The following is a 70,391-nucleotide window of genomic DNA, read 5'->3' on the forward strand; positions in this document are numbered from 1 at the left end:
TTCATGTCTCAGACACTTATAAGGGTAATTTATTCTTAATAATTTTTGAAGCTATTTTATGAAATATGAAATAACTAATACCAAAAGAAGCATTGGGTGTAGTTAAAGAGGAGTTTTTACTAATTTTGAGAAATAAGTAAAATGGGAGAATGGCTATTCCTTGCTTAATTGCCAACCAAACTAAGAAGAGTAAATAATGGAAGGGAAATAGCTTAGTTATTCCGCGTACCAAACATGCAGTAAAAAAAAAAATAGGATACGCATCCAATTCATGCTCATAGCCTGCGCTGCGAAAAAGCTTTTGCAAAAGGGGTTATTAAAAGGTACAAGTCTTTGTCGACGTTGTCTCCCATTATAAATCTTTTAGTTTTAGGGCTTGTTCCTCTATTTATATTTTTGCTCAAAAAAAAGAGAAAGAAAATATCCTTTGCTTTCTTCGATTACTTCCGAACTTTACACTGCAAAGCGTCCGCTCTCTTTCTCTCTCACCTTTCAAAGCTTCTTAGCTTATTTGCTCTACACCTAGAACTCTGGTATTTTCTCTCTCTCTCACTTATAATTATGAAGTTTCAATTGGTGCTTGTTTCTCGAGCAAAATGTACTTTCACTTTGGGTTAATTTTTTTTACTTGTTGGTTCATTCCAGGGCTGATTTGTGGTGGGTATTTGTTGAATTTCGTTGGGGTTTTCAAAATTTTGAACTTGATGTTTGAACTTTTAATGTGTTTTAGAGTTCTATGCTCAATAAATTTAATGCCTTGATTGGTCAAAAATTCTCTCAAGTGAAGGAATTCTGCAAATTTGGTATAAAAGTGAACTGGGGATCTTAGAATTGCAAAAAAAGAAAAAGTTTATTAATAGAGGCTATTTATTCATTAACATCTTTGTCGTATAGATTTGTTGAAAATTTCAGGAAGTTGTCAGCAAAGAAATGACAGTCTTTACTATGGAAGAAAACGAGTTTATAGACCTAGGCTCTTAATTAGTACAACACCAGAGATGGATTCGTAGGTTTTAGTTTTGATATTTTGCCCTTTTCCTTTTTATTTTGTTCAGAATAGTCTGTTTTCTATTTATTTATTTATTTTTCCTGGTGATTTTGATGAAGAAAGTAGAAAAAACTTTCTTCGGCTTGTTGGATGGGGTGCATTCCAATCATTGAGTTGAGTTTTAATTTTTCAAGTCAAAACATGGAAATATGGAATATGAGCTGTCTGGTTGCCTTGTGGCCTGTGAAGATGATTTGTTAATTGAGTGTCAGAAGCCTTAACAATAATTTAATGCAACTTATTAGTATTAGTTCTATATAATTGTATGAAGTCAGGATCACATTCTAGAGACTAAGTGTTGACTATTGGAAAACTTGTTTAGGGTGATGGCAGAATAAAAACAAAATTGAACAAACTATTATATCTGGAAGAATCTCAGTCCTTGTCTTTTAAGTTATTACCAGAGTGTAGGAATGGTGTATTTTGCTTGGAACCAATGATTTTTGGTCTTTAGCTAATGTTGCTTGATTTTCTTTTTCCATACAGCAAGCTCATGTCTTTTTGTATATCTGAATAAAGTCATGCCTGCTTATTTGTTCGTAATTTTGTTTTGTCACTTTGCATTACATTTTGAATGAAACTGTCTTAAGCTTAAACATGTCAATATTTTTTTTGGACAGCAGTCTTGTGATCCTTGCTCTGATTTGAGCAAGTTCATTCCTTGATAATTTGCACCACTTCATAAGCCTCTTAATTATCATTCAGAAATATCTTTTGCCTTTCTCTTTAAAATCTACTGCTTAATTATACCTTTTGATGAAAGTCTTTAACCTTGCAACCCCCTTTGAGTCTTATCTCATGACACGGGTTCAATTGAGATACGATATCTGAACCTTGTGGCCTTTCATTTTGTTTCCTCCTTTCAATATGTGTGTACTTCTTCCCTTGAATTCTTCTGGCCTCTGTGCCTTCTTCAGAATTGCCTTGCAAGCTTGTTTAAATAGATACATAAGATGCCAAGACCAAAGGCAAATACTGCTGCTGAGTCAGTGGAATCTGAAGGACCAAGTGAGCCTGAACAGGCTGTTGAGTCTGACGAGAGGGTTGATCTTGATGAAGACAACGATCCTGAGGAGACCATGGAGGAAGAGGTGGAGTATGAAGAAGTGGAGGTAGAAGAAGAAGAGGAAGAAATAGAAGAGGAGGTGGAAGAAGAGGTTGAAGAAGAAGATCAAGATAATGAAAATGCCAATGGGGCTGATGCTGATGAGACAAAACTTGAAGATGGGGACGAAAAGAAGAAACATGCTGAGCTTCTTGATCGTCCTCCTCATGGTTCTGAAGTATATATTGGAGGCATTCCACATGATGTTTCTCCGGAGGATTTGAAAGACTTTTGTGAATCTGTTGGAGAAGTTACTGAGGTACTCTCTTTTGCTATTTGAGGAACTATTTTTATTCCTCATTGAGATAAAGACTGACACATCATACTCTATGATGTCAGGTTCGGATAATGAAAGGTAAAGATTCAAGTGAAAACAAGGGCTTTGCATTTGTGACCTTTAGAAGCGTAGAGTTGGCCTCTAAAGCCATTGATGAGCTAAACAATGCTGAATTTAAGGTAACGAATTTTCTTATCAATCATGTACATGTTAATGTTGTCCAAACTAAAAATGTTGCATGACCCTCTTAACCTGAAAGGCAACTTACAGATTATTAGCTGTATATATATAACTCTATGACGAAGATGTTAGTTCAACCTATAAAATTTAGAGATGAGTAACAATCTCTTAGGGAGTACCCATCCCCATTTTCTCTTTGTTTTTGACAACAATGTTATTATATTTGATGTTTTCAAGCATGTTTCTTTGTTTGCTGAAGAACTTTGTGGCTTCCATCTCTCTCTCTCTCTCTCTCAGGGTAGAAAAATTAAATGTTCTACATCCCAATCAAAGCATCGATTGTTTATTGGTAATATTCCTAGAAGCTGGGGAGAGGAAGACCTGAGGAAGGTTGTGTCAGAGGTTGGGCCTGGAGTTACTGGTTTGGAATTGGTGAAGGTTAGTTCATGAACTTGTGCATATCTATTTTAGACTCTCGTTTTGGAGACTATTGGTTACTGTTGATCTTTAAGGGTTGTCTTATGGTAAGTAGTCTTTTCTATTTGCTTTTATGCTTTCAGGATATGAAGAACTCAAGTAATAACAGGGGCTTTGCCTTTGTTGAGTACTATAACAATGCATGTGCTGAGTATTCGAGGCAGAAGATGATGAACCCAGAATTCAGGCTGGGTGATAATGCTCCAACTGTGAGCTGGGCTGATCCTAAAAATGCTGATTCTTCTGCTGCTTCTCAGGTACCATTAAGTTGCTCTCCTTCCCTTCCTGGTTTCCTGCTGGCTTCTTTTGGCAGTTTATTTGTTCATGTATGTTTCGGTGGATGGGTTTGTTGCTCCATACCCCACTTTTTTGAGTTGAGGCTGACATCATGCGTTCTTCTGTGTATCATGTGCATTGATAGCGTGGAAACATCTCATACGGAGCAATCACCTCATCTATCTCTTATACTCTTTATCTATTGGTTCTCCCAAATTGAGGGCCATTGGTTGGTTTTTTCTGTGTAAGGAGAAGAGGTGTGTCTGAGTTAGGGGGAGGGGGTGGGGAGATTGACTAAATAGTTGTTTATCTCATTTTTTTGCTAGAGGGTGAGCATTGGTTCATTTTAACCTGGAAGTCATGGATTCAAATCATAGAAGAAAACTCTCTGCAAAGTGAGCGTAAGGCTGTGTACACTTGGCCCTCTAACCACCACAATGCGGAGCCTCTCTCACTGGGCTGGCCTTAATCTTTTGATAGCTTAGACATTTGTTAACTTATTTCAACTGTTTTATATCATTGCTTCAGCTTCTATCCTGTTTTCATGGATTTGTTACTTGAGCTTTTCTTTTGATATGCCAAGTATTTCCTTCGCTTCGTGAATCGGTTTTCCTTTCTGGTGGTTGTCACCTTGATTGCAATTTATTTGTATGGGTGTCTTCCTAATTGTATTTTGGATTTGGGAATTTAAGTTAACGTATTTTATGCAGGTAAAGGCAGTTTATGTAAAGAATTTGCCAAAGGATGTGACACAAGATCAGTTAAAGAAGCTATTTGAACATCATGGAAAGATCACAAAAGTGGTTCTGCCTCCTGCAAAACCTGGACAAGAGAGAAATAGAATTGGTTTTGTTCATTTTGCAGAGAGATCTTGTGCCATGAAAGCGCTGAAAAACACAGAAAAATACGAATTGGATGGTGATTATTGAGTTCTTTCCCATTTTTTTGTTTTTGTTTAGTGGATGTATTCTGAATGTTATTGTTTTGTTTTTCAGGGCAAGTTGTGGAATGTTCTCTTGCAAAACCACAAGCAGATCAAAAGACTGCTGGGAGTTCAAGTTCTCAGAATTCAGGTTTTCTTCCTGGTTATCCACCTCATGTTGGCTATGGTCTGGTTGGGGGTGCCTATGGTGCTCTAAGTCCAGGATATGGTGTTGCAGGCCTTGCACAGGTGAGATATTTGCCTCTGTGCATGTACAGGTGCATGTTTGAATGCTTCTATATCTTACTTCATAATTTTTTCTCAATACTCTGCAGTTGATCATTAGTTTGTTTGTACTTTCACTTTCATACTACCTCTGCATTTGACCTATTTGGAATGCCGATGTTATCCTTGTTAAATATTCGAGCTTGTGCTGTGGCTTATTACTATTTGTGTCTGTCACTATATCTCTGTCTGAACCAGATCTTTACCCAGTTTAGTTTAGAAGAATTATTATTATGGTTCCACTGAAACAGGTCCTTTGGCAGATATTTTAGATGTGGTGCTATATTTGGCTTTTATTTGATAAAGCTCTATGTTTTAAAATTCTTGGTCTTGTTTTAGCTTGGTTTTGCTTTTGGATATGAGTTTTTTTTTCAAAGAAAAAGGACAATTTTAAAAGCAGAGTTTTCTAGGTTCTCCTAGCTTAGAATTATTCTAATGGTTTGATTGATATCATGGTTTTTTGAATTAGAACCTGTATCTTGTTTCAAATTAGAGCATTTGACATTACATGTCTGCATAATCATTGGGTGTTAGGCCTTTGGCTTATGAACTTTTACATTGTTGATGTTCTGCATATTCCCTGGCTATCTTTGTATCCCCATGAGTGCCTTTGATAGTTTGACTGTGGTATAATTTATGGCTGGAAGTTCCTCTACAGGATTAACATCTAACTCCTGAATGCCTGTCTCTGTATTTTGTTTTCTTTTTCAAGTTTAAAAAAACCTTAGTATTTTTTCTTCTTTTGGGTGGCAGTGGGTGCTTGAGGAAGTGGGGCAAAAATTTGTTAGCTTAACCTTTTTATCTCCACTTTCTATATGTTGAATGTCTTCAAATTTGTTATGTTAATTTTGTTCAGTGAGAAATATAGTGACAGATGTAATGAACTGTATTTTGACCTTTGGAGTGACAGTCAAGGTCATTTCAAGATCATATAATGTTAGGATAAAAGAATGCTCTGAATCTCTTTATCATCCTTATGTTTACTTGCAGATTTATGACTGCTAGATTGTATCTGATATAAAAATATATGTCACCTACAGCCCTTAATCTATGGTAGGGGACCAACCCCTACTGGCATGTCAATGATGCCAATGCTTCTACCTGATGGACGGATTGGATATGTTCTGTAAGTTCAATAACTATATTTTATTTCCAATATTTTGAACTTTTAAAAATCTGTATCCTCTTTCTTTCGATGGCAAGGCAGGACTTTGTCAGTTCCGTTTGACCCTTGTCTCTATCTCTTCACTGCTGTAATGTCTAGGGTCCAGTAACCACCTGAGATTTAGCATTATTTGTAATTGGCTTAGCAAGTATGTCCAATCAGCAATTCCCATAGAAACTTTATAGGCCAATGTCGTATAAAATGGCCATGTGTGGACTTGCCAGCCTCGTCCTGAAAGCAAGGAGCCATTTGACCACATGTTCATAATTTTTGGGGTACAAACCTAGATTGAATTAGTTGACATAGTTGACATTTTCATTTAAGGCTCTGTTTTATTCAGGCAGAATGTCAAAGAAAAGAAAACTTGAATGAAAGTAGTAAAGAAGAAAATTGCAATGTAAAAAATTAAACAATTTCTGTTTCTTACCTTAATATCAAAATATAATATATCATAATTAGTAAAAAAAAAAAAGGAGTTTTATTCTTTATTTCTTCTTCGTTCTTTATTCTCCTTGCTTTCCTTTATATTTTCTTTTCTTTTTAAAATTCCTATGAACCACTCAAAGTAGAGGTGGCAAAATTAACACAAACCTGAAAACCCACCTGACAAAACCAGAAGCCAAACCCAACCAAAAAGTCAAAGACCCAAATCCGAAATGATTTGAACTTGACATCAATTCAACCCAAAGCCGTAATAACCCCTTTTTAAGATAAAAAATGCAAAATTTGATTACCAATTTCATTCTATCCTGACCTAAGCCTGAAATTACTCAAATTTGGAACAACTAGAAAGTCAAAAAGATCCAAATCCATGTGACCTTAACCTGAGATGACGTGATCCAAACCCGTTTGAATCTGCCCATTTGCCACCTCTGACTCAGAGCCCAAATGAATTAGCTTTGCTGAATTACTTCCCTAGCCTAGAAGTGAGTTATTCGACTGAAGTTGGATTACTGGATGTGGTTAATGTGTTCACCAAATTAAAGTGATTTAGGATGATGTGGCCCTTAGTTGAAATTTGTCCATGGGAAAGAGGCATGTTTCCCTCATCTGTTGACTTGGTTTTTTGGTTTAGCTTGCCAAAAAGGCTTTGAATATTTGCACATTTAAATTTGAGCCAGTCTGAGGGTCAATCAGTCATTGGGTAACCTGAACTCTTAGGTGGATGCAGTTTGTAATTTTCACATTGAAAGAGATGGTTCTGTAGTGACTTGCTGTTATTCTGATATAGTCCCGCGAATAAACCCTTAATCATCTATCCATGCAGGCAACAACCAGGAACTCAACCTCAAAGCCCACCTGTACATCAGAGAAGTAGTAGGGGTGGTGGCAAGAGTGGTGGCAGCTCAAGCAGGGGAAAACACAGCAATGATAGTAGGCGGTATCGCCCCTATTGATTGCTCATATTAGATGATTATAGTTGTGGATGGAGAGTGTACTCAATCATTCCCTTGCACTCTCCTCAAAAGTGTTCATTTTTAAGTTATAACCAAACTGCCTGGTTTATTGTGTGTGATTGGGAATTGCTGTACGTAATGGTTGTCTATGGAATCAGCTAGTTCATTTGTTGATGTGCTTATTTATGTTGCAGCGGTCATCTTAATATAATAATGTGCCTGTGTTTATTGAAATGGTAGTAGCTAACATGTTTATCCCGAAAGCTTAGAGTCAGAGAGGTATGTTTAGGGGTTTAGTACTTTAGAATATGTACGTTCATGTTTAAAAGTAATGAACAAAGAAGGAATGGAAGACTAGGATCAACATTACCAAAACCATTCTTTAATTGTTGGTTTTTATTTTCAGTTAAGATAATCGGTTTCAGTCTTTTGCCAGGCTATGTTCATTAGAGAAAGATGACAGGAACGTTCAATTCAGCTCATGTATAAATTTTGGACGCAAACCAGTCTTCGTGTGGCCTGTAGCTAAATCATCGTTTTCATGGCTTGAATCAATCCAAGAAAACTCTGTTTGGCATTATAATTTGGAATGGGCTTGTTTGATTGTAACAAGAGCAGACAAACAGAGACCTCAAATACCTGAAACCTCAATGGATTCGTGTGTTTTTCAATAGCAGTTGCAATGGCCAAACATAATGCCACTTCCAATCCAAACTGAAGCATGAATCTAACTAAACGCAGACAAGGAACATAAATATCAAATAGTTTAACCCAATCACTACACTGTTCATGCTTTACTCATTTCCATTGTTCTCATCTTCTTCTGCTTCTTCTTCTCCTTCTTCTCTTTCTTCTTCATTATCATCCTCCCCTTTATTTTGTTTGCTTTTACTTCCACTCTTGCCAGATGGCTCTTCCACCTTCCTCTTCTTCTTCACTTCTTTTTCCCTTGTTGCTCCACCCTTTTTCCCAGCATTCTTCCTCCTGAACTCTGGAAGGAAACCCATGAATCATTTTTCAATTAACGAAATGAAGAAAGGTTATTCCCTTGAATCCAAAAACAAAAGAAACTAACCAGCAAGGGAAGCCCTAAGAGGTTTAACAAATTCCGAGAATTCAATTTCTTCCAGTGCTTTAAACACATCCTCCGCATTTATCGTTTGCCTCCTCGATTCCTTGCAGATATCATTTGCCCTGCAAAATCAATTAACTCTCCACATCAAATCATCACACAAAAACTTAATAAACCCTAAAAAAATTGGGGCTTTTTTTTTCTTACGTGGCGGAAAGGTAGTGGATGAAAATGCGAGCGCTTTCGGTGAAAGCGAGGAGGGCGTCTTTGTGAACGTTAATGTCGTAGTCGGGGGAACAATCGGAAAGCTTATCCTTCACCACCCGGCGCACGATAGCCTTCGGCAGTTCTTCTGCTTCCGGTACCGCTTTCTCCATTTTTCTCTGTGTTTTTTCTCCACAAATTTTTCCAAAGAAATTGTTCTGGGCAAAGCCAGAGAGGTTTATATTTATTTATTTATTTAATTAATGGGTCTTGTTTCCCGCCATTGTTTCCAAGCTTTTCGCTGTTAATAATATGATGGATCCAGCCTTGTTGGTTCTGGGCTTAAGCCTTTTCAGTATTTATTGACTTTTTTAAATTAAAAAATATAAAAATAATGTTAAATTCTCCCACTATATATATAAAGAAATAATGAGCATTACATAATTTAATTATGAAACAAAATAGTATTATTTTACTTGGAATAATCGTATTATTATTTCAAAAATATTTTGTGTATACTTCATGACACTGGTAGCAGGCCTCATTGGTCAGGACAGAAGAATTTGGAAAGTAGAAACCCTTTAAGTCGACGTTTCTTGCGGCGATGCTCTGATGTCTTTGCTAGGCCAATTCACGGTGAAGTCAGCTTATTTTTGTAGCTCTAAGGGTGTGTTAGGGAGGGAGGAAATTAGCTATGGAACAAGGCTCTCCATTTGGCCGACTGCTGTGGACTGGACAGCATGTGTGCTACCAAAATTCAAATATTTTATGCAGGGCCGGCTTTAGCATAAAGTCGTCATAACCCTTGCTTTTAAGCCTCATAATTTTATATAATATAATTAATTATATTAAAATATATAAAAATTAAAATAATTTTTAAATTAAGTATCTATTGAATATTTATTATCTCTAACTTCTGTCTCTTAGTAATTTTTAACTACTTATCTCATTTCTTAAATTATGTAAAAATCAAAATAATTAATAAAATTACATATTCTTTCACTTTTTAAATTATATGTTTAATAAATTTCTATTTTATATTACTTATCAATTCTTATAATGTTAATAATTTTCAAATATTTTTTTATTTTCAATAAATCGAATATATTTTTAATGATCTCTAACTAACAATATTTTTTTAATTTTAATAAAAATCTCATTTAAATATTTAATTGCTTTAAACCTTTAAAAGTATTTAGTTGTCCCTGACTTTGCGTGGATACTAATACAGGGGACCTCAACAGCCCAAGCTTTTGAGGATGCCTACTATTTGGGAGGAGGATGTTTGCTATTGCTGCGTTTGCGGACAGCGCCAGGCGAGTTATTGCAACATGTTCTCTTCCAGTGTGAATTTAACACAACTGTTTTGGAGGCAGACTGCAATGCCCATATATAAAATCTCAGCTGCGTTTATGGTTGGCTGCTACAGAGTTTTGGGAGCTTTTTCTCACCCAGACTGCTGTACGTATGTATGTTTGTTGACTGCTTTGGAACAATCGGAATGGGTGTTTCCATGAACAATGGGCGTGGTTTGGGCTAGAATGGTGGCTGTTTTAGCTAGCAGGATGATGGAGGATTTCCAGAATAGAGTTTTAAAGGTAAATGTCGATGCAGCCCATTATAAGAAGGATAATAATATGGCAGGTTTAGGAGCAGTAGAATCGACCATGTGGTGTGAAGTCTTTCCATGCACAAGCTCATGGGCTTGGTGTGGAGAGTGATTCACTAATGGCTGCCTGCCAAGGAAATCAATAGAACAGATCCAACCTTAGGGGGATGGAGTGGCATATTGCTTTTATGGTTGCAAATTTCAGGTGCTCAGTTGATGTGATGTTGGCTGTCAAAACTACTTTGGTTGGGTCAACCACTGATTCATTTGTCAACGTATTATTACTTTTTTGTTTAAAAACGTAGGATGTATCTCTGGAAACATCGATTCAAAAGCAAGATTGAACTCGGGAAAGTACAAAGACAGGGAGCCGCCTCCGCCTAATCGCAAGTACCATACACGCTTACGTAAACCAGATGTCCGCGCGACAACGGGCCCCGCTGATTGCAATCATGACGTCTTCGATGTCACTTTAACTTAAACATATTTGACGGTCACATTCACATTCACATACATATCTCGTGGTTTCCATTGAAAACCCTCATTTATTTCAAATCGAACCTGCAAACTCCAAAAGAAAAAGCGAAGATAAACAAAGCCACCTCAACCGAAAACTCTGCACAAAAATCTTGAATTGTTTATTCTTTGTTGAATCCATCAGATACCCGGGAAAGGAAAATCCAGAATTTTCTTGAGTTTTTCCGTCGAAATCAATGGCTTCTTCGAGGGGCTATTCATCTCATTCCTATGCACCATCAGCACCAGAGCTGCCCCCACAATCCTACGGGCAGCAGCAGCAACAGGATAACTACTCTTATAATCATCATGGCGGCTCTCGTCCTAGTCACAGCTATTACGGGCAGCACCAGCAGCAGCCAAGTTATGGGCAGGCTTCGTTTCCAGCAGGAACGCACCCAGAAGTGATAAGGGCGTTTGAGATGGTGGACAGGGATAGAAGTGGATTCATCGATGAAAATGAGTTGCAACGGGCTCTGTCTTCAGGCTACCAGAGGTTTAATATCAGGACTATAAGATTGCTCATGTTCTTGTTCAAGAACCCACATGATTCTCTCAAAATTGGTTAGCCATTTTCTTTCCTATCTCAATTAATTTGTTTGTTATCTTCAGTTTTCGGTTTCTTATTGATAATTAATTATGAGAACAATTTCCTTATTGCTATCTTCAGTTTTGTCCCTACCAACTAATGCTAATCATTGAGAAACTTCAGCATATTAAAGAAATCTGCATAAATGAGGCATGAGTCAGAGATTTAATGGTCTTAAAATCTAACAACTGTTGATTGAAAAAGAAATAATTGGAATTTTGAACATTGAACAGCACCATTTTTTATCCGCTTAAATGTAAAGCTATCAGATTCAAATTTGACTTGGCATGATTCTTTTGCTTTCTGCTTTACTTTCCTGGACCTGGACCCGGACCCATTCAATTAAATAATGGTCTCCTTCCTGTTGCTAGTTTTTTTATCCTTAGCTTTTAAGAGTTTGCCTTTCCCTTTACTTTGTTGGTTCTTCTGATTTGTTTTTTCAAATCTTGCTAAGGTGTGTCTTTAGGACACTTGTCAAGGTTATTATCCAGGAAAATATACTTCATTCAATGTATCAGAATTTTCATATTCATAATCAATTATTGCTTGTGGTCTAAGTAAAAAGAACTTTAGAAATAACCCTTAGGCACTTGTTATCTTTTCCAACTTTTTTCTTCCTTTTTTTTTTTTTTGGTCTAAAGAGACATTTTAATTACATGATTGTTGCAAAAATTTCAATTTCAGGGCCCAGAGAGTTTGCTGCACTGTGGAGTTGCCTTGGTCAGTGGCGGGTGAGTGATTAAGCATTTTCTATGAATAGATTTTGGTCTCAACATTTTCCATATATTTTAATCTCTAATACTTTCATGCTAATATCATTTTTAAGCACTGAGTTAATGCTCATGGATTCGAAATTGTAGGCCATATTTGAGAGATTTGATAGAGATAAGAGTGGGAAAATTGATTTGATGGAACTGAGGGATGCTCTATACAGCCTTGGATATGCAATTCCACCTTCTGTCCTTCAGGTTCTAATTTCCAAGTATGACAATGGAAGTGGCAGGAAGGTTGAACTCAATTTCGACAGTTTTGTTGAGTAAGGCTTCTTCTCGAACACGTTCATTCTTCTTTTCTAACACGTTCATTCTTCTTTAATTTCTTTTCATTTTCATTGTATTGTTTCCCTTTAAAGATTTGAAATATGATAATCGATAATCTAATTGATGTTTTTTCATCTTGTTTTTGATTTGCAGGTGCGGGATGATTGTAAAGGTGAGAGATTGCATACTCCCTTTCTCTCCATTTAACTGCATCCAATCATCTTGAAATTTCTTGATTAGTAGTCAATAGTTTCCTATCTCAAATATTTATATTTGAGGAAGCGGTGATTCAGATCCGATTCTTTGAATACAGGAATACATGCGCCTATTATTAAGTCAAATACTCGATTATCCCTATCTACCAATGTAGCTTAATATGGTTCACTGTCGTACAAATGAGGCTGCTGCTATGCTTCTTCTTTTGCCATATGATTACATAATTGTTTGATAGGAGCTTTCATGCACTGGTTAAAGCATTGGAATAGTAATTTTATCATGGTTCTTGTTTTCAGGGCTTGACTGAAAAATTCAAGGAAAAGGATCCACGCTATACTGGTTCAGCAACGCTTACCTACGATTCATTCATGTCTATAGTCATTCCATTTCTTGTTTCATATGACTGACTTTGTATTATGATCATGAGCTTTGATTCAATCATTTGATTTTAGGCTACAACTATCCTCTTGAATTGTACCCTTTGATAAATATTGTGATGAGTGTGAAGAATTTGCCTCTTTTTGCGACAAAAACAAGTACTACTAACAAGCATTTGGGACTGAATCATCCTTTGTCTTTGTAAGCACATCTACTCTAAACTGTTTTCTTTTGTCTTTCTCTACACAGCGAGATGGAGAAAATAAGGTTGATTTTTGAGTAGCTGTGTTAAAAGTTGCATTGTCTTCACTTGCAAATTCAAATTACAGGTCATTTAATCTGCAATAATTCATGATTATATTACTAAATTGAAAAATAATAGACAAAACAAAAAGAAATGGATAATCAAACGGTGTAGTACCAAAGAGACAATATTAAATCTATTTTCAATAATACCAACTAAAGAAAGAAATAGGGTAAAATATTATCATATTTTTAAATTTGAATCAAAATTTTAAATGAGTTCATTAGTTTTTGAAATGGATATTTTGTTTTTAAAAAATAAATTTTATTAGATATATAAGTTCAACTGTTAGTTAATTGTTAGTATTTTCGTTTATTTAATGACGTGATAATATTGAAACGATAAATTTATTTTTTATTAAGTTTAAAAATTATTATTATTATATAATTTTTATTAATTTTAAAAAAATAGGAGAGCATTGATCGTTGCTGCCAAGGGAAGGGAGAACTCGACAATGCTCCTCAAGCTAAGGGAGCCAAGTGCTCCCCAGGCTAAGAAAGCGTCGATTTGGTGCTCCTTGGGGAGTTCGGCCGAGTCTTCGATTGTGGAGTGGTAGGTCTGTGTCAACCAGCCAACTTAAGAGAAAGGGGAAGAGTGAAAAAAGAAAAGAAAATATTTTAAATATTTTATGTTTATGTATTAATATTATTTAAATATTTGGAACAGAATGTATATTTTGAAAATTAATGAACTTGTATGTAATTATAATTAAAAGTTAAAGATGTCTGAATATTGTTCTCAAAGAAATAATTGATTTCATAGATAGAAAAATAAATCTCAAATCCCTTCCCAGTGCTTAGATTTCTTTTTTGTATACTTGTGTACAATGATAGCATTAAAAATATCAGTACAAAATTGCTTAAAAAAATTTATAACATAGTTAAAAAAGAAGCCTTAAAGGGATTTCCTCGCTTAACCATGTGTCGTTTCAAAGGGTGCTTAGAAAGGTTGAACAGAGTTTTCAAAAAGAGTCTAAAATTGTTCACGCGAGTTATAGAGGGCTATGCATGGATCGCATGCTTGAGTGTATTATATTTGGTCCGTATGCAACACACAGGTCTTACTCTAATAATATTAATATCAAAGTAAGTTTTTAATTTTTTTTTTCTTTCAAAATAAGCTTATATTAACCATAAAAACTATATAAGGATAATAATTTTTCAAAATAAACATTTAAGTAAATTGAAAAGTTAAAAATTTTAAGAGATAAAATTTTTTTGATAGGCGATTAGAATCAAATTAACCAACTAAAACCGATTAATGTGTAAAGTCGGTCAATTTGGTTAATATTTATATAGAAGATGGTTAAATCAATTAATGAAATTTTCTAACCGATTTAATTGAATTAACCAATTATTCATTCTAATTCGTTGGAACAAATAAGTTAAGTAATAACAAGAATTTTAAACATAATGAAAATCTTTTTCTTTTTGAAGAAAACATAAATTTTTTAATATTTTAGAAAATGAATAAAATAATTTCATTAAAAAAGTGATAAGTAAAATTAGAAAAGGAATAAATTTTCTAAAACTAAATACCTCTAAATTATTAGAATATATATGTAATTCATTACCCATTAAAAAAATCAATTTTCTAATTTGTAACTATTTAGAATATTATTTTTTATACCTAAACATTTTTTGCCCATTCAATTTTCACATAGAAAAGTAAAATGGGCACCAAATTGAATATTCCACAATTGTTGAGTCCCATTTGTGCAAATTAACCCTTGATTATGTCGTATTTTATTTTTTGTTTTATTTATTTTTCTCTCTTTCTCTTCTTCTCTGCCTCCCGAGGCTCAAGCGGCTCCTCTTTTCAGGTGTACACACTTTCAAGCTTCCAACTTTGCCAGAAACTCAAAGCCAGAGGCTTAAGAATAGACCCAAAAATAACTCCTTTTTGAGACCCCATTTCAGTAGTTCAATACCCTTTTGAAGGTATAAAGGTCTTACTATTAATTTCAATTTTTTTACATCTTTATTTCAAGCATTATGGCCTTATTGCTGATATGGGGTTCTACTATTGATTGGTTCATGCTTTAAAAATTGGGTCTTCTTGAGTAAATCTGTTGGGCTATTGATTAGTTTGATAATGTGTTTCTGTTATCGTTTCTGGTCTGGTGGGATTTTATTGTCATATTTTTAGAAGCCAAAGTGAAATTAAATTTGCTATATTGTTCATTACTCTTTTGCTTTTGCGTTTGCATGTGCAGTGATACATAGGTGCCTACTATCATGTCATGGTCAAGACTTTCTAGTAGAATCAGTTTCTTGAATCAACAATTTTTGTCTCGTGAATCAAGGTAAGTATCATGTGTTACCAATATATTTGATCCTTGTAACTGTTTGTTTTCATTGAAATCAAGGTATTTTACTTGGAGAACTAAGACAGAAATTTCTCCAGAAATTTGTTTTAGGAAAAACCTACTGGTTGTGAAAGACTGGTGTTCTAAATTTTTTATTCATATCTTGTTCTTTAGCCTTTAAAGGATAATCATTTGGATACACTCAGCCTTTAGATTTTATCCTTTTGCAACTTCATTTTTCTCCCAACCTGAATGTAAGCTTCCTTTTCTGGGATGTGTACCACTTGGATGAAAATTTTTGTGTTAATCCAGGTTTCTTCCTGATGCCTTATATCCAAGATACAAGTTCTTTGAAGCTTCTATTGGGTGTGGCAACAATGCTTGGGGTTCGATGCCAAGATGTGACTTTAGCACAAGGCCTTTAACGAAGTCTTTTGATTTCCATCCTTATGGTTCTCAATGTTTTGGGAGATTGTCTCCCTTTAGCATTCAGCGGCATTATGCTTCACATGCTTCCCATGCTTCCAAAGAGAAAAAATCCAAAAAGACTCTTTTGTATCTTACAGCATTGGTTTTTGCAATGGTGGGAAGTAGTTATGCTGCTGTCCCTTTGTACCGAAGATTTTGCCAGGCTACTGGGTATGGCGGTACTGTCCAACGCCGTGAGGTGAAGCTGAGTTTATGTTATTCTTTTCTATCTTTTCACTATTTCAGAATTTCTTTTTCTTCTGTTGGTTTTTCACCAGAACAAATATTTGTTTTCTTTAGAGTGTTGAAGAGAAGATTGCTCGGCATGCAAAAGATGGGACAGTAGCAACAAGGTGCGCTTTCTAGGCTTTGGATGTAAGAGCTTATCTTAATCTCTGTTTTAAATAATTATGATCATACTATCCTTTCTAATAATTTGGTTGAGACTCTATAGCTATGTGTAATCCTTGTGTCATTTTTTGGGTTAAATTTGGTTCAGGGGTTTGTTTCGACTTATGACATACTCAGTTTCTACTTTTTGATATTTTCTGCTTAGATATGCATATGTTTCTTAAGATTTGTTATTGTCATGGTTCTTTTATTTTTGTCAAGTGAGATTTGTGCTAGAATGAGAGACATGAGTTTCAATAATATTGATAAGGGTTTCTTCCAACTGTTGTAACCTTTTTGCTTCACTTATACAGCATGAAATCTTTCCCTCAATAAAAGGCATGTTACTATTCATCTTAGTAGAAAAATGATGGAATTGTTTGTTGCAAGAAGCATTTTTCTCAAGTGGGATGGAAAACAACTTAAACGACACCACTAATGGTCATAGGATGTTGTTTTTCCTCTAAAAGGAAGAAGGGAGTGAGATGCTTTGTTAGATATTCGGTTTGATAAGATTGACCGCGAGATATCCCTGTCTTCCAACCATGCACTTGCTTCATACAACATGCTACTTCAATACAACACAGTAACAAATAGGAGTCAGGCAGTTAGATTTAGGATTATTCATCAGTTCTCATCACCCGGTTTGTTCATTTTTATTCAATTTAATTTATGCATTTCTAAGACTTGCTACTGTGAAGCATTAGACTTTATCACAATGGAGTCTTCTTATTCTTCTTCTATATATTTGATCTTGAGAAATTTGTGCTTACCCTTGCAGGGAGATAGTTGTCCAATTCAATGCTGATGTGGCAGATGGAATGCCCTGGAAATTTATTCCGACTCAAAGAGAGGTGCTTAAGTTTTCTCTGTGGATTTTGGGCATTTTCAAGTGATGGCTTCGTTTTGTCTTCTATTTATTTATTTTTTCTGCTAGGTGAGAGTCAAGCCTGGAGAAAGTGCCCTTGCATTTTATACTGCTGAAAATCGAAGTTCAACGCCCATAACTGGTGTCTCTACATATAACGTCACCCCTATGAAGGTACTGATACTTACACATGCTCTGTAATTAACATTGGACTAGTTGAATTATTTGTTATTTCTAGAATTTGAGTTATTGGCATGTGTTAGATCTGGGTTGACCTCTCATGCATTATTTGGCTGTGAGCCTTTAGGATTTTTGACCATCTCTTTCTAGCTGTCTAAATCGTTTTCAGTCTTGACTTATGGTATTTACTTTTCCTTTCTATAGTATTTGCTCAAATGGTCAAGTTAGTCCTTGCCGTTCCATTTTTACTACACGTATAACTTGGATTGAGAAAACTCTGTGTCTGCCAAGCTCTGCTTCTCACCGATCCTTGTGAATCTGTAGTTCCCATGATTGTAATCTCTTCCCCTCTCTCTCTCTCTCCATGTCTAAATTTCTTTCCAAAATTTTTGAATGGTATCATTGTGAATCTATGTCTAGCCCCTATCAAGTATGCTTAAATGCTGGCGATGTCATTCTTTTAGGTTTATAGTATTGCTTTGGGGCTTCTAGGAGTGACAATAGGAGAATGTGCAATTTTGTTTTTCTTTTGGTCTCAGCCAAGAAGAGCCTGAATAAAACCATTGTCTTCAAGTTTGTGATTAAATTCTTCTGTTGCTTGGAGTCAGATGCTAGATTAACTGTTTTCAATTGGATGATCCCATGTCATCAGAAGGAAAGATGTATTGCACTTGACTTTTCTTTTCATTGTCCTTTTTGCAAGAAAAAAGTTAGTAAATATGATTATACTACCTGTTGTGTAAGGTTGGCCTAAAATCTCCAACAGCTAGTTGGAATTCCAGTTTCTTCTTAAAGAGAGTTGAGGAACTTAACTTTGCTATTACAGTCTTGAGAGATGGGCCCTGAGGCAGGTGAAAAACAGTCACTTCCAGATTACGAAGAACAATAGTTGTTGTTGTGCTTTTGGTTACAGTTGGCATCTTTATTTATCCTCTACTGTATTTGTTTTGGATGTTTTACTTTGTATGATAACTATCTCCAAGTTAGCTAACATAAGAAACATTAAGTATGAAATATTATGAACTTGTTAAAGGGATAATGAGAAAGAAAAGGGAAGAAAAGAAATCTTTGGACTGAAAAAATAATTATGTTGAAGCACATTAACTTGTATGTTTTTCTTGTTCCTTTTTCAGGCTGCAGTTTACTTCAATAAAATACAGTGCTTTTGCTTTGAGGAGCAGCGTCTTCTTCCTGGAGAGCAGATTGACATGCCTGTAAGTGGTGTTTTGTTTACAAATAAAATAAATTGTTTACTGTTTTTAAGGCAAAACTCATTTGTGATCATTGACTTGCTTGTACTTTTTGCAGGTTTTCTTCTACATAGATCCTGAGTTTGAAACAGATCCCCGAATGGATGGTATCAACAACCTGATCTTATCTTATACATTTTTCAAGGTTTCTGAAGAATAAATGGGGAACTAATAAATTCATAGTGAAAATAGAACATGTTCACATGAGAATAAAACTGTTAGGTTCAAGGAACCAAACTTTTTTGTGATACGATTAGATAGGATCTTGTTTTGTGCACAAGGAGAAACCGGACCCCATTGATATACAGGGAGAAAGAGGACAAGAAACATAATTTTGTAGCAATTCTTTTGGTAGTACCTTCTTCTTTCCACCTCTTTGTGGTGGAAGTCTATTCTTGGTTTGTGCCAGGTTTGGGCCCTCTTTAGAGGTGCTTTTCCTTCCCCTCCCAAAACAAAACTAACTGCTTGTACCTTAGGTCTATATTTTTCCTTTCTCTTGTTATCAGTTTCGATTTTCTTTCAATGTTCCCTATGCTTATGTAATTTGAAGAACTATTTGCTTATCATAACTATTTGTTTAAATTTGTCTTGTAGTTCTACTATGGAGTAATTGCAAATGTCACTGTTTTTCACATTGTTTGTGTTTTCTCTTGGAGGGAGTTCCCATCAAATTAGACAGTTGGATAAGAGGGATGGGGGATTTGAGTTAGAGAGCGAGGAAGTTGCCAGAAAGGATGAGAAAAAAATGGGGGGAAAGGGATGGTGAATTTCATGTGGCCATGCCACAGCAACATATATTTCTTTTCTTCCTTGTTGCTCAGTGTCATGGAATTGGGTCTTTATTGCACATACTTCTATATAGTTTAAAATTTTAAATGCACATACTACATGATTTGAGCTGCAGGTGTTCATGGCAAAGCATTCATGACATTGTGGTGGTCATGCCTTTAGCCATGACTGTTGATTTTCAAGATGGTTGAATGGTACTCGAGGCTTAGAATTGAATTTTTGCAGTTGTTGCATCTGCAGTTTTAGTGACTTTTGGTCATTTGAGATTCAACCCATATCATTTTCTTGCTCAATCTATTTATATAGTTTATAATCATGTGTTAAAGAAATATTTAAAGGGAAGAGAAAGAAAGAAAATCAGAAACATTCTGAAATTAACTAAAAGATATAAAGGTGTAATGTCATATAACAATACTAAAACAATCTATTTCAGTATCCAAACTAAGAATCCCATTTCCCCTAGTAGTACACCAGAGAACAACATGAAACTAACTGAAGCCCTGTAAAATCTTCACCAAGTTCTCCTTTTATTATGTTTTTTTGTTTAAAGAATCTATATCTAATTAAACTATCATCTGTTAGTGACTAATTGTTTTTGGCTTTTTTTTTTTTTGGTAATACTTAATCATTTTCCAAAGTTTATAAACTGGTGCTCTCCTCCGCTGGATCAGTGCTTTGTCTCCCTGTAAACAAATGAAGCAACCCATCAATCAATCATACCATATGCAGGGAAAGAATATCAAATGTATTTGTTAATTGGTTCAAAATACAGGTAATGAGGTAGGTTTTAGTCAATTTCCCTGATTCATCATCATCCTTTTTCTTAGGATGTAGATTGATGCTTCCTCTCAGCATCATAAATTTTACATGATGTCTGAAGATCAAAGCAATCTAAAACCATCCGTTGATGAAAACAACAACAATGGGACCATGGAAGAGACCTGTTTGATGTTCACTAGTTCATGCAAATAACTTGCTACTAATGTTTGCAAATCTGTTTCATCACACTTTTTATGTGGCTCATGCCTGTCTACAAAAATTACTAGGATTGCTTGAGATTGTACAACTCTGACCAGACAATTGCCTTTCAACTTTTGTCAGGTTTGATTGTGCAACCAACCAAGGATCGAAAATTGATGTAGCTAGGGCGGTCACTAGGTTGAATGGTCAAATAAATTCGTCTATCTGTCAATCTTATCCATTGGCTATGCTGATGCAAGTTCTCCATAATTCAAAGGCATGGTCCATGAAGTTGAAACCCACCTGCCCACTTTAATTTCAAAGTATTGATTATGGTTAAAACAAATTGGATTTCAAACATACTGTATATATTTGATATATCTTACCTAAGTAGCCTAAAAGCACGTTGTTTGATTTAGAAGGTTTTGATCTTCCCATATGGGGAATGGCCTTATATAAAAAACAGAAAACCAGGGAATATTTACAGGGATTTTGGGCAGCTTAAATTGACTCTAATTTGACAGAGGAAAGTATTTTTGCTTTGAATGGGAAGGCCTGCCAAAAAGTTCAGCAAAAGAGTTGAAAAATGACATGGGTTAGACACTGATATAAAAGCTGATGCCATGAATTGACCTTTTTGGGAAAGAATGAAAAGAGGAGCAGACAAAGAGCAAACCCATCTTTAGAGATAGAGCTCACCGACTCAAGTTTTAGTTTTTGGAGGTTTCTGGAGAGAAAAGGAGGAGTAAAAAAAAAGGGATAATGTGAGAAGTGGCTGCCGTTAGAGGGATTCTAATGGCTTTTCTTTTCGCGATGGAAGCCAATTTGGACTTTTGTCTAGCTGAAGACAAAGCAGAATTTCAACACGTAAAAGATTCACATGCATGATTGAAACTTTGCAAGTTGAGATAATAAGAGGATGGAGACCCATTACCATATTTTAAATGATAAAAAATATAATATAATTGTGTTTTAGGCATGAGACTTTATGTCATGAATTGGAGTTTTACACACCAGCAAGTTGTTCCATAGCAGCATTCTGAGGGTCCTGTTTATGGATACCATGGGGTAGAAACCTTACAAGAAAATAATTCCAAATTCTCTTCCAGATGATTTGAAGACTTTTTTAAATATAAAATTATAAAAAAAAACCCTTAATATCTGTCTGTCTAATGAAATCTAAGATTAATTATCCAATCATCTGTTGAGCTGCACCTGAGCCTTTGACTCATTGATTGGTGCATTAAGAAGAAAAAAATAAAATCTGTTGGGCCAATGCTGATGGAACCCTTTAAGTGCCTGGTTTCCACCATCTAGACATGTATCCAATAGGAAAATGCCCTTTGTTCCCTCCCAACATTTTTTTCCTTGACACAAGAAATCCCACTCATTTGCATACTCCCTGAATACTTCAACTACCCCAACCCCAAGTATTTGCTGAGTTCAAAGGATCAGAAAGAAGCTCAACAACATGAAAAACACACTCACTCGCCAACACATTTAACCTCTATGAGCCTATTTCCAGTCAAGTCATGAGACATGAACTGGGGAAAGAACAACTTAGAGGATTAGACTCTAGTGCCCTAAGGTCCATCCACGGTCACATGTAAATGGATCCTACATTCATGGCCTCACGTGTATGTGAGCATGGACCACGTTGCTACTTCTAGAATAGGGATGAATAACTGTGATGGTTATTAATTGGTGCTCCAACAGTTAAAAAGGGTATTGAATATCTCACCTCAAATTTCCTCTGTTATTTGAAATGTCTCCGCAATACTGTTTTCCCTTATGATCATCCCTCCCTTACTAGCCAAATTCACATGATTTCAGGCGGAGATTAAGTATGCTATAACCAAGATCAGTAGACCGAAGACAGATAATGCCTGCAAAACAATTAAAAATGATAGAGAATAGAGAGATGTCATTATTTGAATAACAGGCTTGAGTTATTGACAAACTAATGAATCGAAGAAAGAATATTTTTAGAACATCAAACTGAGAAGAGATTGTAAAGGTGATACTAAGGATAAAGAGTATGTTTCTTACATATTTTGTGCTATCTGATGAATATACCAACTCGGGAAGATAACCCTGCACTCCAATGTTATAGACTGGGGTGCCATCAGGGTAGTAGAGTCCATAGTTTCTCTCTGATGTTGGACCGTCCTTTAAATTCTCATTAAAAAGTGCAAAAACATATATGTCAATCGGGACATTTGGTTTTGCCGGTGTGCCTTGTTTCTGTTCTATTCTTTTCAACAGATTGCCATTATACAATCCTGCATTCTCTGATGTAGCTCCTACTTCATTTTCATCCCCTTTGGAAGGCCAACCTGTCTCAGAAACCCTGACTTCAATATCCGTATGCCCCATTGCTTTGATAGCTGAATAAACAGCATCAACTTGAGCATACAACATATTATCATATTTCAAATTGGTAATTGAATCCACTGTCCCTTGATTAGGCTGGAAAAGCACGTAGTCTATTGGCACCTCGTTCGGGTTATCTTTGTATGCAAAATAGGGATATGCATTAATCAAGAAAGGTGACTTGACCTGAGCATGAAAATTCAAAATTGCATGTAGATATTCTCCAAGATCTTGCCTAAAAGCCCCTGCCGAAGGAGGATAGGAGACACCTAAGATATCAAGAGAATGTGCGCTTGTGACAGTTACTTGTTTGTCAAGGCCAAGATCAACAAGAGTCCTGTAAACTGTTTGCATTGCTGGGAGGAGATTCGACCATAGCTGAGTATCATTGCTTTTGAAGACCTCATTCCCCACAGTGATGCAAGTGATCCTGGTCTGAGGGAGGTGGGCTTGAACTCGCTGCAGAACCCAGTTTTGAGCTTTGACAGGATCAGTCATGTTCTGAAGGTACTCGTTCCCGAGTCCAATAATAAAATCAACATTTGTATTGGAGAAGGCAACAAGAACATTCGGATCTGCATCATACAGTTTTACTCTGCTAATATTGAGGGATCTGAGGAGGTAGGCGACACGGGAAGGAGAAGGAAGATTGTTTGCTCTTTGGCCATAGTTGATTCCAACTCCGAGACCAAGGATTTGGGCTGGTGAATCTGAAACCAGAATAAAAAGAAGTGAATCATAAGAAAAAGAAGCAAGAAAGGACCAAAATAGATGAGTGAGAAATGAGTGATTATAATATGGCCCAGAACAAAAAAATTATAGTATGCTACCATTAAAAGAAGAAATTCAAAAACAAATAATAGATAACCAATGAGTATTCATTTGAAAAATAAGTCAAGATGCCTAGAATTCGTTTCCAAAAGAGCAAAAAAACAAAAAATCCAACTCATGCAGAAAACTTTAGTTTATTTGAACAGAAATAAATCATCATTAACAAATTATATCTGCATAGTGACCATTTAGCAGCCAGAAACGATCACATATCATATCAAATGAATTGCACTAAGCTGAAATAGTAATACAGATTGATTTTGCATGAAAATTGTAAAAAGAAGAAGATCTTGAAATGCCATGTTGATAAAACTTGAGAGAAACTCTGTTTTACTTCCTTATAGAAAGAAAAAACAGAATGGAAACCCATAAACCCAGAAACTCAAATGCAAAAGGCAAAATGAAAGTTTGATTCTTGGGTTACTACTTAAAAAAAAAAAAGGAAACTCTGAAACTTTAACCAAAAAGGTTTTCCTTTTTCTTCTCCTTTGTGTTGTTATCTTTTGAGCATTTTTTTCATCCAGCAACCCAACAAAGAAATGAGAGAACAGTTGAAACAAAGAAAAAGAAACCTGAGAAAGTGAGAAGAACTAAAAGCAGTCTGAAGAGAAGAGAACAGGCAGCCATAACTGATCTGATCTTGTCTTAAACCAAGACCCTTAACCAACCCCTTTCAGCGACGACGTCTCATCTGCCACCTAAACTTCCTCCCTCTCTCTCTCTCTCTCTCTCTCTCTCTCTCTCTCTCTTTATATTACGCAGAACCCTCTGTTAGCTCTGTTTCACCAACGTATTCTCTCTCTCTTCTGTAATAAGAAAATAGCACTTTTTTTAATAGTAATTTTTTATGGGTTTTACATGAACTGTAATTCTAACACGTAATTGATCACTGTCTGGTAGTTTTTTTTTTTTATTATTATTATTATTTTAACTAGCCTTGTTTCAGGTGATTTACCACATAGTTATTTGATTTTCCATATCTGCCCCTGCTTTTTTTTTTATCTTATTAAGTGCTTGTTCGGTCATTTTTTTTTTCAACTTATTTATGTCTTAAAAGCAAAAATTAAGTCAAATATAAATTTTAAAAAACTCTTAAAAAAAAGTAAATTTTTTTAAAAAAGTAAAATTTAAAAAAAAAACTTTTGGAAAAGCTCCTATGAGAAGCTTTTTCTTCTATTCTTTTAAAAATGTAAGAAAATTTTTATTTTTGTTTCAAAAATATTCTCATATGTTAAATATAATTACAATATTACCCTCTCAAAAAAAGAAATACTCTTTATAATAATTTTAACTAAAATTATAACTTATAAAAAAAAATTTACCAAACAATTTTAACCTAATTTTAAAAATTATTATTTTTCATAAGAGCTTTTAAGTTAGAAAAAAAATTAGGCCAAATAAACTCTAAAAATTAAAAATGATTTCATTAGTTGTCGGGGAAGAAAATTTTGAGAAGGAAAGTCCTAGTGCCTAAAAGGATTCAACTCAATTCTTCTAATAGGAAGTTTAGTAGGAAGATTTCTCTTCTTTTTTATAACACGATGTCACACTCGTATCGGCTGCTGCAGAGAATTTCTGTTCTACGTCTCGATTGTTCACACATTAACATCTTCGATCACGATAGGTTATTTGACATGTCAATTTTTACGTATTTTTATAATATCATTTATAAATTAACTATTTATGACGTGTTTCATTACGTTTTTTATTTATCACGTGTTTTGTTTCGTTAATAATTTTGTTAAAGGTATTAAGATTTTTTTAATAGTTTGAAATTTGATAATATAAATTCTGTTCTACGTCTTGATTGTTCACATATTAGCATATTCGGTCACAATAGTTTATTTGACATGTTAATTTTTACGTATTCTTATAATATTATTTGTAAATTAATTATTTATGATGTGTTTCATTATGTTTTTTATCTATCACGTGTTTTGTTTCGTTATTATTATTTTTTTAGAGGTTTTAGGATTTTTTTAATAGTTAGAAAATTGATGATATAAATTTGACATCATCTCTTTTTAGATATTCTTTGTACAAGTCGCTATTGGAATAGAAAAAGACTTGTATAAATATCTCAAGTTGTTAGTATATTTATGAAGGTCCTTTCTAATTTGATTTCTTTGGTTTTATTTTCTTATTATTTTCCAAATTTATTGGCTGGCCGTGAAATATATTAATTATGTTCTTATTGGCCCTTGTAAGTAACTTTGTTGCTCGTGGAGGTATAAGAGTTTACATCATCTCTTTTGTACCCAATAAAACCTTGAGTGTATGTTTCATTTTCCCTCATATTATTGAATTCATACAAGCAGATGGTCAAATCCTTTAATTGTCTCAACCCAAAAGGTCAAAAAAAGGGCATCCTATTATTATTATGTAATGTTGCGTTTAAAGGTAAACTTAGTTGCAAGAGTGTTCATACACAAGGCACAGAATCTTTCCTTTATGTAGTCTTAATCTATTCTTAAGCTACCATACAATCCTGCCTTTATATATTTAAAATACATTCTTTACAACAATCGATAATTTTTTTTAATGGAATATTAATACGTGACGGCTCTCTACATAGTGACAATCCATTTTACTAATAAATTTTTTAATATCGCTTGATTTTAATAATATTGTGTATATATTCATTTGAAGAAAATTGATTTCAAGACGTATAAGTTCCAGTAATTTCTTACAATAACACATTAAACATGTAAACGTAGTCATAAATTCTTGTTTGCTAAAGACCCAACATTACAAAAGGAATCAATTGAACAACTTGTGATAAATAACATACTCTCTTTATTTTAGGGGTTGCCTGCAAAAGTCACAGATGCTTCTTTCTTTTTATGTATTGCTTGAATTATATGAGTTTGCATTATATTTATTAAAATATTATTAAATTTTATAATAAAAATTTAACTAAGAAACTCGAGAGCTTGACTTATTAAATCTCATGAACAATCAAATTAAAGAGGATACTCTTGAATTGATTAATATTTGTTTCTTCAATTACTGTATTGTATTCCCTGAACCTAACCGCGTCTGCAAATGGTGGCACTCCATTGAGAATCTTAATATTTAGGCTACCAAACCACAAGGTGACCAATTATATTCATCCACGTGGTAGTAATGTGACCGGTGTCCGACGGAGAATATCTTTGATTGGATTGACAGAAATCGGTGGCAGGACAAAAAAACGGAAGAAAAGAGACTTTTCCCAAGGTCTAAAAAGTGATACGGGCGAGGTCGGATCCCAAGGGGAAATTGCTATCAATTAATTACCGCTCCTTTTTCAAAAGACAAAATAAAAAATATATATATATTCTTTGGGGCTGACGCGAATCTTGAAGTACAGCGCACTTGTCAACCACCGCGTCCGTCGCTTTCATCACCTAGGTCGGCTGACACCTCAGCAGCCGCACGTGTCCTGTTTGCTGTCCAATTTTTTTCTAAAAATACTTTCCAATTTTTACATATAAGAATCAGTTCTCTCTCCAATAAGAGGTATTTTAGAAAAAAATTATTTTTTAATTTTAATTATTTTTAATAAAATAAATTTTTTTTTGAATAAAATTATTTTGAATGAAACCTCTTCATATTAAACTTTTTGAATAAAATTATTTTGAATGAAACCTCTTCATATTCAAGCGCACATGTTGAAAAAAATTATTACACATCATGTTTAAAGTGTTTAACTTTAAAAGTTTATATCTTAGTAAAATATAAAGATTGAGATCAAATTACACATCATGTTTAAAAAATAATGTTCTACGTTATATTTTAAAAAATCTTATTATATATCGTATTGAACAAAAGTTGATACATGTCATATTTAACGTCTCTAACTTCAAAAATTTATGTTATAGTGAAATACAAAGATAGAGATCAAGTTACACATTATGTTGTTATACGTCATGTCTAAAGTGTTTAACTCAAAGAGTTTATGTTCTAATGAAATACAAATATACATATCACATTACAAAACATATTAAAGCATGCCATATTCAATAGAGTTAAAAAAATTATTACACATTATATCTAAGGTGTTTAACTTCAAGAGTTTATATTCTAATGAAATACAAAAACAGATATCATGTTACAAATATATGTTTAAAACATATCATATTCAATAGATTTGTTACACGTCAAATGCATTAGAATTGTTACATGCTGGCGTGACGTGTAACAACTCTAGACAGAGATAGATGGCAAGAGATAGAAATTGGCAGCACCATAGAGGGATGTGAGAGATGTGGGAGAGAAAAATCGAGAACATAACATACTAATAAAATTAGAGAGAGCTAGATGGTAAGAGAGAGAAATTAGCAGCACAACAGATAAATGTGAAAGAGAGAAATGGAGAAGGAAATTGTGATAAATAGTTTAATTTGTCTGAAATGGCTTCAAGTATATTTTTGTCAAATCATGATAAAATATGAATAAAAATAATTAACTTTATATTAAAAGGTTTTGTTGAAAAAATCTTATAAAGTTGACTACTTTTTATAATTTTTTCTTAAAAATTTTATGTAAAAAGTGATTAAAGATCTATCAAAATTATATATTTTTAAATTTATACCTATAATAATAAAAAAAAACTAAGAAACAATTACTATTACCACCACCATCACCACTTTAATTTCATTCGTGGCTGCCAACAACACGTTTAAGTTGCTCTCCATAGGATTGTAAATTTATCTTTTGAGAAAAAAGTATAGTATATGTTTGGCATATGATACTTGCACTTTTCTTGTTCTCAAGTTTGTTTTTTATGTAGGGTTTAAGTTTTATTTAGAAAAAAAAAGTGAGATTTTATTACACTAATATATATAACGACATTTGTTAGAAAAAGAAGTATATAGTAATACTATATGTAGTAGTCGGTGTAAAGCTTAAAGATGATAGTGGAAATTTCATAAGAAAAACGTGTAAAATTTTGGAGTTTTTTCCCTTTCAAAATCTCACTTTATTGCAATAGTTATAGCAACATGCATCGCATGTATTCACAATTTTCTTACTTTACCATAATTTTCAATCTCACTCTCTCACATGTCACTTAATAATAATAATAATAATGCTTTTAAAAGGTATTACTAATTTATTTTACATTTATTGTTTGTACTGCATCCAACAAGACATAAGAGCGATAGCTTGTAAATATTATTAAAGATAATTATTTTTTGTGTTCATATATATACTCCCAATTTAGATTTTTTCATTTTTAAATACGATTGATTTGCATAAAATATATAAAATGTTTATAATTAATATTGCTTTACCTTAAACATAAGTCACGCTTATGTATCAATACAACTAAATAATTAATTTGTTTAAATATTACTATTATAGTCTATGCATATATATATATGTATATGAAGTTTGAACCATCAACTAATTAGTTAGGTACATATAGCTCAACCCATGTAAGTCAACTTTCATTGATCATATAACATAAAATATTTATTTAGAAAAATAATATTAATCTCTTCTATGAAACTGAATGACTTTATGATGAAAGTATGACATAATTTGTACGTTGTTCCTTAAAATATTGCTTAATAGTAAGCTATAAAGGCGAAAAATGACAACAATTGTGTCTATTTATTTATTTAGCTTTAAAACGTTCTACATCATCATTTATGCAGGAATAGGTATGGTCAGTTCATTGTATTTTCTCACAAGGCCTAAGGAAAATTAGCTGACAAATTAAAATATTATTTGTTTTAGAGATTAGTTTGGCATCATAACATTCTTATGGTTTGCTACCTAAACCACAAAAGGAAAAGTAGTGTATATATATATGTCCAGCAAACTAGTTTTCAAGGTGAAATCATTAGTTTAATTATTATTCATTTCCTTTACGTAAAAGCCAAGTACTGTAAAAGGTAATAATAACTTAATAAGAAACCAAGTTGCCAACAGCCAACAATGAATTCGAGGACTCTACTGAAAAATGATAATCTTCAGATGGATATGGTGCGGCTTTCACCTATATTGTCTTCATTAATTAGTTTTAGACAATAAAATGACAGAATTTTTTTAATATTTAATTCTGAAATAAGTTAAGATATATAGGGCCCCTTTCTTCTCTTTCTTTATTTATTTCTCCAACCCACCCCTTTCCCTGGTGTAGAAGATGAAGCAAATCATATGTGTATGGCTAGGTTCTACAAAAGATATTGTGGCCTTTTTTGTAACCCCAAAAGCTGAATTTAAATGTAATGAACTTTTGGTTACTCTCATTCTAGAAAAGAAGATAATTCTCAAGATGCTATAAAAGTGAGAAATAGATTTCAAAAGATTCTTATTCGAGACCAATATTTTTCCATGTAAAAGGACATTTCTTTTTGCTCTTGAAAAGATTTTATCTATATATGTGTCTGTGTGTGCAGGATAACTTTTTCTCCATCTTTTCCCTATATATTTTGACTCTTTCTGAGGAAAAAAAAGAAAGACCCCACAAGTGAAGATAATGCATGCATGAAAATGCAGTCCAACAACATGGAAGTTAGCATATTTTGGGACTTTGGAAATTATGTGGAAATAGAGTGAGGCATCAAGTCACCATGGAAAAACACTTGTCCCACTTAAAAAAGGGTCTTTGCCCACTGAGAGAAGGAGCTTCATGGAAAAGTGAATGAAAAGAAAAGGAAAAGAATGTTGAAGGAAATGAAATTAGTGATGAGTATTGAGTCATCAATTCCTCTCACACATGATGCTGCATTGAGCACTCCTAGGATTACAAGGCCCTCCACTTCCAACCATTTTGCTTTAGTTTCAACCCTTGGATGATAATCTTTCTTGACCAAAACTTTCTTTTGGAGGGATGATAAATGTTGCGTCTCTTTATCAGTTGATTATTAAGTTTAACATCTTGCAATCTTAAGAAAATACATTTCAAGTATATATATGTTGTTTTGAGTCAAACAGAAAATCCTTAGTTTCCTTTTCAAATTCATATTTATTTTTAATAGTTTGATTCAAGGTCACTCAACAAGGGAGAAAACAGAAACATGAACTTATACATGTACAGATATATATGAGATGAAAAACATGTCTGGGCTTTTGATAATTTGAAAGGTCCACTCCAACTTTGAATAGCCTAGAGCTAGGTGTACAAGGAGAACAAACTTTTCCATCATTGTTTAGTGGAATTGTGGTCAACGCAAAGGTGCTTTATTATTGATTCAAACATCTTCTTTTCTTATAGAAAGTCAGGTGAAAATTCTTGTCCTCCTGGTCTTTACACCAAGGAAAATTAACAACCATTAATACACATCCTCAGCTTTGTCTCGTGCTCTCATATCCTCTACTTTGATTGAGGGCTGTACTTTCCGTGATATGAGATAGATAAACTGATTTAAGAACAGAAAGTAATTACACGGCAATGAATATGGAAGTTCTGTTTCTTTTCCATCTTGGGAATGAAACTTTTTCAATGTGTAAAAAGTATAGTTTAGCAATAAGCCCAATTATTGCATCCTCTCTTCTTTCTTCCTCAAGTTTCTTAGATAATATGTCCTTTGATGTTTACATGTCCTAGGTCTATAATTATTACCGGTTGAGATTTGAGAAGAAAGAAAGCTACCTTTCTTCCACAAGGCAAGAGACACTCGTATTAAACTTAACATGCAGTACATTTAGTCAGTACTCAATTTTGGGTAGATTTAATTATCAATTGATGCATCCAATTATTAACGGTAAGAATATTCAGTAATTACTATGTTTAGACTGCATTGGCGAACGATTGTCTCAAATATTAATGCATTTTGATATTTAAATGTAATGGGCTATTCCAAGTTTCCAACCCAAGTATTTCAATTTACACCTGGGCATCGAATGCTTATTGTAACCAGTCTTCCCTTGACAAAATTTATGAACTGTGGCAATTTTTTTTCCCTGTTTATAGGGATAATTTGAGCAGTTCAAGAGGACCATGCTCCAACTATGGCAATCCAGAAATATGATTGAAATTCTAAACTGAGATATGCCATTCAACCACAAACATTACAAAGAACACTAGACAACTAATTGTCCGTGAGAGCATTTACCCTCACTGGTAGCAAATTTAGATAAGAGTTCTAGACAAACTTGGGAGAGCCTACTCATTTCTGACCACCAAATACTTAGTAGAGATCAGCTTCCTTGTGAGTGTGGATCTCACAGTCCGAGGTTGGGTATGAAACACAAGTCAGCACATATCCCTCCTCCATTTGTTTATCATCAAGGAAGGAACCGTCAGATTGATCCACTGAGCCTGAAATAATCTTCCCAGCACATGTGGAGCAAGCTCCAGCCCTGCAAGAATAGGGCAGGTCAACACCCGCCTCCTCAGCAGCATCTAAGATGTATTTATCATCAGGGGCTTCAAACTCACATTCCTCACCATTTGGACCAACAAGCTTAATTTTGTACACTGCCATTGATGCTCTGTAATTGGAAGAACATTTCAAGCCAAAAGATTTAGAGATGCTCTTAACAGATCCAAGAGTTGTTGGGGCCTTGACGATAGCACTTGTAAATCGGTTAGGGATTGCAGCTTTAACAATACAAGGGGAGGTAAGACTCACAGTTGTCATCTTTACTCCTGAATCCAAATAACAAATGTCAGAATGATTTTTCTTGGTGATTTTACTAGTCCACCAAAAATGAATAGAAAAAATGCACTGTCATACAAGTGGTTGCAATATTCATGCATTTTAATAAATTTCATATAATTGAAAATTTCAGTCATACAGGAGGCAAGCAGGATGATCCTGCTACCAAATGTCATAGCTGAAAGGCTGCATCTAAAACCAGATAAAGCTAAAGAAATAGACCCCAGTTCTGAGACAATGGCTTATAAACTATGATCACTTATTAGCAACATTTGATAAGCTGTTAAATCTAGCTTTAATATCGCAAGCAACATAATAGAATATAGTAGTTGGTTGTGATTTAAGGAAGCTATATACAATATCAGTTACAAGAAAGAAGGGTAAGTTGGGGAAGAGAAGGATGCACATATCATTAAGTTCCGAGTGACAAAAGAAAAGCATCATGTTATGTATATTGTCATGGAAAAACATTACCTAGATAGAAAAACATTACCTAGATAGAAAAACATTGTCTGCTTATGTACGGAATGAAATTCTCTTGGTTCATTGCATTTCTCTAGTTCATGATCAAACATACAACATTATTGAAGGTATGATAGATCATACAACCATTATCCAGAGTTCCAAGAGAAGCACAAAGTTTTTTTTATCTATGGCTCATTATTATTGGATGCTTCTAAACACCTTCACAACATCATCCTCAATATTATGAGACTAAACTTGTAACTTGTTAATACTCTACATGGAAAAAGAACCATACAATCCATTTCTGTATTAACAAGACAATTAATGTCTGGAGCACTATGAGAAGAGGCTAGCTAAGGGCTCTCTGCTCTTCACTCGAGGCTCCATTCAACAAACCCACATTAACGAACATTAGATGAAGATTTCATGGTGTACCTTCATGATAAATCTTAGAAAACTTAGCTAATCTTTGATATCATACTCTTAACCAAATCTTTATCTCCTTTTCCCCTTTCTTCACATCCCAGAATAGAACAAGCAGAAGCCAAGAGCATTTAGAAGATTTATTAAAGAAACCGAAATGCATTGTAAGCAAACCAAAGTACGGCTGTTCCTACAAGCTCAGTATACTTATTGCCCATTCTTTGCCCTATCTCATTTTGAGCAGCACAGATTTCAATATCAAAGAACATATTCTAAACTTATTGAAAGGCACAAAGCAAGAATCAACAAAATGTCTGACAAAATAAACTAGGAAGGTCTCCAAGATGCACTAAAGACTAAACCTGCTGGAATACTATTTGAATATTTCTCAATTCCTATCAATAACATGTCAAAAGACACCTTATTATGAGTCAACAATATGAATAAGTCACAGGTTATTAACTTGCTGTAATGCAAAAGCTTTGACTACAATCCACTACACTTTGCGGTAGCTTAAAAACATCTCTCTTTTACAAATTCCAAGTCTTGAATGCACCACTCGTGAAAATCAAGGTAAGGACCATTTACAATTCAATCGTCCAAGGATCCAACAAAAGATCTTTTTTACACACTGGTACAGTGAAGCCCGATGCATCCATCTCAACAACCAATCCACTCAGCAAACAAGCAGACAAAAAGAAGAGAGTAGCTGACCTTAGAATCAAGAAAAAGCAAACACTGAAAATAACCAAAAGCAAACAGTGATATATAGATTGTCTCCAACTATCTTCTTGGTAAATGATTAACCACATAAAATCAGCCAAAATGAATGATTTTATCACATTCCTATACTCTTATTGTGCAGGAATACAAAATTTACCCTTCAATAACCAAAATAAATAATTCTATATTACATGGGTCGAATTTATCTCTCACTCTCTCCCTTTTTTTTGTTGGTCTTAAGGTTGAGTACACCTCCTTTGGTTTATACCAATTAACAAGCAACCCATGAAAAAGCTATTACATTTATTTTCTTCGGGTTTCAAGTTTCAACCATTTCCAAATCAAAAATATGAAAATTTCATTTTCGCCTATAAAGAAAATTCAAATATCATACCTCCACTACACACTCTTCCTGTATAAAAAAGGGGTCACACTTTAACCAAAAAAAAACCCCAGATAGCAGAAACAAGGAATCGTCAAAGCTCAAAACAGATCATAAACAAAAATTCTTTTATATGGAAAGAACGATGTCCATGCAAAGATAAAGAAATGGGAGAAAAAGACGCGAGAGAGCGCTTACTGAGGGAGTTTGGGGTGGTGATAGCGAGCGGAGAATACGAAGGGATCTAAGTTTGGAGTGTTTAGAAACCTAATATACTGTAGCAGTGATGGATTAGTGACGACGGTCAGCCCCTGCGAAAGTGGTTTATATTTATAGTAAGTGGAGAGAGCTGGCTTTGTGGGTTCGGGGGGGTTTTGGGCAGAGCAAAAAAGACGCCCATGGTTTTCCTAATTGAAAATTTATTAGGCCTAATCAAAATTTGGTAATGGAATTAAGAGAGCTACTCATTTTCACCGTCATTTCTTAAGCTCTTTTATCATTTTATTCTTTCCTTTTAAACTAATTAAGTCATAATATTAAAATTTTTAATTATTTACAAATATTCAAATAAGTCACTATTTTTTATTATATTTAATAATTTTTTATATTTTTATTTTAAATTAAATAAATTTTTATAATTAATAATTAATTAATTATTATTAATTAAAATGTTAAGATTTAAAGTTTAAAGTGATGTCACTGTTAAGATGGCATACTAATATATAATAATAAATAATGACATAATATGTTGATGTGATATGATAATATAATTATATAATATTTTCACGATATTACGTAACTATAAAATGATAAATATTATTTTAATTAATAAATTATTAATTATAATTCAAAATATAAATATAAAAATTTGATTGAATATAATAAAAAATAATTTTTTAAAAATAATTCATAATTTTTTTTTTCAAATTAAACCCTTCTTCCCCGCTTCCCATGTTTTCAGATAGTATTAATATATAACAAAAATGTAACTAACAAATTACATTGTCATTTTTAAGGTTGATACTTATATTTGGTATTTAAAATTCTAAAGTAAATAAGTTATTCAATCCTATTAAATAAAAAAGGATTGATGCATTGAATTTGACATGGTTTGTGGATTCAAAAGTAACATTAATAAAGGATTATTAATAATATTTTAATTTTGATTGGAACCATTCTATCTTTGAAAAAGAGGTATAAATCTCGACTTATATGAAATCAGTAATGATAGAATTATTGCTACATATAATGGTTGGTGATTATTCTAAGGTAAAAGAGGTAAGGTTTAACAAGGCTGCTTTTTTTTTTCGATGAATTAATCAATTAAATAATTATTTTCTGTTTTATATTTTTTCTTTTTACTACTCTAAATAATGTAAGAAAAAAAGAAAATGTAAAAATTCCGACCTGCCGGATTCGAACCAGCGACCTAAGGATTGCTCTGGAGTTATCCCACTACAGTCCTCCGCTCTGCCAACTGAGCTAAGGTCGGTTTGCTTGCATCTTTTCATCTCTAAATTTAAGAATCTGTAACTCCTTAATAAATCCAGCCTAAACGTTTGCATATACACATATATTCAACTTTTTTAAGTGGTAATAAAAAAACGTTGGAGTGGGATCCGTATCCTGTGCTGTACCGTACCCAGTCGGTTGCAAAAGGGGAAATATTAAAATAAGTGGATAGTGGTAAAGTTAAAAAAAAAGATTTGGCCTTTAGGTAGTCTGGCGAGACCAAGCCAATGCCATCACTTCAACAGCCAGAGAGACGCCTCTTTCATTACGCCACGAGCTGCCTGAGTATCCCCTTTTCCAGCAATTATTTTATCTTGGTGTCTGTTGCGTGGGAGAAAGCCCGCAGGCAATGCCATTTGGCCACCCCATTAAACACAATTTATTGATATTTTTCTATGAATGCATAATGTTATCAAGTGTTCATCTTACATGAGTGCTACTTGATAGGTAAGTTTACACTGAGGAAGTTGGGAAGTGCTTGTATACAAATGCATTCCAAATTTCCTGGTATAAGTAATTTCACTTACCATTTCCCAGCTAGCCCGACAGCATGTGCGGGATCACCATTTGTACAGTCAAAATAACAGGACAGGAACCAAGTCAGCACATGCAATGATGCAACTAACGTGGATGTAGAAACCCTTGGGGAATGGAATGGGGACCAAGCATCTATCCATTCTTCTTACTACTCAGCCAACTGCCATGGTCGTTTCCAACTTTTGTTTTTATGTTGCTTAGATTCTGGAACGGGTTCTAGAGAGGGGTTGCTAAACTAATGCATTATTAAATGAACACAGATCAAAAAGCAATCCGATTAGAGACCAAATGGAGTTCTTCATAAGCAGCTATGACAAGTATATTCAACCAAAGTCTCAACACAAACTACATTGATAATACAGCTATTGCCTCAAGGGCATAATCATGCTCCTCAAATTTTTTCTAGCATCACTTACCAGCTCCAAAACAGTTTGCAGATACAAAATACTACTACTATTAACTGTAGCTGCTGCTTCTAATGCTCTTCCTTTTCCCACTAATGAAGGCTATGAGCTTAGTTGAATAATGCAGCAGCCAGGGTTGGCCAAAGACATACCTGTGAATTCTAGGCTTCCATCTGATGCAGTCGTTTTTTCCTTTCATCTTTAGCCATACATGATTTCAAATGATAACCGTGACAAGAATTAAAAGAACCGATTATTATCCACTTAAGAATTTGAACCATTTTCCTAGATCTAAATTTGGTTGAAGTTAAGAAAGAATTAAACACAGTTTATGCTGGCATAGACATGAGTGTTGTGACAAAATATACAACCAGTTAATGCCAAATAGACACTTCCAGGTTTCTAATGGTAAAATGTGCAGCAAAGCATTTTGAGATCATAGTTTTCAATCTCAATGGATCACAAAAGGAGGACCTGCAGCAAAGATATTCAGAACAAACTATAAAACGTATAGGCCAAAAAAAGAACAGTCAAGAACTGGAGATAAAATTGTGTCGATTTTAGAAGTACGGTATGCCATAGTGGAGGATGATGATGATGCTTGACCCATTCTGTAACTAAACTAAACATTTTTCTTCGCAGGATGCAAAGAGATGAAGGACAACAGTTTAAACCAAGATTTTGTAGTCCTGCCATATTTATTTAACTTTCACCTGCCTAGTTGATAATTTAACTTATTTCAATAGTTGACAATACTATTGCTATGTTTGAGGAGAAAACTTCAACGATGAATTATTATGATATCCTTTGAAGGCAAAGACATTTCAAAAATGGGGCAAAACATGTTGAAGGCATAAAACAATGACAGCTGCATATTGTTTCTCCCAGAATTCACATTTTAGGTTATTATAGCATTTATATAATGAATTCTTACTTTTCTGTAAGATTGTGAAAGATATAGTTGAAAATTTTAAAATTGGTTAGCAGATATTTGGACAGATAAATATTGCTATGTTAACATGACAACTCCAACCAGAAAAAGCTAACAAATACATAAATTATAATTTATGGTATGTAAACGTCTCTGTTTTGTGCTTGTGTCAAGAAATTTCTTCAATCCAGCAAAAGTTGAATCAATGTTGCAGCTGAAGCAAAAGGGAGGCCAACCAAGGCTCTCTACTGCCTCAAATTACACATGGACTAGTTCAACTCAACTCAATGACATCCAAAATCAAATAGGTAGGTGTATAATTATAATGTCAATACTTTGAACCTGAAGCTCTGTCTAGTTTACAAAAATCTATCTGCAGTATAATGAGATAAAATCTAGCTATTACCAGAATTGAAGTGAAGGACAGGGAGTATTATTCTTCTCTATAGAAACCAACATCTCAATTTAAGGATGAAAGAAAGAAAAAGAAGGAATGATGCTGGTAGCTACTTTAATTCTTTGACCATTTTGATTGTTGATAAAAAAACACAGGGTGTGATGTCCAACATGTAAATATGATTTAAATACACATATCTAACGTTCTATCTAATCCTAGAATTGGATAAAAGAGTCAAGTTCCTTTCTTTTTTTCATCAGTTATTCAGTTCACTATGAGTGTTTTACCCAGAGCTAGAGCTGATTTGTCTCATAATCCTCTGAAATATTTTAACATTTCCCTAGATTTTGTCATTATTTCATATTTTTGGTTTTTTTATTGATTTATCTATTCGAAAAGGAAGAAAAAAAAGGATGAATGAAATTGTTAATTTGTAATAAATCTCAAGAAGATTAAAATGAACTTAAATTTTCTTTGTTCCTTTGATTGAATTGAAGAGAAAATTTTGTGGGCAAAATTTGCTATTCAACTTGTGACAAATGCCAATTGAAACAATTTACTTGGTCATGTCTATCCTTCTAAACACATAACTGAAGGGGCCTAACTTTGGAAACACAGTTCATAGTATTTAAGAAGATGGCAATATAATAATATGCACAGATTGCAGCTGTAGTGCATAACTCATCCTGGTTCGATGACTAGTTAGGCAACTAAACCTGCCACCAGGTTGCACCAAAAAAATATAAATTAGAATGAAAGAAATGGTAAGGCCAGTCTTTTTTTGTTTTTTTGCTCAGCATGGTAAGGCCAGTCTGTAACTGATTTATAGCAGCTAATGCTCTTTGTACACAAGAAAAAATCCATGCATTAGTCATTTATCCACTGTGTTTAGAGCATCTGTATTAGAACTTAGAAGAGTGATAACCTTTTTTCCTTTTTCATTTTTTTTTTTAAGATATAGGAAAACATGTCAGTGCAGTGCTAACATGGTAAAAAGGTAAAAAGGAAAAAGAAGAACAAAAGGCAAGGCAACTTTTTAAACTTGTAATGGCATATGATTAATGTACCGTTTATGTAATCTGTATGTGTCAACTCCTAGACAAACAAGCCAACTCTGCATGGGACTACAAGAACTCCTTACCTGATTTCTGTAAGGACAACAAGAACCCATACATGGAAGCTATCTAAATGAATATCATCATATACCTTCAATTCCTGTAAGGAAAGTATATTTTACAAGGCAAGAACTCATATATGGAAAGCAAGTTCATGCCAACTTTTTACAGCTGGTGCCTCTAAAGGCCCTATTAGTAAGAAGCTCAGCTAGTCTTATCATGCAAAAGTTCCTCTTCTTAAGTATTATGGTCCTGATTGTCTCCTCTGATATGAAAAATCCCCAAGTAAAAACACAAATATTATTCAGGATGGCGCCAAACATACTCCATTGCTCCCGGCAATGACAACAACAATCGGATTGGTGATTTACCAGATGTAGCTACCACTCTTAGCTCATTTTGTTATGAGTAAGGACTGTAGCTTATTGTCGTAACGTGCGGATCTGGGAACCCGACCGCTAGACGTGGAAAAATAAATATGTTAGAAGTCGCCACCAATCTTTTTTATCTAGATACGATTAGCCACCTATTAACTCGGTTCTAATTGACGAAGTCTTAAATTAATTTTAGGTCCGTCGAAAGAATGAGAATTGATCTATAATTTTTAAAGTTGGGTTCAGGAGTACGGTTACGTATGGGGAAGGATTAGCACCCTCGTAGCGTCCGTTCCACGAACGGTACCATTTAATCTTATGTTATCCTATTGTAGCCTAAACCATTAATTTTATTCTTATGTTTCTTTAATCATTGTTTATTAGTTAATTCTTTATTATATTAGCAGATTAAATCTTTTTATTCGATTTTACAAGTACACATGCTGCAGTCATAAAATGATGTCATGATTTACTAATTTTAAATAATGAGAACGATAACCTTGTATTGGAAAATCGTTCGTAGACCATCCCAACGCTTTGGTGAAATCTCGAAGTTTTCCTCACCTAGGGATATCCTCAGAAGAACTCTTCTCTACAAGTCCTTCGAAGAAATCCCATCATCGGAACTCCCGTCTCATTAACAAAATATATGTCGAATGCTATGACAAGAAAAAATTATAAATGACGTCTACATGAGCTCGTTTATAAATTTAGTTGATTTACAATTCATGTAATAATATATTTAATAGTTTAGGGTAATTTACTACCTTATTTATTTATTTTTTTATTGTTTATATTTTTTCAAGAACTTTCTATTTAAATCGATAACCTTTAATTAATATTATGGGTTAATATATTTTATTTAATTATATATTTTTATTGAATAAACAATTAATTAATTTTTTAATTTAATTAATTAAATTTTTTATTAACGATAATGGTTTAAACTAATTAACTAACTATATCAATTTATATTTGGATATAACATTATATAAATTTATTTCTATGAACATTTAAGATGATTATTTGAATTAATGGGTATTGGAATATAGGATTTGGATTTATCTCGACACTTTGATGAAAATCCTCATTGAATTCCGCACTTAGAAAATTCACCCCGAAAGAGGCAACTCTTTACCTTTTCGGGTGAAATTCCATCATCGGATTAACTCAAGATAACCATTCTATTTTAATATTTATAATTTTGTATTATATTGTATATTTTTATGTTTATAAATATCTAGACAAATTTTGTAATATATGTATTTCATTTCTTTTGCCTATATAACCTATTTATATTTTATCTTCTCTCCCTATGTGTACTCATCCCTATAAATTATAGAAAATCTATCTATTCCACCCCAACTTAGTATTATCCTATTTCATTTTATTATATTTTTTAAGTTTAATTTTTCCTTGTACATCTTCATTCTACACTTATATCTTCATAAATTTACATACTAAATATTTTATAATTATATCTAACATTTCACCATTTCTCACGTTTTATATTTCATTCTTGACATATTATAGTCTAAATAGGCATTCCTTATCTATATGTGTATTAATCTAAATGAATTTATTCCTACCACTAACTTTTACTTTCACTATATTTAACTTTTATCTTAGTCTCTTTTTTATTTATTACCGAATGTTTTATCTACTTTTTAACATTTTACCTCAACTAAACCTATTCTATTATAGCTAAGTATTTATTATTTTTTTTATCTAGACATTTTTTCATATATAGGTATTCTACTTTTATTTTTTTAACTAAGTATTCACTTAAGTTTATATTCTTTTTAGTTACATATATAGTTTTTGTTACCTACTTTTTTTACTACTGAATATCTTTTTAATTTTCCTCATACATATATATTTTAACCTAAATTTATCACTATCATTACTTAGCCATTCATTTCTTCATATATGCATGTATTCTAACTCACTAAATCTATTAACTTATAATTAAGTATTTGTCCATTTTTTTCATTTACAGCTTTTATATATTTTTTATGTGCATATATTTCAAAAAAATAATAAAACCATTATATAACTAATAAACAAAGAAAATAATAAAGGACAAATCCAACAAGATCAAACTCAAATCAATAGTCACTGGCAGAAAAAAAAAAATTACCTATAAGCTGGAATAAGCCCAACGCTCTGAATGGATCCTGCTGGCCTGGTCTGGTTCCAAGTGCCTAATCTCCAAAATGCACCATTTGGTATAGGAAAGAAAAGAAAGCCTCCCCTTTGTAGCTAGATACGACGCCGTTTTGGAGATTCCTAACCCTAGGAATATAACCTATTTTTCTTTTTCATTTTCCTCTTTCTTCTTCTCTCTCTCTTTAACAATTCACTCTCCATTCTTTCTAAAAAACTCTTCTCTTTCCTTCACCCCTCAAAACCCTTCCCTTTTACTTCACCGGAGACTCTCCCCTTTCCTCACTGATCGGACCAAGAAAGAAGAAAACAACTTGCCCTAAAACACCTTAAACCCATAGAAACCCGAAAATAACAAAGACCATGTCATCCTATTTATTTTTTTTTCTTTTCGGTTGTGGTTTTGCTATTTTTGGCTTTTTCTTTTTGTGGTTTTCAGATGCTAGCAGGGTAAAAAATTAGAGCCTCTGTTTTTGCTCTAAGGGGTTTCAAAAATTTTGGTGGGGAGTTTTTAAGGTTTTCTTAAACTTTTAGGGTTTTTTGGCTAGGCTCAAAGCTGCCATTTTTCTTCTCATGGTGGCTGGGTTGTTTTGGTTGCTTTATAGGGATTTTTTTTGAAATTAGATCTAGGTTTTCTTTTTTTCCTCCTCCCCTTGAATTTGGAGAAGCTGCCCTCTTTGCGTACTGGGGACGGCATCTGTGCGACCCCAACCTTGCGAAGCACTTGCCAGACATGAATTTTTCGCGTCTAGTATGGTGCCATTGTCCTTGGCAGGGTGCATTTGAACCATACCAACTGGCATTTCTTTTTTTTTTTTTTAAAGTATAGTGTTTTTTTATTTTTTAAATTTTCTTGTTTTATCTTTCTGTTCTTCCTAATTTCCATAACATTTTAGGGCTTAATTAATTTTGATCTTGATTATTTGGTTTTTGTTCTTTTTAACTTCTTGATTCACTTTAATTCCAGAACCACTACTTCGATCTGTTTTTGTTAACAGGTTCAAGCATTTAAGTTGCTAGACCCAGTAAAGCCCAAGTTCATTGAAAACCAAGGAAGCCCAATTTGAAATTTGGACTCAATAATCAGAAATAAAATAAATAAATAAATAAAACAAAACAAAATTATCAATAATGAGAAAAATAGTGTCTACAGTTGCCTTTTTGCATTCTTAAAATCAATAATAGTGTAAAGATGTAAACACTTTGTTTGATCTATCTCAAAATAGGTTCCATTTAAAATTCAAAATTCTTAAATTTAATCTAAATTTGTCCTATCTCAAAACAGGTTCAATTTAAAATTAAGATTCTTAGACTTGATCTAAGCTTGACTTATTTGAAAACATGTTCGATTTTAAGAATTGCAATTCCTAGACTTGATTTAGGCTTAACTTATTTCATAATAAGTGCGATTTTAAAAATTAAAATTCTTAGACTTGATTTAAGCTCGACCTATCTCACAACAGGTTCAATTTTAAAAATTGAAATGCCAATTTAGTTGGATTAATATCATCTTTGTACCAACTAGATTAGACTTATACTCATGTTGGTGCCAACTGAATGTGGCTTGGGATCTTTCCAACTCAATTAAGCTTATATCCCCTTTTTTGATAGGTTGTGTTATGAAAGTGAAGAAAACTCAAATCTTTCTATCTTAATCAAAGTTTTACAACCTCAAAACTTTTGCTTGAAAATGATCATGTGCATGATTAGACATGTATGCATGATAAAATGCTTTCATGTTTATGATTCATTAAGGTTTCTTAGCCCTTTTCTTGCTTCATCCAACTTTGTTGCTACAATTTTCAATCATATTTGCCTGTTTACTTTTCTTCTAGTTACTTTAGGTAACTCCTGATTTCCCTTAAGCATCCTGTCTCTTGACATTTGACCCTTTTTCTCATGTTGAAGCTCTTCCATTCCTTTACCTCATCATTAAGTCTTTTGTTGAACAATGAATGTAACTTCTAGCTTAATTAGTTTGTTTCTTTTACCAGTCATCATTCATTTTTATGACAATCATTATGTGGAATTATGTGATGATAAAGAACGAAGAGGTTGAAATGAAGAGGAGAAGGAGAATTTCATATATAAGAATTCAAATAATTCAAAGAAAAGGGAATTTACAGAGCAATCATTAGATCTTTTAAGTAATGAACACTCAGACTATTCAGAGAAAACAATATGATTTCTGACTTCAAGAATTCTCCTTGATTGATGCTTTGAGCAAATCTGTAGGTTGCAGACTTCATAACTTCCCCTTGTGTTGTGAAATTGTTGAGCTCTATTCTTAGTGTATTTTTACCTCACCCTTGTACTCCATTTGAGCTGACATCTTCAAATTTCATTCTAACTTTCTACCTTTTGGCCTCAAGTCGCCTTTTACGGGTTTTCAACGTGAGCCTCCTCCTTTGGAGATGAGTTGCCTTTTTCGGGTTTTCAACACGAACCCTCTCCTTTTTGCTTTTTATTTATATTTTTTATTTATTATTAAGTATAGTACTTCGTCATCGCATCCGCATTTATCGGATTAGGCAAATCTTCCCCATCCATGTCAACCAGAATTAGAGCTCTTCCTGAAAAAGCTTTTTTTACCACATATAGTCCTTCCCAATTTGGCATCCACTTTCCCCGAAAATCAGTTTGATTGAAGAGTATTCTCTTGAGAACTAACTCTCATTCTCGATAGTGCCTAGGGTGAACTTTTTTCTCATATGCCCGCATCATCCTTCGTTGATACATTTGACCATGACATAGCGCCACAAGTCTTTTTTCTTCAATCAAATTCAGCTGTTCTTGACAAGAGCGGACCCATTCAGCTTTTTCCAACTTTGTCTCCATTAACACCTTCAATGGTGGGATTTCTACTTCAACGGGTAGAACTGCTTCTGTACCATTTACTGCTAAGTATAGAGTCGCTCTTGTGGAGGTACGCACAAAAGTCCAATATGCGTGTAAAGCAAAAGAAAGTTTCTCATGCCAATCTTTATAAACTTCAATCATTTTTTTGATAATCCTTTTGATGTTCTTATTAGCTACTTCTACTGCTCAGTTCACTTTTGGACAGTAAGTTGTTGAGTTATGATGCTTGATCTTGAATTTAGCACAAACCTCCCTTACCATTGTACCATTCAAATTGCTTGCATTATCGGTAATAATTCTTTCTAGAAGCCCATATCGACATATTATCTCCCTTTTTATGAACTTGCACACCACTTTTGCCTCACATTAGCATAGGAAGCTGCTTCTACCCATTTTCTGAAGTAATCAATGGCCACCAATATTAATCGATGTCTATTAGAAGCTTTTGGAGTAATAAGCCCAATCACATCCATTCCTCATATCGAAAAAGGCCACGATGCTGTGAAGACGTGTAATGAAGATGTTGAAATGTGGATTTATTAGCATAAATTGGGCATTTATGACATTTTCGAGCAAAATTTATACAATTTGCTTCCAACGTCAACCAATAGTATCCAGCTCTCATAATTTGTTTGGCCAACATATGTCCATTGGTATGAGCTCCATATGATCCCTTATGGACTTCTTCCATTATCTTACTCGCTTTGACTGCATCCACACATCTAAGAAAAACTTGGTCCCGGTTTCTTTTGTAGAGTATCTCTCCATTGAGGAAAAAACCCATTGCTAACCTTCTAAGAAATCGCCTGTCATTCTCCATGGCATTCTCAAGATACACTTGGTACTTAATGTATTGCATGATATTGTTGACAGCTTATCAATTTATTTTATTGACTATATTCCAGATTTGTAGGAGTTAGTTTAGGGATATTATTTGCTTTCTCTATTTTCCTTTTTTTGTTGGATTATCTCCTGATTTCTTGTTCTTTAATTTCTGGTAATTTACCATATTCCAAGACTTAATTTAGATAGGTTTTCTTGTATATAATTAGCACTTAGTTATTCCAATACGATATTAGAGAATTTTGTTTCATTCTCTGTTTTCATGGTATCAGAGCTTCAGCTCCTCTAACCATTATTATTGGCCAAAGCAGCCATGGCAGATGCAACTCTAGAAGGTTCCTCAGAGGTGTCATCTGAACCTTCTAGAAAAGTGTCTTCATCTGTGATTTCTCTGAGTGAATAACATCTTGAGGCAGTCAACTGAATCTTGCGGTATTTCAAATCTACACTCGATAAAGGCTTGTTCTTCAAGAAAAATGAGCTGAGAAGTGTGGAGGCATTTACTGATACAGATTGGGCAGGTTCAGTTGAGGAGATGAGGTCTACATCTGGTTATTGTACAAAGGTTTGGGGGAACCTGGTTACTTGGACAAGCAAGAAACAACCAGTTGTAGCTCGCAGCAGTGCAGAAGCAAAATTTAGAGCCTTTGCACAAGGAACTTGTGAGCTGATTTGGTTAAAGAGGCTAATGAAAGAACTGAAAGTGTCTAGTATGGGACCTATGAAGCTATATTGTAATAATAAAGCCACAATAAGTATTGCACATAATCCGGTTCATCATGACCGAACAAAGCATGGGGAGATAGATCAACATTTTATCAAAAAAAAAATAGAAAATGGAGTGATTTGCATGACCTATGTGCCTACCAAACAACAAATAGCTGATGTTCTAACAAAAAGGCTGCCTAGACCGAGTTTTGAAGTGCTAGCAGACAAGTTGGGAATAACCAACATCTATTCACCAGCTTGAGGGGGAGTGTTGACAGCTTATCAATTTATTTTATTGACTATATTCTAGATTTGTAGGAGTTAGTTTAGGGATATTATTTGCTTTCTCTATTTTCCTTGTTTTGTTGGATTATTTCCTGATTTCTTGTTCCCTAATTTTTGGTAATTTACTAGATTCCAAGACTTAATTTAGATAGGTTTTTTTGTATATAATTAGCACATAGTTATCCCAATACGATATTAGAGAATTTTGTTTCATTCCCTATTTTCAGATATCATAGTGCCACGATTTTTCATCAAGTTCTTCTTCAACATTCAAATAATGTGCAGAGACTCCTTGAATTTCCAAATGAAAAAGATGTATGTTAGCCTTGTTTTTTATTCTGAACATTGCTGCGAGAGCGGCTAGAGCATCGACAATCTGGTTCTCTTCTCAAGGTAAATGATTAAAGCTAATTTTCTTAAACCGTTTACTTAATTTTGTAACTAGCTTTTGATATGGAATCAGTTTAGAGTCTCTAGTTTCTCACTCACATCGCATTTGACAGACCACCAAAGTAGCATCCCCTTAAACTTCTATTATGTCGACCTTCATGTTGATTGTTGCTTGTAATCCCATCACCAACGTCTCATACTCTGCCATGTTATTAGTACAGTTGAAATTCAATTTTGACGTGGCTAGATAATGCTTTTCATCCAGAGAAATCAATATTGCTCTAATTTCGTACCCCAAAACATTTGATGCTCTATCAAAATAAATCTTCCAAGGACTAAGTTCATTGAGATCCTTCTTTTCTATGTGCAAGATGGTCATCAAATCTTCGTATGTAAAATTGAAACTTGTAGGCTTATAATCCTCAGTAGCTCAATCTGCAAGGAAATCAATGATGGCGCTCCCTTTGATTGAGTTTTGGGACACATACAAAATATCATACTCAAATAGTAAAACTTGCCATCGAGCTATTCTTTCGGACAAGAAAGGTTTTTTCAAAATATATTTAATGTGATCCAATTTTGCCACCAACCACATTGTATGATACAACATATATTGCCAGAGCCTCTGGGCGGTCCATGTTAACGCACAACAAATCTTTCTGAGCGTAAAGTATTTGGACTCACACTCTGTGAATTTCTTGCTCAAGTAGTATATGGCCTGTTCTTTCTTACCCGTTTCATCATGTTTCCCCAATATACATCCCATGGAATTTTTGTTCACGGTCAAATACAAAATAAGAGGTCTTCTAGCCATTAGTGGTACCAACACCGGTGGATTTACGAGATAGTCTTTGATTTTATCGAAAGCTGCTTGACATTCTTCATTCTACTCTTTTGGGTCTTCCTTCCAAAGCAATTTGAAAATCGGATCACAATTGGAGGTGAGTTAGGATATAAATCGAGCAATGTAATTCAACCTCCCTAAGAATCCTCTCACTTCTTTTTGTGTTTTGAGAGGTGGCAATTCCTGAATAGCTCATATTTTGTCTAGATCCACTTGAATTCCTTTTTCGCTCATTACGAACCCCAACAATTTCTTAGAAGTAACACCAAAAGTACATTTTGCAAGATTCAACTTGAGCTGAAACTTTCGCAATCTCTCAAACAATTTCTTGAGATTAATAGTATGATCCTTTTCAGTACGAGATTTTACAATCATGTCATCTACTTATACCTCTATTTCTTTATGCATCATATTATGGAACAAAGTTACCATGGTCCTTTGGTATGTGACACCTACGTTTTTCAATCCGAAAGGCATCACCTTGTAACAGAACGTTCCCCACATGATTACGAACGTTGTTTTTTCCATGTCTTTAAGGGCCATCTTAATCTGATTATACCCAGAAAAACCATCAATGAACGAAGATGAAGAGTGTTTTGCTGTATCATCCACAAAAGTGTCGATATGCGGCAAAGAGAAGTTATCCTTCGGGCTTGCTCTGTTCAAATCCCTATAATCTACACACATTTGTACTTTTCTATCCTTTTTAAGAACTAAGACTATATTAGCTACCCATTCAGGATACCTGACCACCTCAAAGAATCCAGCATCAAATTGCTTATTTACCTCTTCTTTAATCTTTAGTAACATATTTGGCTTCATCATTCTCAATTTCTGCTTAATCGGCTTACAATTCGATTTCAAAGGTAACTTGTGGATTACAATGTCAGTATTAAGACCCGGCATCTCCTGATATGATCAAGCAAACACATCCACATACTCACGAAGTAACTCTTCTAACTTTTATCATTCACCAGATGATAGCAAGGTACCAATCTTAACCTCTTTCTTATCTTCCTCATTTCTTAGGTTAATCATTTCGTGAGTTCTTGATAAGGTAAAATCTTCCTTTCCTCATGTTCCAACAATCTCGACAAATCAAGGGGTAAGTCATAGTCATCCGCTTCCTCTTCATTTTTTAATTTATCAATGCTTGAAATTGTTTCGAAATCAAAATTCAAACTATTCTCTAGATTGTCTTCCTGTTCATTATTTAAAGACCTGCAAATAGGTGAAATTAGATACATGTGTATGGGCAAGTATTTATTGGCTAAAAGAATAAATGAAAAGGAAATATACAAAAAAAGTTGATGAACTACAGAACACATCATGCTTTGTCATTTATTTAAATGATTAAAGTAACAAAAAGCCCCATTTAAACAAGAAATTATTTCTAATGCCCTTGGGCATAGACATTTAGGTGAGATTGTTCATTACATTTTTAAATACTTAAAGATGACAAGTAACTCCATGGCTGTCCAATTGGTTAACTCTTTTTTTGACAGTATTGGATACACCATAGGGACTTTCTCTTTAGGATCTTCATCCTTTATCATGTGAATTGACAACTCATCAAACATCTGCAAAAACCCATTGACCTTTGTTGACGTTTCAAGATGAATGTAATCTACGGAGCGAAAAAGTCTCGTACAAGTATGAAATTGACTTTTTCTCAAATTCTTCTTCTTTTCCCTCGAGCTAAACCATCCTTTTGATTTTTTTTTGGGCTGCCAACATTCTTCTTTCTTCTTTGGTGGGTTTGTACCCCAAGCCAAACCTTTTCTCATTCTTGATCGAAATCAAAGGTTGACTAATTCCTTGCAGATTTTTTCCTAGCCTAAGACCAACACGACACCCTCTTCCCACTATCTATTTAACCTCCATTTTAGTTGCTGTTGACAAGCGAGGAGTTGGTATCATTGTCCCTTCTCCTACATAAGTAGCATTAATGAACTCGAAGGATCTGAATGAGCATTCAGGGACTTCTTCTGCCACTTCTACATAAGGAACGGATGAGGATTAGATGGTTAATATATCTTCCTCCGAGGAGATGCTTACCAATTAGCCTTCAATTATGAATTTAACTTTTTGATGCAGAGAAGATGGTACAACTCCTGCTATATGGATCCACGGGCACCCTAGTAGGCAATTATAAGATGAGGTAATGTCCATCACTTGAAATTAGATATCAAAGATGCAGGGATCGATTTTCACTAGTATTTCAATATCACCTATCATTTCCCATTTAGTTTTATAGGAAGCTCTTACTATCATGTGATTGGCCCTCATATAAGACATATCAATTGACAATCTTGTCAATATAGAACGAAGCATGACATTTAGGACCGAACCATTGTCAATCAACACTCTAAGTAAGGCATGATCTGTACACTTGATGGTTATATAGAGAGCCCTGTTACTTCCTCGACCACCTGAAGGAATTTCGTCATCACTGAAGGCAAAGAAGTTCTCCACTATGATACTCCCCACAATATGGTCCAACTTTTCAATCGATATATCATGAGCCACGTAAGCTTGATTCAAGACTTTGAGTAGTGTGTTTTTGTGTGCTTTCGAATTCAAAAAAAAAAAGATAACAGTGAGATGCGAATAGGTATTTTTGTTAACTGTTCCACTACACTATACTCACCGTGCTTGATGAATTTGAGGAACTCACCTGCTTCTTTCTCTGTGACAAATTTTTTGACCTCATTATTCCGAGTAACTGTAGGTTTGGTAGTTTGATCTTTGAGAAGGGTATTTACTTTTTTCGGATCTTCTTCTCCCTACTTGAATTTTTCTTTTTCAACCTTTTTTGCTATCTAAGGAGAGTAACATCGCCCACTTCGCGTTATACCTCCCACATCGGTTAGGTCTGCAGAAGATACTTGGGAAGTAAAGGGGTTGTACCTAAAATATTATATTTATAATTTCAAGGAACAACCTTCTCACTCTTGTACGGGAACGGGCTGAGAATTTCAATGGTGATACCATTTTCGACAACGGTAAAGGGTTTATTATTAATCGGACTCCTTTTTTCTTCATAAAAGAAAGTGAGGTTTAGGTTTACTCATACTAGATGAACTTAATGCCACTTCAGTTAGGGAATCTTCATTTATGGTTTCGACCAAATCCTTATCACCTTCTGCATAAAACCCAATTACTGATAAATCCATCAATTTCTGCAACTTACAATGAAAGCCATCACAATTTTGGATAGAATGTCCAACGACACCCATATGAAATCTGCAAGAAAGAGTGAGATCATGCCTCGATTCTTTTGTGTCTATTGGTTTTGGAATGATGACATTTACTTTGAGCAACGCCTCAAACACTTTATCCATTAGTGTTTGAATCTCATTGACACTTTTTTTCACTTTCAATGTCATTTCTTCATGTATGGCATTTACTGATGACCTGCCATGATCAGGTAAGGGATTCCTATCAACATTTGAATTGTTCTTTTTAGCAAAATTTAAAAGTCTTATCTTAATGAGTGCTTGAACCTTATGTTTCAATGCAGTACAATTCTCTGTGGAATGTTTTTGAATCCCAAAATGATAATCACATCGTGCATTCTAGTCATACCACTTTGAAAAATAAGGTTTGAGTGGTTCTATAGGGGTACGAGTGAGAAGTTGACTCTCAATTAGTTGTGGTAACAGAGCAATGTAAGAAATTAGGATGGGATCAAATTGAGTTTTTTCTTGGGTAGTTTTGAATTCTTTCTTACCATTACTAGAGTTATTGGTCGAAGATGTGGGTTTTGGTGCTGAAGTTTGTGGGAGAACACCGTTTGAAATGCTGGTTATGGAGCAAGTTGATAGATATAGGGATTCTAGGTAATGTTGCCTATACTTGGATAGAAAGGTTGATATGGATGGTAAGGATTGAAAATGTGGGTTTGTGGGCCAATATAAGCAATTGCTTGTACATCCCCTTCTTTTTTCTTGAATGTGGTCCTTTTATTTGAGCTAGTGGTTTTGTTGCCTTCAATTTTCCCATTCTTGATTACCCCTTCTATTATCTCACCTAAGAGGACCAAATCTGTAAAATTTTTGGTGACATTGCTAATCAACCATTCATAGAAAGGAGCCCTAAGCGTATTTATGAACGATGCAGTCATCTCTTTATCTAACAGGGGTGGTTGCACTTGTGTTGCTACATCTCTCCATCTTTGGGCATACTCCTTGAAACTCTCACTAGTCTTTTTTCCATGGTCTAGAGTGACGAGCAGTTAGGGTCTAACTCAGCAACATGCTTGTACTATGCTATAAAGGCTCTAGCCAAATCCTTTCAAATTTTGACATGACTTCGATCAAGCTTTACAAACTATCTGGCTACGATACAGTTAGGCTATCTTGTAAAAAGTGAATTAACAACTTATCATCATGCGATTGTGCAGCCATTTTTAGACAGTACATGGGAATATGTGTCATCGAGCATTTTGTCTCATCATATTTCTCATATTTTGACACCTTAAATTTGACAGGAATTACCACATCGGGTACCAAGCATAACTCAATTGTATCCATAGGTCCAAACTTATCCACTCATTCTACAACACGAAGGTGCTCCTCCAACAAACATATATTTTCTCAACCTTGTCATTTTCTACTATCTCTAATGACCTCTTCTTCAACCTCTCCTGCTCTTTTGGATCATCTAAGTTAGGGACTTGTACTAGTTCAATAGGATTTATTCCCAAGTTTAATCCAAATTACCCATGGAGTTGCTAAAGGACTAGTGAAGTTGAGAAGTTGTAGTAAGCATAAGAAAATCCTCCAATCGGTGGTGCCATTTGCGGGTGAATCCCTTGAGATGTCTATGCATGGGATGAAGCATATTCTGACAGGCAAGGTTGATCATTTATCAAATTATCAGTGCTTTGATTTTCTGCTGGGTCGAATCTCTAAGTGCTCCTTTCCCTTTGCTTAAACTCATCATCAGCTCCATCATTTTTGCTATCTGATCTTTCATCTCTTTTTGAGCTTTTTCTATCCTATCCAGTCGACGAGTTTAATGGACATGTTGATCACTTGGTTTAGGTGGTCAAGTTATTTTGGAAAACCTTTTTGTAATCATAAACATGAATTAGATGCATTGCATGAATGAAATGAAGAAATGAGCTCATTATCTTTGATACGTTAATTATTATTTACAAGTGAGAATTCTTATTGTCATGAAATGAGTGTTTATGCCTGCATAAATAAATGGTTACGTGCTAAAAGTATTCGTCACATAACACCCATCAACAAAATGTTTCATTACATAAAATGTTGTTTTTTTACTACAATTCATGAGTCATCTTTTATATCTAGAAATATTCACCAATTCTACTATAATGGCTATATACTTCATCTTAATACTCAATCAGTTGTTGCTCTTGTTTCCCCATTGGAAAAACCTAACTTCTCAATATGTTTGTCTTTATAGCCATGTTTCTTGCCTTGTAAGCCACCTCTCTCATTTGCCTGATAAAATAATCCATCTGGTCATGCTTCTCTACATAGGCTTGTCTATAGGATTCTCTCCACTCTCGGATTCGGGTGCTTTCTTATTTGAGGCATTCATATTCTCGTTGATAAGTTCCCATAATTTCCTCAAGCTAATCATGCTACTGTCTTAGCAACTGGATGGATTCTTCCTGGAGTCGCACTTGGTTTCTCAATCCATCATTGTATGCTTGAAGCTCATTGCCTCGATTTTCTCTCACTTGTATTTTCCTTTAAAGTTCACTAGTCATGGCGAAAAACTTGTTATTCAAGCCTTCATACTTCTTTTCCCAATCATTCTCTATTTTTCAGACTTTCTTTCCTTGTTCATCTGCTTCCTTCTTCATCTTCTCACACTCTTTTTAAAGATCTTCATATCGTTGCTTCCAATTAGCATTTTCAACTTCAGACTTCTTTCGAGCCAACTCTCTCGAGCAAAGCATCTAGAGGTTTCGGATCAATTGAGCCATGAGGTGCGTCTTCCTTCAAGTATGCCACATCCTTGATTCGTTGAGCGTGCCACATCAGATACCCAGTAGTAACTTCATCAGTGTACCTTCATTGGTCTACTCGACTTGTTTTCTTCCATGCTCGTTCAATCTCCTCAATCTTTTTCAAGAAGCCTAGCTCTCCATAAGCAAACTCAAAAATGTTGAGTCAATGTGTCATTGGCACAAATTGCTCTGATTCAAATTGCCTTCTCACCATGATCGGGGCATAACTAATCACTCCCCATGGTTCGATTAACGATACCCAAGGTTCATCTCCATATTTGTACATAACAGGGCGACAAGGCATCCATGGAGCTCTCCAAGTTTCTTCCGCACTTATGAGTTTTCTAAGCCTGAAAATCCATTACTCTTTAGTCTTGTTCTCTGGCCATTCGCTCTCACAGAATTCTTTGATAAGGGCACTTTGGGAATGAAATGGTTTTCTGAACCGTTTAACTTTACATTCAAAGTGACTTATGATCCAAATGGAAAGAAGTTGAGTGCATCCCATAAATCGTCATTCTCTCTTTCTCCGATAATAATACAATGATTTGAATTTTAAATAATGAGAGCTTTAGAATGGTCTACGAACGACTTTTCAATATAAGGTTGTCGCTCTCATCCACACAACTTGTGGGAGAAAAGAGGAAGGACAATTTGTGGGATGTGCACAACTTCTTTCCATCTTGATGGTAAGTCACTTTGAATGTAAAGTTAAACGGTTTAGAAAATCATTTCATCCGCAAAGTGCCCTTATCAAAGAATTCTGTGAGAGTGAATGGCCAAAGAACAAGACTTAAGAACATTAGATTTCCAGGCTTAGAAAACTCATAAGTGTGGAGGTAACGTGGAGAGCTCCATAGATGCCCCATCGCTCTATTATGTACAAATATGAAGATGAACCTTGGGTACCTTAAATGGGACCATGGGGAGTAATTAATTATGCCCTGATTATGGTGAGAAAGCAGTTCGAATTAGAACAATTTGTGCCAATGACACATTGACTCAACACTTTGGAGTTTGCTTATGGAGAGCCGGGCTTCTTGAAAAAGATTGAGGAGCTTACACGAGCATGGAAGAAAACAAGCCGAGTAGACCAAGGAAGGTACACTGATGAAAATACAACTGGGTATTTGAAGCCGGGTAAAGCTGTCAATATGGGCTGGCCCGACTCATCCCAGCCCAAGCTTTTGTGGGCTAAAAAAATATGGGTTGGGCTGAGCCAGTCCATTTTTTAAATGGGCCATCAAAACCAAAACCCAACCTATCCCTTACTAGCTCATGGGCTAGGTTGGGCCAGCCCACTTCTCTTTTTTGTAAAAAAAAATATATTTTTATAATTTTACTTAATAAAATTATTTTATGATTTAATTCATAAATTAAAATTATTAATTTGATAAGTAAAGATTAAACACATTGAAATATATAAAATAAGTAATATTATTAATAACTAAATTATTAATTTTATATAGTTAAAAATGTAAAATTATTAATTTTTGTGGCCCATAGGGTTAGCCCACCCCAACCCACTGATTTGGTGGGTTGGCCCATTTAAGCCCGATTTTAATATGGGCCTAAATTTTCAAGCCCAACCCACCCCATTTTCAATAAAAAATGGGCCAACATAATGGGCCAGGCCCATTTTGACAAGTATAACAAACATATTAAGAAGTCTAAGTCTTTCTAATGGGAAAACAAGAGCAACAGTTAATTGAGTATTATGATGAAGTGTATAGCCATTATAGTAGAATTGGTGAATATTTCTAAATGTAAAAGATGACTCTTGAATTGTAATAAAAAATAACATTTTATGTAATGGATCATTTTGTTGATGGGTGTTATGTGATGAATGCTTTTAGCACATGACCATTTATTTATGCATGCATAAACACTCATTTCATGACAATAAAAATTTTCACTTGTAAATAATAATTAACATATCAAAGATAATGAGCTCATTTCTTCATTTCATTCATGCAATGCATCTAATTCATGTTTATGATTACAAAAAAGTTTTCAAAAATAGCTCGACCACCTAAACTAAGTGATCAGCGTACTCATTACACTCGTTGACAAATGAAAAACATGGAAGAGGAACAACGAGGTCGATTGGACAGGATGGAAAAAGCTCAGAAAGAGATGAAAGATCAGTTAGCAAAATGATGGAGCTGATTATGAGTTTAAGCAAAAGGAAATGATCCAAAATGATGGAGCATTTCAAACAATGTTCTCCCACAAACTCCAGCACCAAAACCCTCATCCTCGACCAACAACTCTGGTAATGGTCAGAAAGGATCCAAAACTACCCAAGAAAAAACCCCATTCAATCACATCCCACAGAAAACTGTACTCCATTGAAACATAAGGTTCAAGCACTCATTAAGGTAGGACTCTTAAATTTTGCTAAAATGGACAATTCAAGTGTTGATGGGAATCCCTTACCTGATCATGGCAGGTCGTCAGTAAATGCCATACATGAAGAGATGACATTGAGGGTGAAAATGGGTGTCAATGAGATTCAAACACTAATGGATAGAGTGTTTGAGGCATTGCTCAAAGTAAATGCCATCATTCCAAAACCAATAGACACAAAAGAATCGAGGCATGATCTCACTCTTTCTTGCAGATTCCATATGGGTGCCGTTGAACTTTCTATCCAAAATTGTAATGGTTTTCGTTGTAAGTTACAGAAGTTGATGGATTTGTCAGTAATTGAATTTTATGTAGAAGGTGAAAAGGATTTTGTTCGAACCATAAATGAAGATTCCTTAACTAAAGTGGCATCAAGTTCATCTGGTATGAGTAAACTTAACCCTCTCACTATCTTTTATGAAGAAAAAAGGAGTTCGATGAATGACAAGCCCTCTACCGTTGTCGAAAATAGTATCACCATCGAAATTCTCAGCTCGTTCCCATACAGAGTGAGAAGGCTGTTCCTTAGAATTATGAATGTAATATTTTAGGTACAACCCCCTTACTTTCTAAGTATCTTTTGCAGACTTAACCGACATTGGAGGTATAACGCAAAGTGGGTGATGTTACTCTCATGAGATAGCAGAAAAGGTTGAAAAAAGAAAATCCAAGCAGGGAGAAGAAGATCCAAAAGAAGCAAATACCCTTCCTAAAGACCAAACTACCAAACCTACAGTTGTTCGAAACAATGAGGTCAAAAAGCTTGTCATAGAGAAAGAATTAGGTGAGTTCTTCAAATTCATCAAGCACAGTGAGTATAGTGTAGTGGAACAATTAATAAGAATACCTACTTGCATCTCGTTGTTATCTTTGCTTTTGAATTCAGAAGCACACAGGAACGCACTACTCAAAGTCTTGAATCAAGCTTGTGGCATGTGATATATCGATTGAAAAGTTAGACCATATTGTGGAGAATATCACAGTGGGGAACTTTATTGCCTTCGGTGGTGAGAAAAATTCCTTCAGGTGGTCGAGGAAGCAATAGGGCTCTCCATATAACCGTCAAGTGTAAAGATTGTGCCTTACACAAAGTGTTGATTGACAATGGTTCGACCCTCAATGTCATGTCTCGTCCTACATTGACAATGATGCCAATTGATATGTCTTATATGAGAGCCAATCATATGACATTAAGAGCTTTCGATAGAACCAAACGGGAAGTGATAGGTGATATTGAAATATTAGTGAAAATCAATCCCTGCATCATTGGTATCCAATTCCAAATGATAGACGTTACCCCATCTTATAATTGCCTACTAGGGTGCCCATGGATCCATATGATAGGAGCTGTACCATCTTCTCTGCATCAAAAAGTTAAATTCATAATTGAAGGCCAATTGGTAAGCATTTCCACGAAGGAAGATATATTAGCCATCCAATCTTCATCCGCTCCCTATGTAGAAATGGCAGAAGAAGTCCCTGAATACTCATTCAGATCCTTCGAGTTTGTTAATTCTACTTATGTGGGAGAAAAGCTAATGATACTAACTCCTTGCTTGTCAGCAGCAACTAAAATGGAGGTTAAACAGACAGTGGGAAAATGGTGTCGTGCTGGTCTTGGGCTAGGAAAGAATCTGCAAGGAATTAGTTGGCCTTTGATTCCGATCAAAAATGAAGAAAGGTTCGGCTTGGGGTACAAACCCACTAAAGAAGAAAGACGGAAGTTGGCAGCCCAAAAGAAAATCAAAAGGGTGGTTCAGTTCGAGGGAAAAGAAGAAGAATTTGAGAAAAAGACAATTCCATACTTGTACGAGACTTTTTGTTCCGCAGGTTACATTCATCCTGAAACACCGACAAAGGTCAATGGGTTCTACAAATGTTTAATGAGCTGTCAATTCACATGATCAAGGATGAAGATCCTAAAGAGAAAGTCCTTATGGTGTATCTAGTACCACCAGGAGAAAAGCTAACCAATTGAACAGCCACAGAGTTACTTGTCATTTTTAAGTCTTTGAAAATGTAATGAATAATCTCACTTAAATGTCTATGCTCAAAGACATTAGAAGTAATTTCTTATTTAAATGGAGCTTTCTGTTTCTTTAATCATTCAAATAAATGACAAAGCATGATGTGTTCTGTAGTTCATCAACTTTTTTTGCATATTTCCTTTTCATTTATTTTTTTAGCCAATAAATACTTGCCCATACACATGTGTCCAATTTCAACTATTTGTAGGTCTTTAAATACTGAACAGGAAGATAATCTAGCGAACAGTTTGAATTTTAATTTCGAAAAAATTTCAAGCATTGATGAATTGAAAAATGAAGAGGAAGCGGATGACTATGACTTACTCCCTGATTTGTCGAGATTGTTGAAATAGGAGGAAAGGGAGATTTTACCTCATCAAAAACTCACATAAATGATTAACCTGGGAAATGGAAAAGATAAGAAAGAGGTTAAGATTGGTACCTCACTATCATCTGATAAACCGAAAAAGTTAGAAGAGTTGCTTTGTAAGTATGTGGATGTGTTTGTTTGGTCATATCAGGACATACCGAGTCTTAATACTGACATTGTAGTCCACAATTTACCTTTGAAACCGGATTGCAAGCCAATTAAGCAAAAATTAAGGAGTATGAAGCTAGATATGTTGTTGAAGATTAAAAAAGAAGTAAATAAGCAATTTGAAGCTGGATTCTTAGAGGTGGTTAGGTTTTTTGAATGGGTAGCTAATATAGTCGCAGTTCTTAAAAAATATGGCAAAGTTCGAATGTGTATAGATTACAGGGATTTGAACAGAGCAAGCCCGAAAGATAGCTTCCTTTTTCCACATATCGACATTCTTGTGGATAATACAGTAAAACATTCTTTATTCTCATTCATGGATGATTTTTCTAGGTATAATCAGATTAAGATGACACCCGAAGATATGAAAAATACAATATTCATAACCATATAGGGAACGTTCTATTACAAGATGATGTCATTCAGATTAAAAAATGCAGGTGTCACATACCAAAGGACCATGGTAACTTTGTTCAATGATATGATGCATAAATAAATAGAGGTAAATGTGGATAACATGATTGCAAAATCTCGTACGGAAAGAGATCCTACTATTAATCTCAAGAAATTGTTCGAGAGATTGCAAAAGTTTCAGCTTAAGTTGAATCTTGCAAAATATACTTTTGGTGTTACTTTTAGGAAATTGTTGAAGTTCATAGTAAGCGAAAAAGGAATTGAAGTGGATCCAGACAAAATATGAGCTATTTAAAAATTACCACATCCTAAAACACAAAACGAAGTGAAACGATTCTTGAGAATGTTGAATTACATTGCTCGATTTATATCCCAACTCACCTCTAAATGTGACCCTATTTTCAAATTACTTTGGAAGTGAAACCCAGGAAAGTGGAATGAAGAATGTTAAGCAGCTTTCTATAAAATCAAAGAAAATCTCGTAAATCCATCGGTGTTAGTACCACAAACAGCTGAAAGACCTCTTATTTTGCATTTGACCGTGAACAAGAATTCCATGGGATGTGTAATGGGACAACATGATGAAACAGGCAAGAAAGACACAAGCCATATACTACTTGAGCAAGAAATTCATGGAATATGAGTCCAAATACTCTGCGCTCGAAAAGATGTGTTGTGCACTAACGTGGATCATCTAGAGGCTCCGACAATATATGTTGTATTATATAACGTGGTTGGTGGCAAAATTGAATCCCATCAAATATATTTTTGAAAAACCTTTTCTTTTCGGAAGAATAGCACGATGGCAAGTTCTACTGTCTGAGTATGATATTGTGTATGTGTCCTAAAAATCAATAAAAGGGAGTGTCATCGCTGATTTCCTTGTAGATCAAGCTACTGAGGATTATGAGCCTATAAGTTTTGATGTTCCAAACAAAGATTTGATGACCATCTTGCACATAGAAAAGGAAAGTCTCAATGAACTTAGTCCCTGAAAGATTTATTTTGATGGAGCATCTAATACTTTAAGGCACGAAATTGGAGCAGTATTGATTTCTCCAGATAGAAAGTATTATCCAACCACGGTAAGATTGAAATTCAGCTGTACTAATAACATGGCAGAGTATGAGGCGTTGGTGATGGGATTACAAGCAGCAATCGACATGAAGGTTGAAACAATAGAAGTTTACAGAAATTCTGCTTTGGTGGTCTGTCAAATGCGAGGTGAGTGGGAAACTAGAAATTCTAAATTGATTCCATATCAAAAGCTAGTTATAGAATTAAATAAACGGTTCAAGAAAATTAGTTTCAATCATTTACCTCAAGAAGAGAACTAGATTGCCGATGCTCTAGCCACTATCGCAACAATGTTCAAAATTAATAACGGGGCTGACATACGTCTTTTTAATTTGGGAATTCAATGAGTCTCTACACATTGTTTGAATGTTGAAAAAGAACTTGATGAAAAATCGTGGTACCATGATATCATGCAATACATTAAGTACCAAGTGTATCCTGAGAATGCCACGAAAAATGACAGACGATTTCTTAGAAGGTTAGTAATGGGTTTTTTCCTCAATGGAGAGATACACTACCAAGTTCTTATTAGATGTGTGGATGCAATCGAAGCTAGTAAGATAATGGAAGAAGTCCATGAAGGATCATGTGGAGCTCATGACAATGGACATATGTTGACCAGACAAATTATGAGAGCTGGATACTCTTGGTTGATGTTAGAAGCAGATTGTATAAATTTTTCTCGAAAGTGCCACAAATGCCCAATTTATGCTAATAAAATCCACACTCCACCATCTCCATTACACGTCTTCACAACACTGTGGCCTTTTTCAATATGAGGAATATATGTGATTGGGCTCATTACTAGCAAAAGCTTCTAATGGACATCAATTTATATTGGTGGCCCTTGATTACTTCACAAATGGGTAGAAGCAGCTTCCTATGCTAATGTGAGGCAAAAAGTGATGTGCAAGTTCATAAAAAGAGAGATAATATGTCAATATGGGCTTCCAGAAAGGATCATTACCGATAATGTATGCAATTTGAACGGTACAATGGTAAGGGAGGTTTATACTAAATTCACGATCAAGCATTATAACTCAACAACTTATCGTCAAAAAATGAACGGAGTAGTAGAAGCAGCTAATGAGAACATCAAAAGGATTATAAAAAAATGATTGAAGTTTACAAAGATTGGCATGAGAAACTTCCTTTTGCTTTGCACGCATATCGAACTTCTGTGCGTACCTCCACAAAAGTGACTCCATACTCATTAGTATATGGTACGAAAGTAGTTCTACTCGTTGAAGTAAAAATCCTATCATTGAAGGTGTTAATGAAGGCAAAGTTGGAAGAAACTGAATGGGTTCGCTCTCATTAAGAATAGCTGAATTTGATTGAAGAAAAAAGACTCGCGACGCTACATCATGGTCAAATGTATCAACGAAAGATGATACGGGCATATGAGAAAAAAGTTCGCCCTAAGCACTTCCGAGAAGGAGAGTTGGTTCTCAAAAGAATACTCGCCAATCAAATTGATTTTTAGGGAAAGTGGATGCCAAATTGGGAAGGACCATATGTGGTAAAGAAGGCTTTTTCAGGAAGAGCTCTAATTCTGATTGACATGGATGGGGAAGATTTGCCTAATCCGATAAATTAACTGCAGCATGTGCACCTGTAAAGCCGAATAAAAAGATTTAATCTGCTAATATAATAAAGAATTAACTAATAAACAAGGATTAAGAAAACATAAGAATAAAATCAATGGTTTAGGCTACAATAGGATAACATAAGATTAAATGGTACCGTTAGTGAAACGGGCACCACAAGGGTACTAATCCTTTCCCGTGCATAACCGTACTCTCGAACCCAACTTTAAAAATCGTAAATCAATTATTGTTCTTTCGACGGACTTAAAATTAATTTAAGATTTCGTTGATTAGAATTGAGTTAATAGGTGATCAATCGTACCTTGATAAAAAAGATTGGTGATGACTCCTAATATATTTATTTTCCCACGTCTAGCGGTCAAGTTCTCAGACCCGCACGTTACGACACTTACAAAGAGAATATTTGCCACATCATGAAAGTTGCCTCACTGATATAAATATCAGATGGAGGCATATCATGATAGTGGGCAAGTAAGGGGGAATGGTCAAAGGAAAGAAGAGGACGGTGAAGAAGTGATAACTGTGGCTGCAATGTACTTCCACCATATCTCGTTCCACACATACATCACCCCTCTTCATTTGAAACTGAAATTGTGCAAGGAAATAAGTTAGGTCAAATCCAACTGTTTCATCCATATAAGGCTTTGTAATCTCAAGGACAGTTATAAGAGGGGCTAAAACAAAACCAAGTTCTGATGCAGCATCTCCTCGAAATTCTCTGCTTTAATGGTTATCTCTTAGGGGCAAAAACCACTTAGATGATCAGGTTTAAAGCTCATAATCTATAAACACGCCAATAGAGAGCTTGCACTCAATGTAGTTTTTCCATTCAGTATGTTTCAGAAACCTCATTTTTTATGAACAATGGAACTAGAAAGTCTTACAAATTGTTAGAATTATTAAATGGTAGAAACATAATGTTCTATTTCTTCCCAAGAAGAAAATATCCCTCCTGGTTTGGGCTCTTTAAGTAGAAATAACTTAACAACAACATCCCCTGTAGCTTAGAGGCATTTCAGTGAAGGCTCACGTCTCACATTTGTGTATTTCTTTGGCCACTGGTGCCTTAAAAAAATAAAATAGCAGATAATATGATTTAATTAAAATTTGACAAGTTATTAATTGACAGCCTTCATCCGTGGCCTTGGCTTCCTTCAACTGAACCTAGCTTCCAAAGAAAAATAAGGTTTTTTGCATAATAGCACATCAATGTAAGCATTTCAAAACAATTGGCATTACAAAAAGGAAAGAATAATGTAGATAAATGCAGAGGATGAGTCTAATTCTCTAAGATAATATGCCATAGGTTTGCTGTTGCAGAACAGTCACTTCTGGAAGAATTGCTTGAGTTTTACCCAGATCTAAAGCTGATTTCTCATAATCCTCAAAAATATTTTAATATTTTCCTCGATTTTGTCATTATTTCATATTTTTAGTTTTTTGATTAATTTATCTATTGGAAAAGAAAAATAAAAAAATGAATGAAATTATCAATTTGTTATATATCTCAAGTAGATTAAAATGAGACTTTAAATTTTTTTTGTTGTTTTGCTCAAATTGAAGAGAAAATTTTGTGGGCAAAATTTTCTATTCAATTTGTGACAAAAGTCAATTGAAACAATTTACTTGGTCATGTCTATCCTTCTAAACACATAACTGAAGAGGCCTAACTTTGGAAACACAGTTCATAGCATTTAAGAAGATGGCAATATAAGAATATGCACAGATTGCAGCTGTAGTGCATAAACTCATCCTGGTTGGATGACTAGTTAGGCAACTAAACCAGCCACCGGGTTGCCCCAAAGAAATATAAATTAGAATGCAGGAAATGGTAAGGCCAGTCTCTAGGCAATGCTCTGTGCTTTCCTACCTCTTCAAGATTGAATTTCTCCATGTGAATGCAATATAGAAAGTTCTTTCAGCATCAGTCAAATCCAAAAAATTGAACAATGTACTGCTATATAGTTTGTAACAACATGATAAGGAAAAAAAGGAAAAGTCTAACACAAAGTAATCTTAACTATGAGCATTTCCTATATACCATTCAAGAGAACACAAAGAGAAAATCTAAGAACTACGTTCCTTTTTCACCTTTGCTACCCAATGTGAACAAAACCAATCAAAAAATGCCCTAGAGAAAGAGAGATTAGCAATTGTACCTTGAGTTCTGTTCAAAAGGGTCAGAGGTGCAGATTGTCAGCAAAAATCAGGACTGTTTCTCTACTTTTCGCTATCACCTTGTAAGAGCTCCAATTTTTAATGGATGTCCCAAAGGGGATAACTTTGCTTGCAAACCAGCCTATTGAGGCTTTGAGGTGTTCTGCAGCTGAGTAAAGATATGAAAGCCTTAATGTGACTGCTTAAGAGTGACCATATACTCGATATTCTGCTAGCATATAGAAGCAGCAGCTGCTTTACTGTATGCTAGTATACTGTAGGTAAGAGCATCTCTCAATCAGACATCTAAATCTTTGTAATCACTTACAAGAAAGTCATGTGACCAGTTTGCACAGCTCATTGCTTCAAGAATCAAGATCATGAATCTGAAACTGCATTTGAATTTTTTGCTTTAGCTTTTTAGAACCATATACTTTAAGTATTAGAATTTATTAATTTAACAGGACAAAGGGGAGACAATAGATGGAGAAATTGATCTTCACTGTTCCACATTATGGAACAGATTTACAAATTTTGAGGAAGGTGAAACCCTCTATAAAGAAAATTTTGAAACACTGGATTACAATATATTCTTTGTGCACCAAATCTAGAGTACCAGTTTCTCATAAAGTAAGGTTAAACATTCTTCCATTTAAATAACTCAATAGTCTGAAATTTGATTCAACAATATAGTCTATTTAGAGCTGTTACGGGCTGGCAAAGCATGACAAGACCAATTTTCCATTTTAAGTCACTAGTATAATAGAAATAATAAAAAAAACCTTAATTTAAAAAAAGAAGAAAACAAATAGACAGCCTAACCTGGCAAAGCATGGGTAACCATGCCACTCACTGCACAGCACCAAGCATCAGGGCAATGAGAGGTAATCATAGGTTCTCATGTCCCAAATAACACCTCTAGTTGTTGCTATAGTAATAAAAGTGTAATTAGAGTAATAAATAATGGTATCCAAACCAGTTAACCAAATCCAGTCCACCAATTACCTAAAGCACATGAATCATTTTAATATATAAACTAGGCAATTACACATTGGATGAATAATTCATAAAATGTTGACGTGTGAACCCCAATCCAAAGATGCCATTTGTCCATAGGACTTATGACTAACTTTATAAATAAGATTTTTGTTGGTGTCTCCATGAACGATATGTGGCTGCCTTTCTACCAAAAACCATACTATAATGGTATGTGTTCTTATATTTCTCAACAAACAGCCCTTCTCAAAACCATACTATAACCCCTGTAGCATTCAAGAAATTTTGTGCAATTTGCACCTAAGGCATCAACCAGATAAGTGATCTACCACAAGCAAATGTGAAAATAGTAGTATGATTGGGGTTCATAATCCCAAATCGTGCTTAAACCAGATCAACTCAACAAGTAAAGTCTTATACAGGATCCCACAGGGTCAGTCAAGTTAACTTATATTTTCTATGAAACTCCATCTAGCTTACTAAAGTATATCGACAATATATTAGAGGAACTAGATTGAATCTTGCTTTCACTAAAACGGTGCTTCAAGATAGGTAAAATCATTCTCTTTCACTGATCCAAACTTCGCTTTTTTATTTTTTTTAAGGAAGAAAAAGGAAAGAAACAAAGAAAGCAAGAGACAAGGAAAGAACATGTAATCGTGCCTATGCCTAACTTGATTATTGGTAAGTGGTAACAGCACACAAAGATCTAATCATAAGAATTCGGATACCAATTCTTTGTCTCTATTCAGTCTTTCTAAATATGTTACGGTCAAATCTCTGCCTTAAACTCTGTACCAGTTTCATAGCATTGGTTATCTTTCCACTCTCTGCCTGAATTGATTGATAGAATTCCCTTGAAAAGATTGACAATCAACTAGATTGTAAGATAATGATGATGTTATTATTATGATTATGTTTTTAATTAACTCTTTGATAGTACAAAAACAATGGAAACTGAGCACTTAGAAAGATCAAGACTGTTAAAAGGAATCACAAACTTATGCTATTTCAAATTAATGTCTTCAAGGAAATAATTACTATATTCCTTTGCTTGCTTGAATTCATGCAAAATACAAATGAGCTAAATTCTTGGCAAATTGGAATGTGAACCTGTCCTTTGCTGTTATTATTAAGAGTTTATACTCTATAGATAAGCTTTCTTAGGTTTATTTGATATCCATTTAACTACAAAACCGAAGAGCAGAATTCATTTTTCTTTCCCTTTGGATCCTGTTTTCCACATTAGTAGTAACAAAAATAGAAATACAGTTCATATTATGTACGGAAAGTAATTAAGAAAGGAAAAACACATGGTAAAGCCATGCACAATTTAAATCTTATGGACTCAGATTGGAAAGAAAGGGTGTCCCCACCTGCTTGGGCCAAATAAATTTAAATTAGCACACAGGAAGGTTCAAAACAGCTAGAGTTGGTCTATGCCAGCTAATAGTCATATGATATCTTTATGACTTTCCATTTTATATCTAAAATTACTTTAGTCTCATACTTAAATATTAGCTATATCCAAGGAAAAGATTATGTAATTGAATCTGATAAAATTTATGTCTATACTGTAAGTCTGGTAAGTATGTATGTCTTTGGTGCTAAACATGGTTTTTCCATATGAATCATTATAGACTTGCCATACTTGGCACAAAAGACATATAGACATGCCATATTGGGCAAAAAAGACAAAGATATACAGAAAAAGTTGCCTTGTAGAAATACCATAGTTTCTCATGCCTATGTGTATCTTTTGGGTAAAAAATGCAGTGTTTTTGGCATTAATGTATCTTCTATATATTCTTTATATTCTGATATTAGAATTCTTAATTTCTGCATCTTTGAAAAAAAACCCATATATGGAAGATCTATTAATGCGAAAAACACTACCTTTTTTGAACGAAAAGATAGACACAGGCATGAACGGTTGGTCTCGAAAAGATAGACGTAGGCATGAGAACACTATGGTATTTTTGAAGGCAACTTTTGCTGTGTATCTGTATGTCTTTTGTGCCAATTATGGCATGTCTATATGTCTTTTGTGCTAAGTATGACATGGCTATATGTCTTTTGTGCCAAGTATGGCAAGTCTATAATGATTCATATAGAAACACCATGTTTAGCACCAAAGACATATATACATACCATACTTAAATTATAGACATAAATTTTACTAGATTTAATTACATAATCCTTTCCGGAATATGGCTAATATTTAAGTATAAGACTAAAGTCATTTTAGACATAAAATGGCAAGTCATAAAGATATCATATCACTATTAGCCGGCATAGACCAACTCTAGCTATTTTTAACCTTCCTGTGTGCTAATTTAAATTTATTTGGCCCTATTTGAGTCTATAATATTTAAATTTTGTAGGGTTTTACCATGTGTAGTTCCTTTCTTAATTACTTTCCCTACGTAATATGAATTGTATTTCTATTTGTGTCACTACCAATGTGGAAATCAAGATCCAAAGGGAAGGAAAAATGAATTCTCCTCTCCAATTTTGTAGTTAAATGAACATCAAACAAACCTAAGAAAGCTTATCTATAGGGTGTGAAGTATTGATAATAACAGCAAAGAATAGGTTCACTATATCCCAATTTGGCAAGACTTTTGCCTGTTTGTACTTCGCATGAATTCAAGCAAGCAAAGGAATATAGTAATTTATTGTTCTTGAAGACATTTATTGGAAATGGAATAAGTTTGTCAAATAATTTATCATACATGTGTCAACAGGTCCACTCCAGTATGGTAACGGGAGCTGCCTGAAAGAGTTACAAGAACTTTACAAAACAGAAGTTCTCTGATGCTCTCGCCACAGACAATAAGTGGCCATTTTAAGTTATCTACCAGAAACCATATTATGAATGGACAAATCAGTTTCTTATAATATTTTGATCTCTTCTTCAGCTCTTACTTCAATTCAATCCTCAAAATTCATGTTGCTACAACATCAAGTGGACCACTGATTTACGAAAAGTAATGGAAAACAAGTATTCTGATGGTGTTCCTTCACCTCAAATTGCTCTTGACCCATTTCAACATTACCCAACAAAGTCTTATATCTAGTCAGGTAAAAGGTTAGTCAAGAGAATCTAAATTTTCTTATCAAGGTCCATCAAACGAACCTATTAGCTCTTCCAAAAAGAAGCACAAGCGTCAGGTGCATAATAGCACATCACAATTTGCACTACAACAAAAGAAAACAAAAGCAAGGAGAGAACAATATTTATCAATTCAAGAGAGTGTAATTTAATATGCCATTAACCAACACCAACTCAGTAGATGGTCATAACTCATATGTTACGATCTTCTATCAGCTTTTAGTTAAATATGGCAGATAAAGTGATTTCATGCACCAAGGTAATACAGTTTTTGAAGTATCAAAGATTTCACAAAATTCCAAATAGGAAACAAGCTCATAAGAGAGAATGACTTCCTGATCCTACGCTCAGAAAAAGAAAACGACTTACGTCAGGAAAATCAGCAAACTGCCATTAGCAGTCCATGTTAGCCCACCGATGGCAATGTAGATACTTCCTCATGACAGCGTTGTCGAGCAAGGCTTCACAAATTGCCCTTGGACACGACCCACCCCAGTAACTACCCTGTGAAGAAAGAGGTCATGACTCTCGCCGTAGAATTAAACCAAACATCGAAATAAGATGGGGAATCAAGAATCACTTGGTAACAACAAACAAGTTTGGTGCTAGCCGAGGCTTCTGCCTCTATTCAGTAAAAGACCATTTCTTCCATTCGAGCCCACACTCGAAATTTTCAATTCTTTGCGTTTTGATACGTTTCTTTGCCTGCCATGACCGTGGAGTGTTGTCATTTGTACGCCTATAATTGCACCGTTTGGGTTACAAGCATTTCGCCATCAGGCCCGTTTTCATTCCCCTTTCCTTTTTTCTTCTTAACCGGCGAAATTTGGAGTAATTTCCATTCTTTACATTATTATGATTAACAAAACAATTTAATAGAGAATGTGAGGTGTAATATTTTAAACCCATGCTATATAGAGTAATTGATTAAAACACCATGTTCCTACTCTGCGAAGGAGTCCATCGTTTTAAAGCAAAATTAAAACTCAATGTTTTCCACAGCAAAACCCAGGCCATAATCACTCCATAAAACGTCCCAAATAGCAAAGACCATGCAAGGCAGCCAATAGCCATTAACCCATCTTGGCTGCCAACTGTTTGTAGAGGATTTCTTTTCCGGAGGCATACTTGAAAGATTGAAATTTTTAACATTAATGGAAAAACTCAGTTGATATGCAAAACAAAACTTCCAAGGTCTCAAATTCATAATATTTCTACGGATTCCAGCAACAAAACATAACACAAAATTTGAACATTCTGAGTAAAAAACTGATTTACTATTAATCCCAACAACTACTTTCACTCCGTACATAACACTAATAGAAAGTAAATATCATCTCAAAAGATCCTGTTTGAAGGGCCCATGGTACTCTTCAGGTAGAGGCACCTCACCTGCAATCAACACAAATTCAATCATATTATTCAACAAAAAAAAAGTCAAAAAATCCAGGACATATACTATAAGAAATGAATTAATTATGTGGAAGGATTAACTAAGCAGTCCAAATGAACAAAAGCAAAGAAAACTAACATTTTGCCAGTTTTTCTTCAACAATGAAACAAGGAAATTGACACTCATTTGCACATTTTGGAAGATCTGCTTCTCCTCCATAGCTACATTCCCAACAGCAACTCCCATGCAAAGAACCTTCTTCAGTTGGAACTTCACCATTGCCTTGGTCTCATTCACCTTGGACTCTAGGGATTCCTGGTGAGTAACAAGGGTTGGGAATTTCCCTGCATTTGTACACGCATTCAACCATGTAAGATCACAACCCAAAAATCACAACTGCCAAATGCAAAATGCATAAGCTTAAGTCTCCCTGCGAATGCCTTAGCAAGTAGGCCATAAAAATTGCTAAAATCAAATTGCAATACCAATGCTCCAACATTAAACTTGCCTGCTTTGTTGAGACCAGGACCCAAGAGACGAGGGATCTGCTTGATGATAGCTTCAGATGCCAAAAAGGCCTGATACTTCTTGGCAAGCTTCTTGACCAACTTCTTGTTCTTGTTAAGCTTCTTCAGTGCTTCAACATCCATATAATCCAAGCCTATCTTCTCTGCCTGCGGACAAATTAAACCATTTTAGAAATGAAAAACCTCATTTCACAATTTACCAATTAAATATTAAAAGTACATTTCACATAACGCAAACCCTATGCATAAGTTCAGATACATAGTATTGTTCCAAGCAATATAAGAAAACAAAGTTTGACATAATAAAGTGGCAACATTACCTCTTCAACATGTTGAGCATCTCCAAGCATGCAGATCTTCATCTTAGGGCGAGGAATGTGTGGCAGCTTCACAGATCCACTGAAACGCTTGTCCTTTTGGGGATCATAGTTTTTCAGCCCAATCTGGAGTTCAATGGTCTCAGTGAACTTACGGTTTTTTTCCTTGGACTGAGCCACAATGGTGGAAATAGCTTCTCTAAGGGCATCACTCTGAAGCTTACTGTAAATAAGAAATGTAATATCTTTCAATAAAGAAAACAACAAACAAGTAAACAATAAACAACCACATGGTTCATAAATAGAATCATGAAGGATTTATCTAGGCATCATAAACATTTCACAATCATAAAATGAACACCCAAAAATAATGCATAGTTCCAATCAATGCTT

At 34.5% G+C, this 70,391-nt stretch overlaps 7 protein-coding genes and 1 non-coding gene across 12 annotated transcripts in view; 3 read left to right on the forward strand and 5 right to left on the reverse strand.

Annotated features, from left to right (window-relative positions):
• LOC18590309 (heterogeneous nuclear ribonucleoprotein Q) lies at nt 379–7,366 on the forward strand. 2 transcript variants are annotated; one of them, XM_007015740.2, is made up of 9 exons: nt 382–533; nt 1,966–2,412; nt 2,493–2,609; nt 2,908–3,048; nt 3,171–3,344; nt 4,074–4,281; nt 4,359–4,534; nt 5,611–5,696; nt 7,003–7,366. In XM_007015740.2, exons 2-9 carry the CDS (start codon nt 2,002–2,004, stop codon nt 7,130–7,132), a joined length of 1,443 nt encoding a protein of 480 aa, XP_007015802.1. In that variant the 5' UTR covers nt 382–533; nt 1,966–2,001; the 3' UTR covers nt 7,133–7,366. The 2 variants fall into 2 exon arrangements, with proteins under 2 accessions (XP_017982699.1, XP_007015802.1); XM_018127210.1 differs by lacking the exons at nt 5,611–5,696; nt 7,003–7,366 and adding an exon at nt 5,561–5,588 and having other exon boundaries at nt 379–533.
• LOC18590310 (DNA polymerase epsilon subunit 3) lies at nt 7,749–8,698 on the reverse strand. Its single transcript, XM_007015742.2, has 3 exons — nt 8,412–8,698; nt 8,208–8,326; nt 7,749–8,123 (listed from the first exon to the last, which is right to left on the reverse strand). The coding sequence occupies exons 1-3, from the start codon at nt 8,579–8,581 to the stop codon at nt 7,927–7,929; spliced, it is 486 nt and encodes a 161-aa protein (XP_007015804.2). The 5' UTR covers nt 8,582–8,698; the 3' UTR covers nt 7,749–7,926.
• Nucleotides 10,525–12,945, forward strand: LOC18590312 (probable calcium-binding protein CML48). Its single transcript, XM_018127213.1, has 5 exons — nt 10,525–11,097; nt 11,807–11,853; nt 11,983–12,158; nt 12,316–12,334; nt 12,675–12,945. Exons 1-5 carry the CDS (start codon nt 10,731–10,733, stop codon nt 12,783–12,785), a joined length of 720 nt encoding a protein of 239 aa, XP_017982702.1. The 5' UTR covers nt 10,525–10,730; the 3' UTR covers nt 12,786–12,945.
• Nucleotides 14,830–19,106, forward strand: LOC18590313 (cytochrome c oxidase assembly protein COX11, mitochondrial). 2 transcript variants are annotated; one of them, XM_018127212.1, is made up of 8 exons: nt 14,830–15,008; nt 15,276–15,365; nt 15,681–16,035; nt 16,137–16,189; nt 17,008–17,080; nt 17,164–17,268; nt 18,408–18,488; nt 18,583–19,106. In XM_018127212.1, the coding sequence occupies exons 2-8, from the start codon at nt 15,298–15,300 to the stop codon at nt 18,682–18,684; spliced, it is 837 nt and encodes a 278-aa protein (XP_017982701.1). In that variant the 5' UTR covers nt 14,830–15,008; nt 15,276–15,297; the 3' UTR covers nt 18,685–19,106. The 2 variants fall into 2 exon arrangements, with proteins under 2 accessions (XP_017982701.1, XP_007015807.1); XM_007015745.2 differs by having other exon boundaries at nt 14,830–15,000.
• LOC18590315 (glucan endo-1,3-beta-glucosidase 14) lies at nt 19,662–24,211 on the reverse strand. Of its 2 annotated transcripts, XM_018127211.1 has the most exons (5): nt 24,050–24,211; nt 22,323–23,356; nt 22,015–22,159; nt 20,387–20,583; nt 19,662–19,996 (listed from the first exon to the last, which is right to left on the reverse strand). In XM_018127211.1, the coding sequence occupies exons 1-3, from the start codon at nt 24,102–24,104 to the stop codon at nt 22,103–22,105; spliced, it is 1,146 nt and encodes a 381-aa protein (XP_017982700.1). In that variant the 5' UTR covers nt 24,105–24,211; the 3' UTR covers nt 19,662–19,996; nt 20,387–20,583; nt 22,015–22,102. The 2 variants fall into 2 exon arrangements, with proteins under 2 accessions (XP_017982700.1, XP_007015813.2); XM_007015751.2 differs by lacking the exon at nt 20,387–20,583.
• On the reverse strand, nt 31,356–34,466 carry LOC18590316 (ferredoxin, root R-B2). Of its 2 annotated transcripts, none has more exons than XM_007015754.2 (2): nt 34,263–34,466; nt 31,356–32,061 (listed from the first exon to the last, which is right to left on the reverse strand). In XM_007015754.2, the coding sequence occupies exon 2, from the start codon at nt 32,051–32,053 to the stop codon at nt 31,601–31,603; it is 453 nt and encodes a 150-aa protein (XP_007015816.1). In that variant the 5' UTR covers nt 32,054–32,061; nt 34,263–34,466; the 3' UTR covers nt 31,356–31,600. The 2 variants fall into 2 exon arrangements, with proteins under 2 accessions (XP_007015816.1, XP_017982783.1); XM_018127294.1 differs by having other exon boundaries at nt 34,077–34,407.
• Nucleotides 35,466–35,556, reverse strand: TRNAY-GUA. The gene is given in 2 exon segments: nt 35,466–35,501; nt 35,520–35,556. It is a non-coding gene; the product is annotated as a tRNA-Tyr (tRNA).
• Nucleotides 68,913–70,391, reverse strand: part of LOC18590320 (60S ribosomal protein L10a) — a 2,236-nt gene continuing 757 nt past the window's right edge. The window contains exons 3-6 of the mRNA XM_007015758.2: nt 70,002–70,221; nt 69,663–69,828; nt 69,293–69,498; nt 68,913–69,153 (exon numbers count right to left, since the gene is read on the reverse strand). Of these exons, the coding sequence (XP_007015820.1) occupies nt 69,100–69,153; nt 69,293–69,498; nt 69,663–69,828; nt 70,002–70,221 (646 nt within the window). The 3' untranslated portion in view covers nt 68,913–69,099. The remainder of the gene's footprint in view (nt 69,154–69,292; nt 69,499–69,662; nt 69,829–70,001; nt 70,222–70,391) is intronic.

The sequence above is a fragment of the Theobroma cacao genome, chromosome 9 (genome assembly GCF_000208745.1).
Source record: "Theobroma cacao cultivar B97-61/B2 chromosome 9, Criollo_cocoa_genome_V2, whole genome shotgun sequence".
NCBI lineage: Eukaryota > Viridiplantae > Streptophyta > Magnoliopsida > Malvales > Malvaceae > Theobroma > Theobroma cacao.

Coding starts and splice junctions, on each gene's coding strand:
- LOC18590309 (XM_007015740.2), top strand. CDS start 2,002: ATGCCAAGACCAAAGGCAAATACTGCTGCTGAGTCAGTGGAATCTGAA. Junction 3,049..3,170: donor CTGGTTTGGAATTGGTGAAG/GTTAGTTCATGA, acceptor TTATGCTTTCAG/GATATGAAGAACTCAAGTAA. Junction 3,345..4,073: donor ATTCTTCTGCTGCTTCTCAG/GTACCATTAAGT, acceptor TATTTTATGCAG/GTAAAGGCAGTTTATGTAAA.
- LOC18590310 (XM_007015742.2), bottom strand. CDS start 8,581: ATGGAGAAAGCGGTACCGGAAGCAGAAGAACTGCCGAAGGCTATCGTG. Junction 8,327..8,411: donor ATCCACTACCTTTCCGCCAC/GTAAGAAAAAAA, acceptor TTGATTTTGCAG/GGCAAATGATATCTGCAAGG. Junction 8,124..8,207: donor TCTTAGGGCTTCCCTTGCTG/GTTAGTTTCTTT, acceptor GTTTCCTTCCAG/AGTTCAGGAGGAAGAATGCT.
- LOC18590312 (XM_018127213.1), top strand. CDS start 10,731: ATGGCTTCTTCGAGGGGCTATTCATCTCATTCCTATGCACCATCAGCA. Junction 11,098..11,806: donor ACATGATTCTCTCAAAATTG/GTTAGCCATTTT, acceptor TTTCAATTTCAG/GGCCCAGAGAGTTTGCTGCA. Junction 11,854..11,982: donor GTTGCCTTGGTCAGTGGCGG/GTGAGTGATTAA, acceptor TCGAAATTGTAG/GCCATATTTGAGAGATTTGA.
- LOC18590313 (XM_018127212.1), top strand. CDS start 15,298: ATGTCATGGTCAAGACTTTCTAGTAGAATCAGTTTCTTGAATCAACAA. Junction 15,366..15,680: donor TTTTTGTCTCGTGAATCAAG/GTAAGTATCATG, acceptor GTGTTAATCCAG/GTTTCTTCCTGATGCCTTAT. Junction 17,081..17,163: donor TTATTCCGACTCAAAGAGAG/GTGCTTAAGTTT, acceptor TTTTTCTGCTAG/GTGAGAGTCAAGCCTGGAGA.
- LOC18590315 (XM_007015751.2), bottom strand. CDS start 24,104: ATGGCTGCCTGTTCTCTTCTCTTCAGACTGCTTTTAGTTCTTCTCACT. Junction 23,357..24,049: donor AGTTCTTCTCACTTTCTCAG/GTTTCTTTTTCT, acceptor TTCTGGTTTCAG/ATTCACCAGCCCAAATCCTT. Junction 22,160..22,322: donor CATCAGATAGCACAAAATAT/GTAAGAAACATA, acceptor ATTGTTTTGCAG/GCATTATCTGTCTTCGGTCT.
- LOC18590316 (XM_007015754.2), bottom strand. CDS start 32,053: ATGACAACTGTGAGTCTTACCTCCCCTTGTATTGTTAAAGCTGCAATC.